General features: G+C 41.3%; 2 protein-coding genes across 7 annotated transcripts in view; both read right to left on the bottom strand.

Annotated features, from left to right (window-relative positions):
• The window catches only part of LOC133556192 (RNA binding protein fox-1 homolog 2-like), a 115,009-nt gene extending 107,533 nt beyond the window's left edge, over positions 1 to 7,476 (bottom strand). For 4 of the 6 annotated variants that reach the window (XR_009807475.1, XR_009807473.1, XM_061905889.1 and 1 more), the window contains exon 1: positions 6,396 to 7,301. Coding sequence is in view for 4 of the 6 variants with exons in the window: in XM_061905889.1 (XP_061761873.1) it covers positions 6,396 to 6,647 (252 nt within the window). In the remaining 2 variants the exon portion in view is untranslated. Of the gene's footprint in view, positions 1 to 6,395; positions 7,305 to 7,381 lie in introns of those variants that run through there. The other 2 variants (XM_061905914.1, XM_061905902.1) reach the window with 2 other exon arrangements.
• A 13,880-nt stretch (positions 7,477 to 21,356) lies between these two features.
• LOC133535440 (uncharacterized) lies at positions 21,357 to 60,574 on the bottom strand. Its single transcript, XM_061875320.1, has 18 exons — positions 60,213 to 60,574; positions 54,302 to 54,460; positions 51,556 to 51,674; positions 51,301 to 51,466; positions 47,045 to 47,157; positions 46,312 to 46,984; positions 44,841 to 44,953; positions 39,451 to 39,685; positions 34,698 to 34,825; positions 34,539 to 34,635; positions 34,338 to 34,460; positions 29,599 to 29,771; positions 29,173 to 29,270; positions 25,082 to 25,209; positions 24,814 to 24,994; positions 24,280 to 24,424; positions 21,713 to 21,789; positions 21,357 to 21,535 (listed from the first exon to the last, which is right to left on the bottom strand). Exons 1-17 carry the CDS (start codon positions 60,502 to 60,504, stop codon positions 21,715 to 21,717), a joined length of 3,018 nt encoding a protein of 1,005 aa, XP_061731304.1. The 5' UTR covers positions 60,505 to 60,574; the 3' UTR covers positions 21,357 to 21,535; positions 21,713 to 21,714.
• Between the last annotated feature and the right edge of the window lie 4,902 nt (positions 60,575 to 65,476).

Below are 65,476 nucleotides of genomic sequence, written 5' to 3' on the forward strand. Positions count from 1 at the left end.
TTATATAGCCCCAAATCACAAGTGTCTCAAAAGGCTGCACAAGCCACAATGACATCCTCAGCTCAGATCCCACATCGGGGCAAGGAAAAACTCAACCCAATGGGACAATTAGAAACCTTGGAGGGGACCGCAGATGCGGGGATCCACCCCAGGGCGACCAGTGCAATGGACGTCGAGTGGATCTAACATAGTATTGTGAAAGTCCAGTCCTTAGTGGATCTAACATAATAGAATGAGAGTCAAGTCCATAGTGGATCTAACATAATAGAGTGAGAGTCCAGTCCATAGTGGATCTAACATAATAGTGTGAGAGTCCAGTCCATAATGGATCTAACATAATAGAGTGAGAGTCCAGTCCATAGTGGATCTAACATAATAGTATGAGAGTCCAGTCCATAGTGGATCTAACATAATAGTGTGAGAGTCCAGTCCATAGTGGATCTAACATAATATTGTGAGAGTCCAGTCCATAGTGCATCTAACATAATGGTGAGAGTCCAGTCCATAGTGGATCTAACATAATAGTGAGAGTCCAGTCCATAGTGGATCTAACATAATAGTGAGAGTCCGGTCCATAGTGGATCTAACATAATATTGTGAGAGCCCAGTCCATAGTGGATCTAACATAATATTGTGAAAGTCCAGTCCATAGTGGATCTAACATAATAGAGTGAGAGTCCAGTCCATAGTGGATCTAACATAATAGTGTGAGAGTCCACTCCATAGTGGATCTAACATAGTATTGTGAGAGTCCAGTCCAAAGTGGATCTAACATAATAGTGTGAGAGTCCAGTCCATACTGGATCTAACATAATAGTGTGAGAGTCCAGTCCATAATGGATCTAACATAATAGAGTGAGAGTCCAGTCCATAGTGGATCTAACATAATAGTATGAGAGTCCAGTCCATAGTGGATCTAACATAATAGTGTGAGAGTCCAGTCCATAGTGGATCTAACATAATATTGTGAGAGTCCAGTCCATAGTGCATCTAACATAATGGTGAGAGTCCAGTCCATAGTGGATCTAACATAATAGTGAGAGTCCAGTCCATAGTGGATCTAACATAATAGTGAGAGTCCGGTCCATAGTGGATCTAACATAATATTGTGAGAGCCCAGTCCATAGTGGATCTAACATAATATTGTGACAGTCCAGTCCATAGTGGATCTAACATAATAGAGTGAGAGTCCAGTCCATAGTGGATCTAACATAATAGTGTGAGAGTCCACTCCATAGTGGATCTAACATAGTATTGTGAGAGTCCAGTCCAAAGTGGATCTAACATAATAGTGTGAGAGTCCAGTCCATACTGGATCTAACATAATAGTGTGAGAGTCCAGTCCATATTGGATCTAACATAATAGTGTGAGAGTCCAGTCCATATTGGATCTAACATAATAGCGTGAGAGTCCAGTCCATAGTGGATCTAACATAGTATTATGAGAGTCAAGTCCATAGTGGATCTAACATAATAGTGTGAGAGTCCAGTCCATAGTGGATCTAACATAATAGTGTGAGAGTCCAGTCCATACTGGATCTAACATAATAGTGTGAGAGTCCAGTCCATAGTGGATCTAACATAATAGTGTGAGAGTCCAGTCCATAGTGGATCTAACATAATAGTGTGAGAATCCAGTCCATATTGGATCTAACATAATAGTGAGAGCCCAGTCCATAGTGGATCTAACATAATAGTGTGAGAGTCCAGTCCATAGTGGATCTAGCATAGTAGTGTGAGAGTTCAGTCCATATTGGGGCCAGCAGGGGACCATCTTGAACGGTTCAGTACCGGTACCAAAATGTATTTCGATACTTTTCTAAGTAAAGGGGACCACAAAAAATAAAAATATTGTATTTATTTGAACAAAAAATGTCAGTGTACATGAAACATATGTTTATTATTGTCATTTAGTCCTTAAATAAAATGTTGAACATACTAGACAACTTGTCTTTTAGTAGTAAGTAAACAAACAAAGACTCCTAATTAGTCTGAAACATATTGTGTCATTTATTTACCTATCAAAAAGGAGGGGGAGTTGGGGGAGACCAGTACTTTTTAGAGACGGTAAAATACAGAATATGATTTATTAGTATCACGGTACTATACCAGTACCGGTGTACCGTACAACCCGAGTGTAGAACGTTGGTCTAAGCGTGAGTTGGAGAGTGAAGGGCCGTGTTTACTCTGCAAACCAAATCAGATTGTTTCGCTTCTAAATGACACGGAGCGGATATTTTTTTGCCGGTCTAAACGCTCCAAAGTGCTTCAAATATGATCTTTTGGCTTCAGAAGGTTGTCCGAATCAGTTAGGAATGTGATCTTTTCTAATGTGACTTCAGTTTAAATTGTGACTTTTACAGAATTCGTGTGCGCGGAAAAAGAGGCGGCTGGTAGGTCAGTCGAAGTGGATATATTTCATCACAACATCCGGGCTCGACATTTTTGTTTCAGTGATCAAAGTCGATTTTCAGCCGCAAAATTTTTGGCCTTTCACTGGTCAATAGTGTGTAAATAAGAGGCTATATGTCACATGACACACCTGGGCTAAAATACGGCCCATTAAGATTTTCAATTCGGCCCGCCCGATGTTCTACATCGTTTTTTAGATCTTAAACATCAAAAGTGTATTTGCCATTATGACGTGCACTGTTGTTTTTAAATGGCATAAGTCTTGAACTATAGAAATTATTTCATTGGTTGAAATCTGCGCTTTTGGTTGATATAAGAGTTATACAGTATTTGACGAAGAACAAAGCAGAGTGGGTGGGGCTTGTTTTCAGAGCAGCCACACTGAAACACCTGTGTCAGAATTAGATGCGGAAGCAAATTTTTGCAACAAATTTCTGCACAGAAAATGATAGTATATCATATTGTGTGTATTAAACTTTGCATTCATATTTTGTGGTTTGTTACATTTTTGTTGTGTTTTGCTTGATTGTAAAAATTGTCTCTGGAGGAGCTGGTCTGAAAAGTAAAATGTGTTCAAATGTTGTTAATATTCAGTGTTTTATTCTTCATAGTTAATATTGTAAATACCACTTTTTTTATTTTCATGTACATTTTGGGTGTCCCATTCTGTAAAAAACCGTCAAGTTCCATTCTGTTTTTTGAGGTGGTCTATTTTTAGAATTCTATCAGACATTGTGATTTTTGGTATTAGTGTTCCGGGAAAAAAGGACCCATACACACATAGACATTACATGGATTCAGTTATTTAAGATTTCAATAAACTTCTCAAGCAATCAATCAATACTGTACAGCAGATTTTGACAGCTGATTGTGTATACCGTATTTCCTTGAATTGCCGCCGGGTATATAGTATGCGCCTGCCTAGAATTACTGCCGGGTCAAACTCGTTTCGCAAAATAATTAGCGCATGCTTAGCATTACCGCCGGATCAGGATTAACGCCGGGTCAAACTCGTTTCGCAAAATATTATTTTTATTAGTGCAATCCTAGAATTTCCGCCAGGTCAAACTCGTTACGCCAAATAATTAGCATATGCCTAGAATTTCCGCATGGTCAAACTCGTCACGTCACGAGTGACACTTCACCTGTCATCATTTTCAAAATGGAGGAGGCTGATTTCAATCATTTGAAATCGCATAAAGGGAAGAAGATTAAGAGCTATTCAGTAGGATTTAAGGTCCAAGCTTTTGAATATGCTAAAAAGAATAGTAAGCAGCTATGTTTTATTAATATACCGTAGCTGCGTGTGTCAAATATGATTCATTAAAATGACTCCCGCCTCCTGGTGGTAGAGGGCGCTAGTGATCCTTCTTGCTACTAATCGGCTGCAGAAGAAGTGACAACAAGCAGCAAGAATGAGCAGCGATCGTTTATTTTTTCCTCTCGCTTGCACTTTTAACATGGAGGATTACATATCTAAAATAAAACAGTTTTCATAACTGGACTTTCAATCAAAGCAGGAGGTAATAAATGACAATCTGTCGAGACGGAGAGACTTTTAAAACTGAAGATAAGGAAGACTTCTATAAACAAGTTATCGATGCTTTTGATCAGAAGGAGCTGTGCATGGACCATAATAAAAAAAATTTTATTAAATGTGCTTTTCATGATGGTATCGTTACATCACACTCAAATTTATAAGTACAGGCCTAAATTTACCGCATACCTTTGGTAAGCGCCGGAGTGAGAAGAGGTTTTAAATTAATTAGCGCCCTTGCGGCAATTCAAGGAAATATGGTATATCATTGGACACACATACACATTGGCCCCCCAGATACAGTTTTTTCTCTCATTGTGGCCCCCTGAGTCCAAATATTTGCCTACCTCTGTTATACATGAATATATATTTTGATTCCGTAGAGATAGCTATTGTTGAAGTGTTGCGTATCTGTCTACATGTAACGTACATTGTTTAAATGAGTTGAAAAATAGAGCTAGCGTGGATCTGATGTCAGTGTGTCCTCTACTTACACTTACACTAGTGTGGGCGACATAGCTCGGTTGGTAGAGCGGCCGTGCCAGCAACTTGAGGGTTGCAGGTTTGATTCCCGCTTCCGCCATCCTAGTCACTGCCGTTGTGTCCTTGGGCAAGACACTTTACCCACCTGCTCCAAGTGCCAACCACACTGGTTTAAATGTAATTTAGATATTGGGTTTCACTATGTAAAGCGCTTTGAGTCACTAGAGAAAAGCGCTATATAAATATAATTCACTTCCCTTCTACTTAACAGCCATTAAAAGATTACAATCCTTCCAAATATATTACAATTTATACATCCATGCTTACATTATTGTCATGTAAAAACACACATTTTTAAGTCGTGGCGACTTTTATTTTGCATAGTAGTAGTAGCGACTTCCTTGTTTGTTTACAGAATCCAGTCAACTTTCTTTGTTTTCACTTTAGTGAACTACACATGCAAATGACATCAAGGGGCCACATTGGGGCCTGTGTGCATTTATACTCGAGCCTGATTAAGATCGCATTTTACTTGTGGTGTAAACAGTTAGTTGCAAAAAAAAAGAAAAAAAAAAGAGATTTGTTCCACTTTGGTCTGCAGTGTAAACAGTCAACGGTGCAGCCGTGACCCCGTTGTGTTTACCTCATATACCCACAACCCCCAAGGATCACACTAGTAAACATTTGTCAGTACATTTAGTTTTGTTGCACAATACTGAGCGTTTTTATATATTAGAAGGTAATGCTAAATGTAATCAAAATCGGTAATTTATGCAACATTGGCAATGTGGGTTTGTGAGCACCTGAAATTGTGCAAAACCTTCAGTAAATTAGGGCAGTGGTTCTCAAATGGAGGTACGCGTACCCCTGGGGGTACTTGAAGGTATGCCAAGGGGTACGTGAGATTTTCTTAAAATATTGTAAAAATAGCAACAATTAAAAAATCCTTTAAAAATATATTTATTGAATAATACTTCAACAAAATATGAATAAAAGTTCATAAACTGTGAAAAGAAATACAACAATGCAATATTCAGCGTTGACAGTTAGATTTTTGTGTACATGTTCCGTAAATATTGATGTTAAAGATGTATTTTTTTTGTGAAGAAATGTTTGGAATGAAATTGATGAATCCAGATGGATCTCTATTACAATCCTCAAAGAGGGCACTTTAAGTTGATGATTACTTCTATGTGTACAAATCTTTCTTTATAATTGAATCACTTGTTTATTTTTCAACAAGTTTTTAGTTATTTTAATTTTTTTTTTCCAGATAGTTCAAGAATATTTTGCACTTTTATACAATTTAATAAATCGGAAACTGATGACAATGTGCCGTATTTTATTTTTCTCTCTTTTTTTCCCAACCAAAAATGCTTTGCTCGGATTAGGGGGTACTTGAATTGAAAAAAATTTCACAGGGGGTACATCAATGAAATATTCAGTGTTGACAGCTAGATTTTTTGTGGACATGATCCATAAATATTGATGTTAAAGATTTCTTTTTTTGTGAAAAAAATATTTAGAATGAAGTTGATGAATCCAGATGGATCTCTATTACAATCCCCAAAGAGGGTACTTTAAGTTGATTACTTCTATGTGTAGAAATATGCATTTATAATTGAATCACTTGTTTTTAGTTATTTTTACATCTTTTTTTCCAAATAGTTCAAGAAAGACCACTACAAATGAGCAATATTTTGCACTGTTATACAATTTTTAATCAATCAGAAACTGATGACATAGTCCTGTATTTTACTTCTTTATCTCTTTTTTTTTTTTCAACCAAAAATGCTTTGCTCTGATTAAGGGGTACTTGAATTAAAACAATGTTCACAGGGGGTACATCACTGAAAAAAAGGTTGAGAACCAGTGATTTATGGTATTGCAAAGGTGCAATATTTGCCAAATATGGAGATTCAGTCATATTGCATGCAGCAATAACAACCGTCAGTTCCCTTACCTGTCCAACCTCGCCGATCCCCCCGGAGCCGTCCATGCGGGGACGCTTGCACTCCGCCCCGACGGAGTCGACCAGCGCCACCGCCGTCTGCCCATCCGGCTCCGGGTCTCCTCGCTTCATTCCCCGCACAGACGCCGCGGCTCCGCCCGCGCCAGGGTGCACCCCGGCCAGGGTGTCCAGCTCCCTCTCCCGCTCCATGAGTCCGCGTGACACGGGCAGCATGACGGATGCAACGTCGGTCGACATTAACATTGAACAAGACGCCTCTTCCGCTCCTCGTCTTCCCGCTGCACCGGAGGAGGCCTCGCTTTGTTAAAACCCGGCCTTTGTGCCAACAATGTCGACTAACACCGTGATATACTTGACTTTGCGCGGGTCAAATAGTCGAACCTGCTCGCTTGTTGTTATTAAAAGCGCTCGATGCTGTTTCTCGCCATAAGGAGCCAATTAAAGAAGCGCAATAAATGGCTGCCAAACGTCCATAAGGAACAGACTTCTTGTGTCTCCTCTACAGCGATGGCCGCTTGTCCTGGCGCCTCAACATCCCCACGCAAGACGACGAAGCCCCCGCCACGTTTCCCCGCAAGATCAAGCGGAGGTTGACGCCGAGTGGAGCCGCTCAGGAGCGCTGCTTCCCGCCCATGTTAGTCCGCACTGTCCCGGTTGTTTTCCCCTCTTCCTGCCTCCGTAGTGTGCTCTCTGGCGGCGTGTTCTAGAAAGAAGCCCACCTCCCCTCCCTCTCGCCAGTCTTCCGCTCTGCCTTCCAACGCAGCCCGCTAGTGTGCGCAACGTGCCGCAGTGCTTCCATACGTTGGTGCGGGGCGGGGGCGGAGGGGGTCGGACTCAACGCTCCGAAAGACGGCCATGTTCGGACCGCATGCTGCCCCGTTCCCAACCCTCCATCTTACACATTCCCCCGTTACAGATCGGGGTTTTTTTATGCCCTAAGGTCTTGTTCTTAAAAGAGATCATTCCTAAATTCTTACACAAGCAAGGTGCTGGCGTTGAGTCATGCAGTCTTGCCTTGGTTTCCGCTCGTATTTTTGCTGCTTGGATTACACCCAGTGGTCAAAGGCTAATGGGGTGTGCGGATCGATACTGAAATATCGATATCAATGAATACCACATCTTTATGCTCGGATCTCGATGCTCAATTTAAAATATCAATACTTTCACTTAGTTCAGGGGTGTCCAAACTTTTTCCATTAAGGCCATTTTATTATTATTATTTTATCTTAAACACAGATAGTTTCAGCTATGTATTACAAGTATATTCATCATCAATTTTTATTGCAGACCTTAAGATCCATTAAACATATAAAAAAACACAACACAAAACATTAAAAACAAAACATTAAAACATTAAAAAACAAAACAATAAAAAGAAACAAAGCCCAAATGTCAGTTTCTAACATACAAACATGTGTGCCAATGGTTCCACAGTCCAGATGAGTATCTAACAGAACTGCAGCTGGGGTTCGTTAACACAGGGATTATGTTATTTTCAGACTCAGATGCCTTACACATAAACTTATACATAAGGTTGCGTAGCAACGCTGAGAAAGTGGGCACCCCAACACTAACAAACATCTGGCTTGCACTGGCGCTTCTTGGAATTCCCAGGAGAAGCCTCATACAATCATAAGCAACCTGCAGCTTCTGAAAGCTTTTCTGCTTATACTTTACCCACAGGGGGGGGCAGTATACAAAGGAGTGCAATAGGCTCTGAATAAGTTGATCTTTACATAATTTTTACAATAATAACATTTCTTTCTCAGCATGTTGGCTTGGGCATACAGCATACGCCGCTGTCTGTACACGTCATCATCATCACCCAATAGATCAGTAATGATGTGCCCCAGATACTTAGTTTTATGACACACTCAGCACCTGTCCTGACAGATAGAATGAAGGAAAAGAGAGATCCTTGTATTCTCTTATTCTACATATCATGATGACACTTTTCTTTGCATTATATTTCACATCATATTTTAAACCATAATATGTACATATATTCAGCAGCTGTTGAAAGCCAGCACTGCTAGGAGACAGGATGGCTAAATCATCCGCATACATCAGATGATTAACCACAGTATTACCAAGTACACATCCTGTTCTACAGGTATTGAGCTGGACAGATAGGTCATTCATATACAGATTGAAGAGGGCAGGGGAGAGAATTCCCCCCTGGCGTACCCCATTCCCAACCTTTAATGTTGCTGAGCATTTATCGCCCCATCTGATCTGCATGCTCTGATTAGCATACCAATATGACAGAATTCTGATGGTACTATCAGGCATGCCCCTCTCTTTCAGTTTTAAAAACAGTTTCCGATGGTTGACTCTATCAAAGGCTTTCGACGCGTCAATATAGCTAACTAAAACTGAGGAGTTCTTACCTTTATACAAATCAATCACTTTTTTCAATGCATAGATACAAAGGTCAGTACCATGCTTAGTTTTAAAACCAAACTGATTGTCAGCAGTGGTAAGAAAAGTGCTTAGGCGGTCTAATAAAATTATCTCTATAACTTTAGAAAGTATGCTTGCAAGTGCAATAGGCCTGTAATTATCCATGCTTCCCACCTTACCTGCCTTGTCCTTGATGACCGGCACCAGAGTGACAGCCATCATGGAGTCAGGCAGCAGCCCGTGAGACATCAGGCCTGTAAAACAGATGGAAAGCTGGACTGCTACTCTGGGGCTCGCATGTTTCAGGTGTTCTGCAGCTATATGATCAGGGCCACTGGCTTTATAATCAGCTAGCTGAGATATTGCTAGCAGCACCTCACTTACAGTGACTCCAAAAGCCTCACAGTTGTGAATGCTGCCTATATCAAAGGGCTCACTTTTAACACAATTAAAAAGTGCAGAAGAGTGCTGCCTCTATTTCTCAGCTATGTTATCAGCTCCTGCTACACCCTCAATTGTGCATGGCAGCGGCATACTGCCTCGGTTCAAAGTTTTCACCTCTTTCCAGAATCCACTGATATTGCAATTAAGGAGCTTCTCAGCTAATGAGTCAGATGTCATAACGTGCTCATTTCGAATGACAAATCGAATGGCAGATTTGTACCTCGAATGTGTTAGCTTCTTACGATCTAGTACCGGACCTATTCTAGGTCTGCCAGCCAGAACCCATTCACTGAAAGCTTCCTTAGCCGCAGTGTGATGCACTCGAACATGTTTATTCCAGCCTGACTTCCCACTGGATTTCCTGTTTGGTGCATGTAACATAAGAACTGCTAGCTTCACATAGGATTTTGACAGTATATTTCCTATGATTAATATCATTACAGTTAAGAATAGTACAAAAAATTGCATCAAGTGGAAGCGACATATTATTTAAAAGAGCATCAGTTCTCCTGTAATAAAACAGCACTTCCTCATCTGTGAGTTTAGACCAATCTGGTTTGGCCCTCAGGCTATTACCCTCCTGGGTCAACTCAGGTAAACTGTCCAACTTAATATCTAATATGAATGGAATAGAGACCTCATACACAATCTCCATAGAACGTATAGTTGCGTGTGCGTCAGCCGTACTGACACAGTGGTCAAGCAATGATGTTGTATGCCAGGCTTCACTAATATAAGAATAGCTATCAGCGGGCCACTACCACTGACTAGATAAGGTGAGTGCATTTTCATCACAAAACTGTATAAGGGGTCTTGCAAATAAAGAGCTGCCATCGGAAATGTCAGCATTCCAGTCACCGACCACATAAATACACGTACAGTGACTATCCTGTATAAAAGAATTAATAAAAGCAAGTTTAAACCTGTAGTCATCCTCATTGTCTTTACATTCATACGGAGTGTACACATTAAGAACAATAATTTCCCTATTATTGGACTTATACTGAACAGCAATACACCAACCAACTTCGAGCCTAATAACACTAATAACTGCATCATGCTTTTTGTGCCAGAGCACAGCAACACCTCCCGCTGTCCTCCCTCTAACAATTCTCATGGACAGGTCAGTCGTCGACTCACCAGCTCCATGAAAGTTATCATTACCAGGTCGTTTGGGGAGGAATGTCTCTTGTAAGCATAAAATGTCACAGTTCAGCAGCAGGTTGTCAACAGCTAGACGCCGAGCCCGGTCCCCGGTGCTGCAGCCAAGACACAGTCCACGACAGTTAAAAGATCCCACACGCATAGTTACATGGTACAAGCGGGCATGGCCTCTTTAACCGCACTTACACCAGCACGAGAGGAGGGTTGGGGTAGGTTGGCCCCCACTGCAACTGCCTTTCTTGGCTCATAAAAACGCCTAACCACAGAGCCTTCTGGCCAGAGATCAGGGACATACATCTCTGCAACATCTTTACACTCTGTGCAGACTTTAAAAGAGCTAAATCGATTGCCCACTGTGACTATGCGTTCACAGGTTACTTTGCGTGCAAGTTCATCAGACAGGTAGCTCACCAGTACCTCTGGATCGAGGTAGGGAGAGAACTTAGTAGCAAAAACACTGACCAGTTTATTCTGAACTATCCGATATTACATTGTGTGCCTGTCTCAACGATAACTGGCTTAGAGTTGACACGTCTTTTACCGCCAGTAGCCCTCACAACTGGAGGGTCCGTCCTCCCCCGACGGGGCTTTACAACAGAGGACCATTTTGGTGAGGTGATGGTTGGCTCCTCTGGTCGAGATGTCAGGCTCTGGCCCACAGAAGTTCCCCTTCCGTGCCTCGCTTGCTGCAGATGTCCCCTTGCTCTGTATCCCCGCAGATCCTCCTGGACTTGTATCCTCAGCAGGCCCCAGAGCCGCAGAGTTTTTGTCTATGTCAGCAGAATCGGCAGGACCCGGCTCACTAAACGGAGCAGATCCTCCACCAATAGTAACCCTCGCCACAGGCTGGCTTCTATAATGACTGGGTTCCTCCTGCTGCTCCAATGCTGATACTCTGGATAAAACAGCCGTGGTTACAGCTGTCAGTTCCTCGCCGACATCAGCTTGGATCTTCACAGCCTGCTTTAACACACCAACCTCGCTGCACAGATGCTCCATTCTGCTGAGCGGGTTTGAGATGTCCAAGCTGTTGAACGTCACTGGTGGCAGGTCATCCAGGTGGTGGGAGAAAAATGTGGAATATTGTCTCCACATTCATTAACCACTTTGAGACATGATTTTATATTATTACTGTCCTTCTGGACACCTTTACAAGCTACATACCGCTGTTTGGTGTTAGGACACAACTCAAACAGTAGCTTATTGGATGACTCAAAATCCACTCAGAATCAAAGTTGGTAGAGGCAATCAGAATGAGCGCCTCCTGAGCCAGAGTTTTGATTTTCACTGAAAGAAAAATAAGGAGTTCATCCTCAACAATAACTCGGCCATCAAGAGTCCTAAAGTGGGGCAAAAAAATATTTATTCAGCCACCAATTGTGCAAGTTCTCCCACTTAAAATTATGACAGAGGTCTGTAATTTTCATCATAGGTACACTTTAACTGTGAGAGACAGAATGTGAAAAAAAAATCCAGGAATTCACATTGTAGGAATTTTAAAGAATTTATTTGTAAATTATGGTGGAAAATAAGTATTTGGTCACTTCAAACAAGGAAGATCTCTGGCTCTCACAGACCTGTAACTTCTTCTTTAAAAGCTCTTCTGTCTTCCACTCGTTACCTGTATTAATGGCACTTGTTTGAACTCGTTATCTGTATAAAAGACACCTGTCCACAGCCTCAAACAGTCAGACTCCAAACTCCACTATGGCCAAGACCAAAGAGCTGTTGCAGGACACCAGGAAAATAATTGTAGACCTGCACCAGACTGGGAAAAGTGAATCTACAATAGGCAAGCAGCTTGGTGTGAAAAAATCAACTGTGGGAGCAATTATCAGAAAATGGAAGACATACAAGACCACTGATAATCTCCCTCGATCTGGGGGTCCACGCAAGATTTCATCCCCTGGGGTCAAAATGATCATGAGAACGGTGAGCAAAAATCCCAGAACCAAACGGGGGGACCTGGTGAATGACCTGCAGAGAGCTGGGACCAAAGTAACAAAGGTTACCATCAGTAACACACTACGCTGACAGGGAATCAAATCCTGCAGTGCCAGACGTGTCCGCCCCTGCTCAAGCCAGTGCATGTCCAGGTCCGTCTGAAGTTTGCCAGAGAGCACATGGATGATACAGCAGAGGATTGGGAGAATGTCATGTGGTCAGATGAAACCAAAATAGAACTTTTTGTCAGGCTTGTCCCTGACAGTTTTGGTCTATGTCTCAGTTTTTCCTCTACGTTTGTCTTTAGTTCCTGTCAGCACTCTTATTTTGGTTCTGTTTCCTGTTTGTCTCCCTGAGTGCTGTGTAACCCTCAGCCGTGGCTGATTGGCACCTGGCCACACCTGGGATCAATCAGCCAGCCACTATTTAAGACCTGTTTTCTCCTCCAGTCAAGGCTGGATTATTGTCGTGTCAATGTCATTTTCTACTTGTCATTCCTACTGGTCGTGTGAATGCAGCGTAGCGGTAAGCCATATTTGGTAGATGTTTTGTAGCTTACTGTTTTTTGTTCCCTGCTTCCGATTAGTTTGTTCATAGCCCTTAGTTTGTTATAACCGCCCATGTGCGTGCTTTTTGTTTGTACCCTTTTGGTTTGGTTTTGGTCTCAGTATCTTTATTAAATCATGTTTGCTCACTCCATGCTTGCCTCCATCTCTGCATCTTGGGGTTCGTCACCAAATAACTCTGACAGAATAACCCAGCCAAATACGAACCCTGCAAAGTTGTCCATGGCAGAGAGGCTTAAATTAGCGCTAGAGGTAATGGATAATTTGAAAAAGAGTTCGGCTGCTTTTCAAGCCCTCTCCCACCCACCCCTGTTGACTGTGGGCCTATATGGGGACGTCCTGGAGCCGTCCATTGAGGGGGGGGCTATCAGTAGCTGTGCAGATGGGGATGCACAGCCACTTCTCGTCCCAGTGGGTCTGCAAACTACGGCGCCATCAACTTCAGTTGCTCTGCAACAGACGGCGCCATCAACTCCGGTGGTCCGACAGACGCCACCGTCATCTCCAGTGGGCCGGCAGGCGCCACCGTCATCTCCAGTGGGCCGGCAGGCACCACCGTCATCTCCGGTGGGCCGGCAGGCGCCACCGTCATCTACGGTGGGTCGGCAGGCGCCACCGTCATCTCCGGTGGGCCGGCAGACGCCACCGTCATCTCCGGTGGGCCGGCAGACGCCACCGTCATCTCCGGTGGGCCGGCAGACGCCACCGTCATCTCCGGTGGGCCGGCAGACGCCACCGTCATCTCCAGTGGGTCTGCAACCTACGGCGCCATCATCTCCAGTTGGTCTGCAACAGACAGTGCCATCTTTGGTGGGCCGGCAGACGCCACCGTCATCTCCGGTGGGTCTGCAACCTATGGCGCCATCACCTCCAGTGGGTCTGCAACATATGGCGCCATCTCCTGTGGGTCTGCAACCTATGACGCCACCACGCACTCCGGTGGGCCAGCAGCAGAGGGCGCCACCACCACGCACTCCGGTGGGCCATCAGCAGGGGATGCCACCACCACGCACTCCGGTGGGCCAGCAGCAGAGGGCGCCACCACCACGCACTCCGGTGGGCCAGCAGCAGAGGGCGCCACCACCACGCACTCCGGTGGGCCAGCAGAGGGCACCACCACGCACTCCGGTGGGCCAGCAGCAGGGGCTGCCACCACCATCCTGTCCGGTGGGCCAGCAGAGGGCCCACAGAGGTGGTCATTTCATGGGCGACCACCTCACAAATGGCAGCGGCGTTCCATTCGCCGTCGCCACCTGACTCTTCCCCGCTGGTTGCGGGGACACTTGGCCTGGCGGCCCACCACCTTGTCCTCCCTCCACCCTCCCTTGACTTTGGACTGCTTTTTTTTTAGGGGGGGAGGATTCGTGAAACGTCTGGTATCCGTTATGGGAAGGGGGGCTACTGTCAGGCTTGTCTCTGACAGTTTTAGTCTATGTCTTACTTTTTCCTCTACGTTTGTCTTTAGTTCCTGTCAGCACTCTTATTTTGATTCTGTTTCCTGTTTGTCTCCCTGAGTGCTGTGTAACCCTCAGCTGTGGCTGATTGGCACCTGGCCACACCTGGGATCAATCAGCCAGCCACTATTTAAAACCTGTTTTCTCCTCCAGTCAGGGCTGGATTATTGTCGTGTCAATGTCATTTTCTACTTGTCATTCCTACTGGTCGTGTGAATGCAGCGTAGCGGTAAGCTATATTTGGTAGATGTTTTGTAGCTTACTGTTTTTTGTTCCCTGCTTCCAATTAGTTTGTTCATAGCCCTTAGTTTGTTATATCCGCCCATGTGCGTGCTTTTTGTTTGTACACTTTTAGTTTTGTTTTTGTCTCAGTATCTTTATTAAATAGTGTTTGCTCACTCCATGCTTGCCTCCATCTCTGCATCTTGGGGTTCGTCACCAAATAACTCTGACACTTTTTGGTATAAACTCAACTCGCGTGTTTGGAGGAAGAAGAATACTGAGTTGCATCCCAAGGTGAAGCATGGGGGTGGAAACATCACGCTTTGGGGCTGTTTTTCTGCTAAGGGGACAGGACGACTGATCCGTGTTAAGGAAAGAATGAATGGGGCCATTTATTGTGACATTTTGAGCCAAAACCTTCTATCAGTGAGAGCTTTGAATGGTTGACCAAATACTTATTTTCCACCATAGTTTACAAATGAATTCTTTAAAATTCCTACAATGTGAATTCCTGGATTTTTTTCCCCACATTCTGTATCTCACAGTTGAAGTGTACCTATGATGAAAATTACAGACCTTTGTCATCATTTTAAGTGGGAGAACTTGCACAATCGGTGGCTGACTAAATACTTTTTTGCCCCACTGTATATATCTCTGCATTTTTTCGAACTCTGGTTTTTAGCTCCCGATAGGAGCCTGCCATCTATCCTGCCGAGCCTGCTCGCTGGCAAGCTATCCGGCTCAAAAAAACAAACAAACAAAAAAAAGTCCCGCAGACCGCAGAGCGAGCTACCTGCCGCAACCCACAGTGTGGTCTTGCGTGATCCCGGATTGGAGAGAACCGGAGGCAAAGTCCTTCTGCGTTGCTCATTTATGTCAGAAGGCGAATGCCAATGTTTACTTTGCTAGCTAGAGTGCAGCTAGCTGCGGAGCTAACCGACATCATATATTATTAATTATAACTGAACATTTCAGATTTTTCCTATTACATACAGATTTTTTTGCTTTATTCCCTTACATATTTACTGTTGATTTTTCCTATGTAAGAATAGAATAAACATTAATGCCTAAGTTCTTACACAAGCAAGGTCCTGGTGTTGAGTCATGCAGTCTTGCCTTGGTTTCCGCTCATATTTTTGCTGCTTGGATGACACCCAGTGGTCAAAGGCTAACGGGGATTTAGTGGTGTGCGGATCGATACTGAAATATCGATACCAATGAATACCACATCTTTATGCTCAAATATTGAAGCTAAATTTAAAATATCTATACTTTTACTTAGTTCATGGGTGTCCAAACTTTTTCCACCAAGGCCATATTATTATTATTTTTTTTAAATCCGAAAAACAGATAGTTTTAGCCATGTACTAAAAGTATATTATTAATTATAACTGACATTTCAGATTTTTTTCTATCACATACCCATTTTTTTTGCTTTATTCCATTACATTTTTACTGTTGATTTTTCCTATGTAAGAATAGATTAAAAATGAATGCCGAAGTTCTTACGCCACCATGGTCCTGGTGTTGAGTCATTTAGTCTTTCCTTGGTTTCCGCTTGTATTTTTGCTGCCTGGATGACACCCAGTGGTCAAAGGCTAATGGGGATTAAGTGGTGTGCGGATCGATACTGAAATATCGATACCAACAAAAAACACATCTTTATGCTCGAATGTTGATGCTCAATTTAAAGTATCGATACTTTCACTTAGTTCAGCGGTGTCCAAACTTTTTCCACCACCAAGGCTATATTATGTTTTTAGTTTATCCTAAAAACAGATAGTTTCAGCCATGTATTAAAAGTATATTCATTATTACTCAACATTTCCGATTTTTCCTATTACATACCGATTTTTTTTTTGTGATTTTTCCCCTTAAATTTTTACTGTATATTTTGCCTATGCAAGAATAGAATAATAATTCCTAAGTTCTTACACAAGAAAGGTGATGGTGTTGAGTCATGCAGTCTTGCCTTGGTTTCTGCTCGTGTTTTTGTTGCTTGGATGAGACCGAGTGGTCAAAGGCTAATGGGGTGTGCGGATCGATACTGAAATATTGATACCAACAAAAACCACATCTTTATGCTCGAATGTCGATGCTCAATTTAAAATATCGATACTTGGTTCAGGGGTGTCCAAACTTTTTTCACCAAGGCCATATTATTATCTTTATTTTTTTAACCTAAAAACAGTCTCAGCTATGTATTAAAAGTATATTATTAATTATAACTGTACATTTCCGATTTTTCCTATTACATATCGATTTTTTTTGCTTTACTCCCTTACATTTTTATTGTTGATTTTTCCAATGTGAGAATAGAATAAACATTAATGCCTAAGTTCTTACACAAGCAAGGTCCTGTTGTTGAGTCATGCAGTCTTGCCTTGGTTTCCGCTCGTATTTTTGCTGTTTGGATGACACCCGGTGGTCAAAGGCTATTGGGTGTGCAGATCGATACTGAAATATCAATACCAATGAATACCACATCTTTATGCTCGAATGTCGATGCCCGATTTAAAATATTGATACTTTCAATTAGTTCAGGGTTGTCCAAACTTTTTCCACCACCAAGGCTATATTATTTTTTTATTTCGTTTCCTAAAAAGATAGTTTCAGCCATGTATTAAAAGTATATTATTAAGTATAACTGAACATTTCAGATTTTTCCTGCCTTCCGCCCGATTGTAGCTGAGATAGGCGCCAGCGCCCCCCGCGACCCCGAAAGGGAATAAGCGGTAGAAATGGATGGATGGATGGACATACCGGTATTTTTGCTTTATTCCTTTACATTTTTACTGTTGATTTTTCCTATGTAAGAAAATAATAAAAATTAATTCCTAAGTTCTTACACAAGCAAGGTCCTGGTGTTGAGTCATGCAGTCTTGCCTTGGTTTCCACTCGTATTTTTGTTGCTTGGATGACACCCAGTGGTCAAAGGCTAAGGGGGTGTGCGGATCGATACTGAAATATCGACACCTCCGATACTAGCTCTTTGTGTGCGAATATCGATGCTCAATTTAAAATATCGATACTTATACTTTAGTTCAGGGGTGTCCAAACTTTTTCCACCAATGGCCGCATACTAAAAAGTCAAAATATGAAAAAAAATCCTATGTATAAAAGTGACTAAGTATATTATTATTAATTATAACTTTGAACATTTCAGATTTTTCCCATTACATACCGATTTTTTTGCTTTTTTCGTTGGTAAGAATAGAATAAAAATGATAGGATTGTTGTGGAGAGGCGAGGCCGACGAGCAGACAGCGGGCCAGGGCAAACGGTGGTCCTGCCCAATCCAATCCAATCCAATCCACTTTATTTATATAGCACATTTAAACAACAATAACGTTTCCAAAGTGCTGCACAGCCATGTTAAAAACAATATTATGCTCCACCAATGACTGAATAAAACAAAAAATGAATAAAAATAAAACCAATAAAAACAATATAAAAACAAATATGATTAAAAACTATTTTAAAGGGTAAAATCAATTAAAACAGTAGAATAAAAATAAAAGTGTATAAAAAACACAGAGGACAGAGGACCACACAACTCACATAGTGTTAAAAGCCAAAGAATAAAAGTGGGTCTTAAGACGAGACTTAAAACACTCCACTGTGGAAGCAGTTTGAACATGGAGCGGCAGAGTGTTCCAGAGCTTAGGGCCGACCACAGAGAAGGCCCTGTCTCCCCTGGTCTTAAGTCTGGTCTTGGGCACCACGAGCTGGAGCTGGCTTTCGGACCTCAGAGCGCGCGCAGGGATGTAAATTTGGATGAGGTCAGAGATATATTGAGGTGCCAGTCCATGTAAAGATTTAAAAACAAACAGCAATGTTTTAAAATCAATTCTAAAATGAACAGGGAGCCAGTGCAAACTCTGAAGAATTGGGGTTATATGCTGGCGTTTCCTGGCCCCTGTTAGAAGTCGTGCTGCCGCGTTCTGGACTAACTGCAACCGGGAGAGAGCTTTTTGGCTAATGCCAGCATAAAGTGCATTGCAGTAGTCCAGGCGACTTGAAATAAAAGCATGCACGACTTGTTCAAAAAGGTTAAAAGATAAAAACGGTTTAACCTTTACTAAAAGACGAAGGTGATAAAAACACGATTTTAAAACGCCATTGACTTGTTTGTCTAGTTTAAAATCGCTGTCTATAGTGACAAGAGGGCGGCCAGGAGGCAGAGTGGAGAGGCGGGACACGGCTGGAGCGACACTACAGCCATCAGAGTCAGGTGCGTACACAACACACCTGTGCTCAATCCCTGCATGTTCTGCTGCAGCATAAAAGGGGAGAGGGAGGAGCAATCGTGACAGAAGTAGGCGAGAAGACAACGGACAACAATGACCACGATAACGACGTGATCGACCCTGAGCGAGATGAGCCCCTGCAGCAGACGCAGCCACCGGCCACCGAAAGGAGCTCCGCGACGAGCAGAAAGAGCCGGCGAGCTAGAAATTGGCGCGACTGACTGGCAAGACGAGATGTTTACTGAAATAATAAACTCGAGTCAAACCTGCTACGATGAGTCTTGTATCGATTGTCACCACAACCCACACAATGACGGCTGGAGTCATGTCACAATTGTGTAACTGCATAACCCAGTGTCAAAAATTCTGTTTGTAGTAAATGATTGTTCAGTACCATTTTTAACAATGTTTATTATGGTTGTTGGGATTTTTCTAATGAATTAATTTGTTAAAACTACTTTTTTTAATGACCTAACTAAGCATTGTTGAGATTTAAAGTATATTTTATTTTAATTTTGAGATCTTTTAATATTTTAGTTCAGGGGTATCCAAACTTTTTCCACCAAGGGTCACATACTGAAAAGTCTAAGTATGTGGGGCCACATTGATATTTTTTTATTTGGGAAAAAAAAATGCAAAAAAACTAATTATTTCAGCTATGAAATATAGGTGACTAAATATAATATTATTATTTGGAACATTTCAGCTTTTTCTCATTACACACCAATTATCCAAAATGTCAGGAGACTTGTGTGATGACAGGACGCACATAAAAGTCTGAAGAACCCATACTTGACAACCAACAAAGTGTCGGACATCCTGGTTTTTCACTGCCAGTTTCCCTGGAAAAGAATTGGTCATACTTTACTGACTTTTTCACAATTCAATATTTCCGACGCCATGATATGTGGGCGTGGCATGGCGGCAAACATCGTCCTGATGGTTTTTGGCCGTTGATGGGTGCAAAAAAAAAAAAAAAAGGGGTCCTACTTTAACAAACTCCTCCTGAAGACTGGCCAAACGAGATGCGGTTAATATAACCGAGACTACACACAAGTAGGCCATGTTCAATTGCAAACATTTTTACTGCGTTAAACTTTGCATTCACGCTAACTCGGCTCCACAAATTCCAATCTGGATCTTATTTGATAGAAACGGCGATGATGACACCATGAAGTGCCTGATGGGTCCATACCGGTTACTTCCTACTTGTAGTGGGCGGAGCCTGAAAGTGAAAACTGCTTCACAGCATCACCAATCTGTTATTTCTGCACTTTAGGCAGAAATAACAGAGCCTTTATCGCAATCTTGTGGTAGAAAATTATAACAGTCATATCTTTCTTACACATGTTCCGATCCTCCTGAAATGTTTAGTGGTGGGTTTGGGGTGTTGGGTGGGACGCAACTGCATGACTATTGCCGTGCTATTATCGCCCCCTTGTGGTGGAAATAACAGTCATAACTTCCTTACACATGCTCCAATCTTCCTGAAATTTTGGATGGTGGGTGTAGGTGTTGGGTGGGATGCAACGGCTTGACTACAGCTGTGCTATTATCGACCCCTTGTGGTGGAAATAACAGTCATAACTTCCTTACACATGCTCCAATCCTCCTGAAATGTTTGATGGTGGGTGCAACGCAATCGCATGACTATTGCTGTGCTATTATCACCCCCCTTGTGGTGGAAATAAGTCATAACTCCCTCAAACATTTGCCGATCTTTGTGAAATTTTTGATGGTGGGTGGAGGTGTTGGGTGGGACGCAACTGCATGACTACTGCTTTGCTATTATTGCCCCTTTAAGGTGGAAATGAGTCATAACTTCCTTACTCATGCTCTGATCTTCTTACCATTTTTGATGATGGTTCAGGGTGATGGGTGGGACGCAACTGCATGACTACTGCTGTGCTATTATCGCCCCCTTAAGGTGGAAATGAGTCATAACTTCCTTACACATGCGCCCATCTTCCTGAAATTTTGATGGTGGGTCAGGAAGGACGTGACCGCAAGCGTTTGGCATGACTACTGCGGTGAAAGGGGGGACGACCCGTTCAACGCTGCTCGCAGCTTTGATTTCCATTTAGAATAAAAACTTCACAGTAGACCAACCGATGTGTGTGTTTGTGTGAGTGTGTGTGTGTGTGCGCTGTGAATTCCAGAGTGGGACCACCTGTGGACCATAATTCACTGCTGCACATGTGCCCAGCACTTCTTGGGCTACACTACAATGTCCGCTGCCATCACATCAGCGGACACACTCCCAATGGAAAGTAGATTAAAAAAAAAAGAAAATAAAGAAATTTGTACTTTTATAGTCGCTGCAAAGCTGTAGTGCACAATGAGGAGCACTAAGTGAGCTTGTTAAATCTAAAGTGTGCGCGTGTAATGCGTCACCACTCTTACTTTTTCTTCTAAATAGAGCAGCGCTTCCATTCGTAACGCAGCCATCTTGACAGAGGCACACACACACACACACACACACACACACACACACACACACACACCCTCTTTTGTCCTCGGACAGCTTTTATTGCCGCTTAAATGACCGATGTCTCTTTCCTCAAGCAGAGAACAGCAGAGACGCGAGCAGGAAGGAAACATAAAAATATGTTTCGTTGAGAGAAAGAGAAAAAAAAAACCTGCTCGAGACTTGGGTCACTGCAGTCAAGCTTTCCATTCCGTAACTGTCAAAACAGGAAATGGATCAGTGGTGATGAATAATTCAAGCCTCTCATTACTAAATCATTGTCCGTCTGTCATACCAGGAGCAGCCCGCTTGTCCTTTTCAGGAGTATTAATGGCGCTTGTTCAGGGTCCCTGTGTGTGTGTGCTTGTGTGTGTGAGAGAGTCAATTTACTCACCGTCAATGACCAAAACAACCCTCCACACAGGGGCCGTCATGCGGCGAGCAGACTTCAGTTGAACACATGAAGTAAATCTGCGAGCAAGACACAAACACAAAGTGATGTCAAGTGATGTAAGCAGCCAGTTAGGATTTCACCAACGTGTGTGCCTTTCATTCATTGAAACCAAAACAAAGAGAAAAACAATCAGCATACCATCCATCCATTTTTTACAGCTACAGTCGGGCGGAAGGCAGGGGTACACCCTGGACAAGTTGCCACCTCATCACAGGAACAACACAGATAGACAGACAACATTCAGACACTAAGGACCATTTAGTGTTGCCAATCAACCTCGTTAGAATAATTACGTGTAAGTTATCACACAACTCTTAAGCTTAAAGGCCGTTGCTATAGTTAATATCAATTGTGCTGAAGTTGTACTTTTCTATCTGTGCAAAGGGACAACTTGCAATCCAGAGATTGTGAGTCGTCTCGTATCAGTATTTGTGTCCAGACTCGGCCTGCTGACTGCCGAGGACGAACATCGACTGCCGTGACGCAGACAGAGCAGAGACAGGGCGATATCACTAGTGTCACAACATTTGTATTTCTGAATAATCATATATTGTATCCAACTGGGGCAGCAAAAATTTGTCCATTCTCCATTTTCTGTCTACACACTGTGTCTGCTTATAAGTACTTCGTTCAGTACTTTGTAGAGGCTGTATAGTGCTGAACATGATTAATTGGTATCGCGGTACTATACTAATACCGGTATACCATACAACCCTATGATATAAACAAACACTAAAGATATTTCACCAAAAACCAACGAAGCATCATCACTGCAATATTACCCGAAAATATAAGATGATGAGTTTTATACATTTCTCATTTTTAAAAGCTATTTTTAAGAGTTTTAATGGATTAGCCCCTGCTGTGATGTGTAGAGAAGTACAAACGTAGAGTAAAGTACAGTGAAAAGGTGCCACACCACTCTGGGTCAGTCTGCGTTCTGAGTGAAAGTTTGAAGTTCCTCGGAGTAGTCCGGTCCATCCAGCAGGTTTGGGCTGCGTATGTGACAACCTCAGTCCAGACAGAGGGAGGGGACTACAGAATTTTGACCGTGATTTCAGTATCATTTCTGGCCACATTACTACATATGGCTCCTTGAATGTTGCTCTGGATTATTTTTTGTTTTGCATTTCTCAGTTAAAATAAATAAATATATAATAAAAATTCAGGAATGCCACCCATCTATCCATTTTCTACTGATTGCCCCTGGACTTATAAAATCCTCACAACCTAGTTTTCCCTTTCCGTTAATACAAGGTGTTTCATAGTACCGTATTTCCTTGAATTGCCGCCGGGTATATAGTATGCGCCTGCCTAGAATTACTGCCGGGTCAAACTTGTTTTGCAAAATAATTAGCGCATTCTTAGCATTACCGCCGGCTCAGGATTAACGCCGGGTCAAACTCGTTTGGCAAAATATTATTTTTTATTAGCGCATGTCTAGAATTTCCGCTGGGTCAAACTCGTTTTGCCAAATAATTAGCATATGCCTAGAATTTCCGCCGGGTCAATCTAGTCACGTCACGAGTGACACTTCACCTGTCATCCTTTTCAAAATGGAGGAGGCTGATTTCAATCATTTGAAATTGCATAAATGGAAGAAGATTAAGAGCTATTCAGTAGGATTTAAGGTCCAAGCTTTTGAATATGCTAAAAAGAATAGTAAGCAGCTATGTTTTATTAATATACCGTAGCTGCGTGTGTAAAATATGAGTCATTAAAATGACTCCCGCCTCCTGGTGGTAGAGGGCGCTAGTGATCCTTCTTGCTACTAATCGGCTGCAGAAGAACTGACAACAAGCAGCAAGAGTGATCGTTTATTTTTTCCTCTCGCTTGCACTTTTAACGTGGAGGATTACATATCTAAAATATAACAGTTTTCTAAACTGGACTTTTAATCGAAGCAGGAGGTAATAAAGGAAGATCTCCATCAAGACAGAGAGACTTTTAAAACTGAAGAAAGATAAGGAAGACTTCTATAAAATAGTTATCGATGCTTTTGATCAGAAGGAGCTGCACATGGACTTCATTTATAAGTAAGGGTAAGACCATAATGACATTTTTTTTAATTAAATGTGCTTTTCATGATGGTACCCTTACATCACACTTAAATTTATAAGCGCAGGCCTAAATTTACCGCATGCCTTTGGTAAGCCCCAGAGTGAGAAGAGGTTTTAAATTAATTAGCGCCCCGGCAGCAATTCAAGGAAATACGTTAAGTCAAATAGGAACGCCTCCGACTTCCTTATAAACAGCCAACTAGGCACACTGGCGTACAAAAACTCTTCTAAATTATGAAGTACAAATCATTTTGCTCCACAAATTGTGTCTCACAAGTGACGATAAAGTTTGATGACTTGTTTTTTTCTCCAAAAGCTTCTTCCCGTTCAGAATCAAAACACTTCTCTGCCGAGACGGCCATGACACTTCTTCCCGATGCAAACGGTTAACGAGGTGGTTCTACGATTTGTGCGGCCATTACGTTCGTCGTCTCTGATGATCATTACCTCCTCATCCGGGTCCTTGATGTGGTCGTCAGGAAGGAACTGGAAGGTGCTCATGGTGAAGCGGCGTGTTTGACCTTGAGGGGCCGGCGGTGGAGGGTGAGACAGCACCACTTGCTGAGAGGCTGGGTCCAGTGGGTTGGGGCATCTTGGTAGAAACAGACGACACAGCACATTAATGAACCCAATAAGGGGACACACACTCATTTTCATTGAAGGCCACATGGCAGTTATGATTGCCCTCAGAGGGCCGTGTAACACTGAATAATATATCAATTGGCATCGCTGATTGATATATTGGGTGCTGATGGCCCAACAGTGGGGCCAGGCCCTATGGTTAAGAACCACTGGTGTAAAATATATGAAATTGCATGCCGTGCATGCATTTTTTAAAGTCAAAATGGAAAGGGCGAAGTATTTAATTGAGAAATATAATTTTTTAGGCCACATGAAGAGTTGTGGCGGCCCCCGTGTCTGGAGTTTGACATCTACAAAAGGTTTCTGTTGCATCCACTGCAATCATGTGTGAAAACCTACCCGTTGTAGAGCAGCACCCACACGGCATCTCCTGAGCGTGGGTAGGCCACACAATAGTGCACCAGCAGCACCAGGCTGGAATCTGGGGCGTTCAGCATCCGCACTTCCAGGTAGAGGGGTTTCCCCAGGAGCATCTGCAGGGGCTGGTGATACTGCGGGTAGTAGCTGCTGTAGTCAGCGTCTGCATGATGATGACGAGGATGATGATCAGTAACAGTACAGGAAAGCCATCTTTCATCAGCTTCAAAAGAGACTAGAGTCCGTCCACCTTTGGCGAGTCTGAGCTGCACGCCGAACACACCCTGAGTCTGGACAGCCGGCCCCAGCGTGGGAGTTTTCACCAGGTAGCTGACGGTGAGGACGCTGCCTGGCACGTACCTGCACTCCACCAATAACCTGCACGCCAGGGAAGCACCGGTACATGGAACTGCAGTCAATAACCACATCATACGTTACTCTGGGCCGGAACATGGAAGTGCACTCAATAACCACGTCATACGTTACTCTGGGATTACTTGTCTGCAAAACACTAACAAAATTAAATGAAAATACTAAAGCCCATTCCTGCAACTTTGTGCTGCCTGAGTTTAACAGACCTTAGAAAACAATTCCCCTTTTTTTTACCATATGATAGTACTCTTTATTTGATGAGTTAAAATAGATTTGGCTCCATCTGCTTGTCAACTGAAGAAGACAGACAGGTGGTTTTCTATCAGTCAATACAAAACATTTTATTTTACACTTGTTAAAGTGCAACTATTATGCAAATACAAGCAAAGTAGTGTTGTTCAAGTGGAACTACTATGCAAATACAAGCAAAGTAGTCCCAACTATTATGCAAATAAAAGCAAAGTAGTCTTGTTAAAGTAAAACTATTATGCAAATACAAGCAAAGTAGTGTTGTTATAGTGGAACTAAAATGCAAATACAAACCAAGTAGTCTCGTTAAAGTGGAACTATTATGAAAATACAATCAAAGTAGTGTTGTTCAAGTGGAACTATTATGCAAATACAAGCAAAGTAGTCTGGTTAAAGTAAAACTATTATGTAAATACAAGCAAAGTAGTGTTGTTAAAGTGGAACTATTATGCAAATACAAGCAAAGTAGTTTTGTTAAAGTGGAACTATTATGCAAATGCCAGCAAAGTAGTCTTGTTAAAGTTGAACTACTATGCAAATACAAGCAAAGTAGTCCTGTTAATGTGGAACTATTATACAAATAAAAGCAAAGTAGTCTTGTTAAAGTTGAACTATTATGCAAATACAAGCAAAATAGTTTTGTTAGTGGAACTATTATAAAAATACAAGCAAAGTAGTCCTGGTAAAGTGGAACTATTATGCAAATACAAGCAAAGTACTATTGTTAAAGTGGAACTATTATGCAAATACAAGCCAAATAGTTTTGATAGTGGAACTACTATAATAATACAAGCATAGTGTTAATAAAGTGGAACTAATATGCAAATGCAAGCAAAGTAGTCCTGTTAAAGTGCAACTATTATGCAAATACAAGCAAAGTAGTCTTGTTAAAGTGCAACTATTATGCAAATACAAGCAAAGTAGTCTTGTTAAAGTGCAACTACTATGCAAATAAAGTAGTCTTGTTAAAGTGCAACTATTATGCAAATAAAAGCAAAGTAGTCCTGTTAAAGTGTAACTATTATGCAAATACAAGCAAAGTAGTCCTGTTATAGTGTAACTATTATGCAAATACAATCCAAGTAGTCTTGTTAAAGTGGAACTATTATGCAAATACAAGCAAAGTAGTCTCATTGTTAATTTGGCCTGCCGCGACGTCATTTATTGTGGCCTGCCTTGTCCTTCAATGTCGTCCGCCAAACATTTACTTTGATCAGCAACGTTATTTAATTTGGCCTGTCGCGACGTCACGTAATGTGGCCTGCCTTGTCCTTCAATGTCGTCCGCCACAACATTTATTTTGGTCAGCAACGTCAATTAATGTGGCTCGTCAAGTCATTTATTGTGGTCGGCCAGATATTTTAATTTGGTCAGCAAAGTAATTTAATGTGGTCCACCACGTCATTCAACCTGGTCCATGATGACATTTAAAGTGAAATGCCTTGTCTTTTTAAAGTGGTGCGTGAGGTCAGTTGACGAGGTCCGTGACATCACTTAACGCAGTCCGCTACGTCATTATATCGGCCTGCCGAGACGTCATTAAAGGTGGCCTGCCTTGTCCTTCAATGTCGTCCGCCACAACATTTATTTTAGTCAGCCACATCAATGTGGCCCCCTAAGTCATTAATTGTGGTCTGCCAGATCCTGTGATTAGGTCAGTGACGTCATATAACGTGGTCCACCACATCATTCAACGTGGTCCACATTTAAGTTGGCCTGCTTTATCTTTCAATGTGGTGCGCCACGTCATTTAATGCGGTCTGCAACGTTATTTGAATGCGGCCTGCCACAACATTTATTTTGGTCAGCAACGTCAATTAATTAAGTAATTTTTTGTGGTCTGCTAGATCCTTTAATTAGGTAAGCAAAGTCATTTATTGTGGTCCACCACACCTTTCAACCTGGTCCACGATGACATTTAAAGTAGTCTGCCTTGTCTTTTAATGTGGTGCGTGAGGTCAGTTGACGAGGTTTGCGACATCAGTTAACACAGTCCACTACGTCATTAATGCGGCTTGCTGCGACGTCATTTAAAGTGGCCGGCCTTGTTCTTCAATGTCATCTGCCACAACAATTATTTTGGTCAGCCACGTCAATGTGGCCAGCTAAGTCATTTATTGTGGTCTGCCAGATCCTGTGATTAGGTCAGCGAAGTCATATAATGTGGTCCACCACATCATTCAACGTGGTCCACATTTAACGTGGCCTGCTTTATCTTTCAATGTGGTGCGCCACGTCATTTAATGCTAGATCCTTTAATTAGGTCAGCTAAGTCCTTTAACGTGGTCCACCACATCATTCAACCTGGTCCACGATGACATTTAAAGTAGCCTGCCTTGTCTTTTAATGTGGCGCGTGAGGTCAGTTGACGAGGTTTACGACATCAGTTAACGCAGTCCACTACGTCATTAACGCAGCTTGCTGCGACGTCATTTAAAGTGGCCGGCCTTGTTCTTCAATGTCATCTGCCACAACAATTATTATGGTCAGCCACGTCAATGTGGCCCGCTAAGTAATTTATTTTGGTCTGCCAGATCCTGTGATCAGGTCAGCGAAGTCATATAACGTGGTCCACCACATCATTCAACTTTCACATTTAACGTGGCCTGCTTTATCTTTCAATGTGGTGCGCAACGTCATTTGAATGCAGCCTGCCACAACATTTATTTTGGTCGGCAACGTCAATTCATGTGGTCCGCCACGACATTTGTGTTGCGCGACGATATTTACTGTGACCCTTACTGTGGCCTGCTGTTCATTTATGACGGGTCACATCATAATGACGTGACGTGGCCCGTCACGTCATTGAATGTAGTCCGCCAAATCAATTATGCGGCCCTTTAAGGTTAGCCATAGTTACGAAGTGGCCCTGAATAAGAAATAAGACACCCATGCTTTAGTCAGTAAGCTCTTTTGTCTCGATCCTCTTGTCGTGGGGTAGACTGGTTCGTACATGCACATGCATCCTCCGCCGATGCCATAACTAAACACAAAGCAGCGTACAGTTCTAACATATATGTCAGCAGAAAACTAAAAACTACAATGAAGATGCTGGGGAGAAGATGCTGTCGAAGTGGAGGCACGTAAACAAAGCTGCAGAAAGAAGCATGTACCGTATTTTTCGGACTATAAGTCGCAGTTTTTTTTCATAGTTTGGCCGGGGGTGCGACATATACCCAGGAGCGACTTATGTGTGAAATTATTAACACATTACCATAAAATATCAATATTATTTGGCTCATTCACGTAAGAGACTAGATGTATAAGATTTAGTGGGATTTATCGATTAGGAGTGACAGATTGTTTGGTAAACATATAGCTTGTTTTATATGTTACAGTTATTTGAATGACTCTTACCATAATATGTTACGTTAACATACCAGGCACCTTCTCAGTTGGTTATTTATGCGTCATATAATGTACACTTATTCAGCCTGTTGTTCACTATTCTTTATTTATTTTAAATTGCCTTTCAAACGTCTATTCTTGCTGTTGGATTTTATCAAATAAATTTCCCCCAAAACTGGGACTTATACTCCAGTGCGACTTATGTTTTTTTCCTTCTTTATAATGCATTTTCGGCAGGTACGACTTATACTCTGGAGCGACTTATAATCCGAAAAATACGGTAATGGCAACCGCAAGGAAGTGTATCCATGTGGAAAGAAAATGTGAATATGAGTCATTTAAGTCCTGATAAAGAATGAGAAAAGGTCTGACCTAACAGGAGAATCTCGAGTGATGGTTCCATAATTGAGGCTTACAGTCTGAATCCTGTTGACTATTTCCACCATGTAGATCAAAGTTTTGCCCATTTCCTGTTGGGGCGGAGAAAAGCCATTAGTGAGCATGTGGGAGGGAGGGAAGGAAGGCAGGAAGGAAGGAAGGAAGAATGGATGGAGAAGGAAGGAAGGAAGGATGGATGGAGAAGAAGGAGGGAAGGAAGGAAGAATGGATGGATGATGGAAGGAAGGAAGGAAGGAAGGAAGGAAGGAAGGAAGGAAGGAAGGAAGGAAGGAAGGAAAACAAAATGAAGGAAAGATGGAGGGAGGGACGGATTGATAAGGAAGGAAGGATGGAAGGAAGGATAGAACGATGGATGGATGGATGGAAGGGAGGAAGGGTGTTGTGTTGAATAAAAGTCACCATTTTGCGAGCCCCGCAGCCGTCCATGGGCAGCTTGAACAAGGCGTACTGGGGGGTAAATCTGAGGGGTGTGCAGGTGGAGTTGTTGCTCACCACCAGCAGGCCGGGCGAGAGGGGGGGCTCGGTGAGGGACGCAGGCACAGAGAACACAAAGTGGCGGTCGATTGTGCACTCTGCAAGACGAGCACAAACACGCACATGTACACGTCAGCTTTGTGCAGGGTGTAAAAGGTCACACCAACAAAAAGGTCACACATCCCGACAGGTAATTGATATCCACACTCCTTTCACATCGGGTCTGCGGCGCTTTGAGTCATTTGGGAATGGCAGCTGTTGGAAAGAGTCACGCGTTCCCTGCCAAGTGGCGTGCAAACACAGTAGTGATGTGCCAAACCACCGACTTTCTTTACCATCCCATACCAACGCAACATTCAGGCTCGTATCGGCGATACCGATCTGATACCGATACTCTCTGCAAATTTACCTAACAAGTCAGTTGAAAAAGTTTTGTATTTTCAAATTAATATCTGCCAATAACAACATTTCTAAATTAAAAAAAAAAGGGCAACAATGTGAGGGGAAGAGAGAGCAAAAAAATCTAAATGTAATGACAAAAAGCTGAACATTATAGAAGAATTAGGGACCGAATGTCCCTTTGGGACAAAGGACCCTTTTGTATTTCTAAGGTTGTATTATTATTCTTTAATATACCGCCGCCTCTTTGAACTGTAGTTTGACTCCCTTAACAAGCTTCAAACTCACCAAATTTGACACACACATCAGGACTGGCGAAAATTGCGATCTAATCTAAAAACCAAAACCCAAAAGTCAAAATTGCGCTCTAGCTCCCCCTAGGAAGAAAACACAAACAAAACGGTCTATAACTTCCAGTAGGAACGTCGTAGAAACATGAAACAAAAACCACTACGTAGGTCTCAGTTAGACCTATATTTCATACACTCTTACCTCCAAGCTAAAATCAACAGGAATCAACAAAAGTTGGCAAAACATTTTCTGCTTTCTTTCTAACATTATCTCCTCTGAAGCAGTTTGTCGTTTCGGCTTCAAATAAGCAAGAGAAGAGAGATTGAACCCTTCTGATTAAAAGTAGATGAAATAATTTTAATCACTACTACAGTTTTGATTTGATCAGCCTTCAAAGCGCTGCGCTGAAAACCATTTCAAAGATGGCCGCCGTGCGCAGACACAGTGAGGGTGATGTTTTTTTAATCTTTTTTTCTCCGTACTGTCTGCTGCTGTTGCGCACGCACCAACATTCATGAGGGAGGGGCTGTGATCGTCTATACCAAAATGGCTGCCAGGTGCCGTAGCTAAGCCGGTATGTTTTAAAGTTGTCGTTTGCCTGCATATCGTAAAAAACAACCGTCCGACATTCTTTATTTTGGGTACTTATATATGGTGCCTGACTGTTGTGGCGTATCTGCACTTTTTATGCTACAGTAAAGACAATGAATGGTCCGGTTTTTATTTTATTAGCCTTCAAAAAACCGCTGCGCTGAAAAACCTTTCTAAGATGGCCTCCGTGCGCTCACACAGAGAGCTAGACGTTTTTTTTCTCTTTTTTTTTTCCTACCACTCCCAGTATGTAATCTTATAAATGGCATAAACGCGCCAGTGACACAATATTTGAATAATATTAAAACTAGTTGTGCTTCGCCCTCGTGTGAAATATTTGTTAAGATGGCTGCCGGATAGCTAACGCCAAAGCGGTCCCGTCCTTCGCTGCTTAAAGCTTTAAAGGCATACTGAAACCCACCACGCAGTCTGATAGTTTATATATCAATGATGAAATATTACCATTGCAACACATGCCAATACGGCCTTTTTAGTTTACTAAATTGCAATTTTAAATTTCCTGTGACTTTTTTCTTGAAAACTTCGCGTAATGATGACGTGTACGCGTGACGTCACGGGCTGTTATGAATATGAGCGCTGCCTACACACACAGCTAAAAGTCGTCTGCTTTAACCGTATAATTAAACAGTATTTTGGACATCTGTGTTGCTGAATCTTTTGCAATTTGTTCAATTAATATTGGAGAAGTCAAAGTAGAAAGACGGAGTTTGGAAGCTATAGCCTTTAGCCACACAAACACACGGTGATTCCTTGTTTAAAATCCACGGTCGTGAAACTTTGCTATGGATCACAGCGAACATGGATCCCAATCGAATGTCAACCAGCAGGTTTTGGTGAGAAAATTGTGGTCAAAAAGTCGCCTCTTACCGGATATCAGCTGAGCTTGTGCCTCCCTTACAGCTGCCGTCGACTTCCCCAAGACACTATGCGTCAACAACCGGCCGTGGACGTACAATTCCGACTATCAGGTACTGTTAAAGTCACTAAAACACTAGCAACACAATAGAAAGATATGGGATTTCCCAAAATTATCCTAGTAAATGTCTCTAAAAACATATGAATCCGTCTCAATGCAACGAGATTGCAATCACGTTTTTTTAAAGTTTTTTTTTTTTTTTTCTAGTCAGTCGCTATTAATATCCTCAAACACGAATCTTTCATCCTCGCTCAAATTAATGGGGAAATTGTCGTTTTCTCGGTCCGAATAGCTGTTTTTGTTGGAGGCTCCCATTAAAATCAATGTGAATATATGAGGAGCCATCAACATGTGACGTCATCGTCTGCGACTTCCGGTAGAGGCAGGGCTTTTCTCCAGTTGCGAACTTTATCGTGGATGTTCTGTTCCCTACTAAATCCTTTCAGCAAAAATATGGCAATATCGCGAAATGATCAAGTATGACACATAGAATGGACCTGCTATCCCCGTTTAAATAAGAAAATCTCATTTCAGTAGGCCTTTAATTCATATTAATTTACTGAGTCACATAGAATAAATGTTTGTCTTTAAATATAGATATTTGGGGTTTTTTTGTATGAAAAAAATTATCAAAATGGCCCCTCATACTTGATTTCTCAGTTAGTGTGTGGCCCTTGGTGGAAAAAGTATAGACACCCTGATCCAAAATGTGACAAGCTATCGGAATAAAAATTAAATGCACTTAAAAAAATAAACAACATTTTGTTAATTTAAATTTGAAAAGACAAAACATCCATAATAAACACTTTGTGTAACTGAACATTGTAAGCAGAACTTTTTACAAACACAAAGTTGTGCAGTTACACAATCACATTTTTATTTTTTATTCTATTACATGGAGGAAAAAAAACAATAAAAAAATGTAATAAAAAGATCCAAAAAATCAGTATGTAGTGAGAAAAAGCTGAAATTTTCTAAATAATAATAAAGAAAATTTAGACAACTGTATCATGATAATATACGTGGACCCCGACTTAAACAAGTTGAAAAACTTATTGGGGTGTTACTATTTAGTGGTCAATCGTACGGAATATGTACTGTACTGTGCAATTTACTAGTACAAGTTTCAATCAATCACCTATAACAGAATTTCTTAACCTTTTTCACATCAGGGCTCAACTTTTCCAATACAGAGCAGCCTGGGTCCCAATCAGAATATCAACACAACACTGTATGAGTTGCCCTACTTTTAATTTTCATAGTGCTGAAATATATATAAAAAATAAATAAATAAAATGTAAACTAAATTAAATTACAATTTAGATACTCAGATTTTAATCAACGGATACTTTTAGTGCTGCAATCCAAAAATAAATATAAATTAATATAAATGTATCACGTAATTATGTAAATGCATCACATAAATATGCAAATATGGCATGTAAATGTTTCACATAATTACGCAAATGCCTCACATGGTTATGGTAATGATTCGCATAATTATGCAAATGTTTCCCATACATATTTAACATATGTAAATGTTTCATGTAGATCTGTTTCACGCAAATATGTTTCACATAGATCTATGTTTCACGTAAATATTTTATGTAGATACATGTTTTACAAAAATATGTAAATGTTTTACGTAAATATCTAACTTCTTCACGTAGACATGTTTTATGAAAATGTTTCACGTAGATATATGTTTCGCGTAAATATGTAAATGTTTCATGTAATTATGTCACGTAAATGTGTAAATGTCTCACACAATTATGTAAATGTCTCACATAAATATGTAAATGTTCCATGCAAATATTTCACATAATCATGCAAATGTTTATGTGATTATGTCAATGACCCACTTACTTATGCAAATGGCATACACAAATAGTTCAAAGGTATGCAAATGTCACACAAATATGTAAATGTTTTACGTAAATATGTAAATGTTTCACACAGATATGTTTTAGGTAAATATGTAAATGTTTTACGCAAATATGTGAATGTTCCATGTAAATATTTAAATGTTGACCTAAATGTCATACGTAAATATGTAAATGTTACACGTAAATATGTAATCGTTTCATGTAAATATTTCACATAGATATGTAAATGTTACACATAAATATGTGAATGTGTAAATATTTAAATGTTGATGTAAATGTCATATACATAAATATGTAAATATTTCATGTAAATATTTCAGATGGATATGTAAATGGTACATGTAAATATGTAATTTTTTCACATAATTATTTCACATAGATATGTAAATGTTACACACACATGTAAATGTATCACTTAAATATGTAAATGTTCATGCAAAAATGGCCCGTGCATACTTTTTTCAGTATGCGACCCCGTGTTGGAAAGAGTTTGAACACCCAGGAAGCCAAGTTAGAAAACAATGGCTGTCTGGATTAGTGAAAAGCGAGGGCAAGCTCACCGTCCATGGCGTGGTAGCAAGCGGGGGGGTGCTTGCCGAAGCAGCAGCCCAGGGCGAGACATGCCGGCCGGGATAGAGCGCCTGTCCCGCAGGGCAGACGCTGCTCGCGGGGAAGGTTGCAGTCTTACAAGAGGAGGAAGTGAGGAAGGTGAGAAGGTGAGGCGCACAGCTGAGAGAAGTGGTGAACGTCGGGGAAAGTACCTTGTCCTGGTAAAGAGTTGGAGAGCGGGCAGTAAAAGTGAGCACTCTTCTTCCCGCTTGCAGTCAGATATGTGACCGCCATGACGAACTTGTGACCCTTTGACACAAACTACCTCTTCAGTATACATATACATACGTCACATCCAGCAACTTACTTACCTGCACACTCATGTGGCAACTTGTGTTCAACTGGAGCCTCAGGTGGATTTTGCCATCTTCTTCCACCTTGGCAGAATACCCACAATGCTTCGGTGTGTCCTGGACGCGCATCTCCTTCCCTTGTGCGTCTGGAAAAATGAAAGAGAAAGAAACCAGCTTCTCTCAGAGTGTCTAAATGCTTTGCAGTCAAACGCAAAAGCGGGACCTGACCTCCTGAAGGTTTGCGTGTACTGAATACTGAAGGTTTGCGTGTACTTAAATACTGAAGGTGTGCGTGTACTAAATACTGAAGGTGTGCGTGTACCAAATACTGAAGGTGTGCGTGTACTAAATACTGAAGGTGTGCGTGTACTAAATACTGAAGGTGTGCGTGTACTAAATACTGAAGGTGTGCGTGTACTAAATACTGAAGGTGTGCGTGGACTAAATACTGAAGGTGTGCGTGGACTAAATACTGAAGGTTTGCGTGTACTAAATACTGAAGGTTTGCGTGTACTAAATACTGAAGGTTTGCGTGTACTAAATACTGAAGGTTTGCGTGGACTAAATACTGAAGGTTTGAGTGTACTAAATACTGAAGGTTTGAGTGTAGTAAATACTGAAGGTTTGAGTGTACTAAATACTGAAGGTTTGCGTGTACTAAATACTGAAGGTTTGCGTGTACTAAATACTGAAGGTGTGCGTGTACTAAATACTGAAGGTGTGCGTGTACTAAATACTGAAGGTGTGCGTGTACTAAATACTGAAGGTGTGCGTGTACTAAATACTGAAGGTGTGCGTGTACTAAATACTGAAGGTGTGCGTGTACTAAATACTGAAGGTGTGCGTGTACTAAATACTGAAGGTGTGCGTGTACTAAATACTGAAGGTGTGCGTGTACTAAATACTGAAGGTGTGCGTGTACTAAATACTGAAGGTGTGCGTGTACTAAATACTGAAGGTGTGCGTGGACTAAATACTGAAGGTTTGCGTGGACTAAATACTGAAGGTTTGCGTGCACTAAATACTGAAGGTTTGCGTGCACTAAATACTGAAGGTTTGCGTGCACTAAATACTGAAGGTTTGCGTGCACTAAATACTGAAGGTTTGCGTGGACTAAATACTGAAGGTTTGAGTGTACTAAATACTGAAGGTTTGAGTGTACTAAATACTGAAGGTTTGAGTGTACTAAATACTGAAGGTTTGAGTGTACTAAATACTGAAGGTTTGAGTGTACTAAATACTGAAAGTTTGAGTGTACTAAATACTGAAGGTTTGCGTGTACTAAAACATTCCAGCCGATCTACTAAACTTGTGCATCTTTTAAGTGAGTTTTCATGAATGTGCAAAATAATTGCTTGTCACCAGAATGCAGACAATATTGGGAGGGAAAATGCAAATATAAAATTACTTAGCACACGCAGCGCGATTTATCAAGTCTGACCCTATTATGCATATTTAGTACATCTAGAAAGGACGTGCAAAATGGCATAATCTTCACACATAATAGTGTGAGAGTCCAGTCCACAGTGGATCTAACATAATAGTGAGAGTCCAGTCCATAGTGGAACTAACATAATAGTGTGAGAGTCCAGTCCATAGTGGATCTAACATAATAGTGTGAAAGTCCAGTCCATAGTGGATTTAACATAATAGTGAGAGTCCAGTCCATAGTGGATCTAACATATTAGTGTGAGAGTCCAGTCCATAGTGGATCTAACATAATTGTGAGAGTCCAGTCCATAGTGGATCTAACATAATAGTGAGAGTCCGGTCCATAGTGGATCTAACATAGTAGTGAGAGTCCGGTCCATAGTGGATCTAACATAATGGTGAGAGTCCGATCCATAGTGGATCTAACATAATAGTGACAGTCCTTTTCATAGTGGATCTAACATAATATTGTGAGAGTCCAGTCCATTGTGGATCTAACATAAAAGTGTGAGAGTCTAGTCCATAGTGGATCTAACATAATAGTGTGAGAGTCTAGTCCATAGTGGATCTCACATAATAGTGTGAGAGTCTAGTCCATAGTGGATCTAACATATTGTGAGAGTCCAGTCCATTGTGGATCTAACATAATAGTGAGTGTCCAGTCCATAGTGGATCTAGCATAATAGTGTGAGTCCAGTCCATAGTGGAACTAACATAATAGTGTGAGAGTCCAGTCGATAGTGGATCTAACATAATAGTGTGAGAGTCCAGTCCATAGTGGATCTAACATAATAGTGTGAGAGTCCAGTCCATAGTGCATCTAACAATGGTGAGAGTCCAGTCCATAGTGGATCTAACATAATAGTGAGAGTCCAGTCCATAGTGGATCTAACATAATAGTGAGAGTCCGGTCCATAGTGGATCAAACATAATATTGTGAGAGCCCAGTCCATAGTGGATCTAACATAATATTGTGAGAGTCCAGTCCATAGTGGATCTAACATAATAGTTTGAGAGTCCAGTCCATAGTGGCTCTAATATAATAGTGTGAGAGTCCAGTCCATAGTGGATCCAACATAACAGTGAGAGTCCAGTCCATAGGGGATCCAACATAATAGTGAGAGTCCAGTCCATAGTGGATCTAACATAATAGTGAGAGTCCGGTCCATAGTGGATCTAACATAATAGTGTGAGAGTCTAGTCCATAGTAAATCTAACATAATATTGTAAGAGTCCAGTCCATAGTGGATCTAACATAATAGTGAGAGTCCAGTCCATAGTGGATCTAACATATTAGTGTGAGAGTCCAGTCCATAGTGGAACTAACATAATATTGTGAAAGTCCAGTCCATTGTGGATCTAACATAATATTGTGAAAGTCCAGTCCATTGTGGATCTAACATTATAGTGAGAGTCCAGTCCATAGATGGGTAGGTTGTGAGTTCAAACCCCGGCCAAGTCATACCAAATACTATAAAACTGGGAGCCATTATCTCCCTGCTTGGCACTCAGCATCAAGGGTTGGAATTGGGTGTTAAATCACCAAAAGTGATTTCCGGGTGCGACCACCGCTGCTGCACACTGCTCCCCTCACCTCCCAGGGGGTGAACAAGGGTGATGGGTCAAATGAGGAGAATAATTTTGCCACACCTTGTTTGGTTGTGTGTGTGTGTGTGTGTGTGTGTGTGTGTGACAATCATTGGTACTTTAACTTGAACTTAACATTTGTCCAATGGATATCAGTAAAATGTGGCATAATTACGGAGTAACCCATCTTCCACGAAGCATAAACAAGAGGAACCTACAGCGTGGGACTCCTCCATTGCAATTTGAAGTTCCTTGAGAGTAGGATTGGGCTGCGTATATGGCCACCTCAGTCATGGAAAGTGGGCGGGGGCTACAGGATTTTGACCGAGACTGCAGTACAATTTCTGGCCACGTTACTACATATGGCTCCTTTAACATACTGTATTTCCTTGAATAGCCGCCGGGTATATAGTACGCGCCTGCCTAAAATTACTGCCGGGTCAAACTTGTTTCGCAAAATAATTAGCACATGCTTAGCATTACCGCCGGCTCAGGATTAACGCCGGGTCAAACTCGTTTGGCAAAATATTATTTTTATTAGCGCATGTCTAGAATTTCCGCCGGGTCAAACTCGTTTTGCCAAATAATTACAATATGCCTAGAATTTCCGCCGGGTCAAACTCTTCACGTCACGAATTACACTTCACCTGTCATCGTTTTCAAAATGGAGGAGGCTGATTTCAATCATTTGAAATCGCATAAAGGGAAGAAGATTAAGAGCTATTCAGTAGGATTTAAGGTCCAAGCTATTGAATATGCTAAAAAGAACAGTAAGCAGCTATATTTTATTAATATACCGTAGCTACGTGTGTCAAATATGAGTCATTAAATGACTCCCGCCTCCTGGTGGTAGAGGGCGCTAGTGATCCTTCTTGAACCCTACTCGGCTGCAGAAGAAGTGACAACAAGCAGCTAAAGTGAGCAGCGATTGTTTAATTTTTCCTTTCGCTTGCACTTTTAACATGGAGGATTACAGATGTCTAAACTGGACTTTCAATGGAAGCAGGAGGCAATAAATGAAGATTTCCATCGAGACAGAGAGACTTTTAAAACTGAAGAAAGATACGACTTCTATAAACAAGTTATCAATGCTTTTAACCAGAAGGAGCTGCGCATGGACTTAATTTATAAGTACAGGTAAGACCATAATAACGTTTTTTTTTAATTAAATGTGCTTTTCATGATGGTATCCTTACATGACACTCAAATTTATAAGCGCGGGCCTAAATTTACCGCATGCCTTTGGTAAGTGCCGGAGTGAAAAGAGGTTTTAAAACAACTAGCGCATGCTTGCCTTTACCGAATGTCTTTGGTAAACGCCGGAGTGAGTAGAAGTTTTAAATTTTTTGGCGCCCCGGCGGCAATTCAGGGATATACGGTACCTCTTACATGAAAAAATGTTTCTTGTAATTTGCATGTTCAAACGCACGCTGGCAGTTAGTGCCATTAACTTCAAAATGTACAGGACTGATTCTAAAATGGCCAGAAAAAGTTGTACATGTTTGAAAAGCTAGTGAAAAGTCGGAACATAAGATAAAAGTGCAATATGTAAGTCTCCGTGGCGAAAACCTCATTTAAATAAGGCGGTCTATAGCACTTTTTTGTGTACACAGTCTTGATAAATCACACGCTATTTTTTTAGTTTAGCATATGGTATTTGGACTTTAGTAGGTAAGGCCCCATGTCTCCCCACCCAGCTGATGGTTGCCATGTGCACGTGGTACATGTACAGTACATTCCAGGGTCCCAGCACCTTTAAGAACTATTCCAGAGATGGGGCCGGGCGGGAGCTGCACCAGCATGTGTTTGGAGGAGCACAAGACCTTGGGCTTGGCAGCCACAGGGGGGCTGACCTTGGCCTTGCCGGGTGTGGACGGGGTCAGCGGTGGAGGAGTGCTCCTCTGGAAGGGGCATTGCAGGTCCACCGTGTGGTACTGTGTCATTGAGAGGGCCAAATACCTCAAGGACAGGGAAATGGTCGCGGGACTCTAACGGGAGAGAAATGGAGAAACTCACGTTTAGTTTTTTGCAAGCTTGGTTGCATCACAATCAAATGTTTTTATATTTGAGCTGGTAGGTGTGAAAAAACTGAACACATGCCATGAAGTGGAGTGTTCATTTGTTTTTGGCGACAACTTGTGGTCACAATAATTCAATAAAACAGGCACGTGACAGTTAGTTGAATGATGCGGACACGTTTGTTTCTGGACTTTGTACATGTGAGTAAAATGCAGCTCTGATGATTTAATACTTGTTTATATTGTCATGAGTGCAGTTTTACCCTGCAATACTGTTCAATGGAAGACCCGAGCTTATGTGCTACTGTGTGCTTATCTGTTGTGTAGCTGCCAGCTCCTGGTAGCCTATAGAAAGGGTATTTAATGTTTTTGACCTTGGAGCCCAATGTTTCTACTCGGGTTGTCCCGATACCAATATTTTAGTACCTGTACTGGTACCAAAATGTATCTCAATACTTTTTTAATTAAGGGGACCACGAAAAAAATGTCATTTTTACTACTTTTATTTATTTTGTTTTTACTTTTAACAACTGATTAGTGTAAAAAATTCAGTGTATAAAAATTGTGTGTAAAAAAATAGTGTAAAAAAAAAAAAGAAGATTTAGTGTATAAAAATTCAGTGTAAAAAAATGTTATGTATAAAAATTCAGTGTAAAAAGATTTAGTGTAAGAAAAAAAAAATCAGTGTAAAAAGATTGTGTATAAAAAAATCAGTGTAAAAATATTTAGTGCAAAAAAAAATCAGTGTAAAAAATTTAGGTATTTTATAATGTACTGCTTTTATATTTCCTGTATTTTATATTATTACTTTGAACGGTTTTATATTAAAATTTTTTATTCTGTCTTTGAGTACTCTGAAAAGCGCTATACCAAATAAAATGTATTATTGATTTTATTTTAACAAAATGTTTTACTATACATTAAATAGATGTGTGTTATTGCAATTAAATAAAACAGTTTTTGCCTTAAATAAAATGTTGAACATACAAGACAAGTGAAGTGAAATGAATTATATTTATATAGCGCTTTTTCTCTAGTGACTCAAAGCGCTTTACATAGTGAAACCCAATATCTAATTTTTACATTTAAACCAGTGTGGGTGGCACTGGGAGCAGGTGGGTAAAGTGTCTTGCCCAAGGACACAACGACAGTGACTAGGATGGCGGAACCGGGGATCGAACCTGCAACCATCAAGTTGCTGGCACGGCCGCTCTTCCAACCGAGCTATACCGCCCCAAGACAACTTGTCTTTTAGTAGTAAGTAAACAAAAACTCCTAATTAGTCTGCTGACGTATGCAGTAACATATTGTGTCATTTATTCACCTATTATTTTGTACACATTACGCGGGACAAACTGTAAAAAGGGATTATTAATCTACTTGTTCATTTACGGGAAATATCTGCTTATTTTCTGTTTTAATATGTTCTGTCTACACTTCTGTTAAAATGTAATAATCACTTATTCTTCTCTTCCTTGATACTTGATATTAGTTTTGGATGATACCACACATTTAGGTATCGATCCGATATCAAGTAGTTACAGAATCATACATTGGTCATATTCAAAGTCCTCATGTGTCCAGGGACATATTTACTGACTTTATAAAAACATAAAAATGTTTTTAAAAAGGAAAAAAAAGACTGTGATGATAAAAATATTGATGTAATCATAGTAGTATCGACTAGATACGCTCTTGTACTTGGTATCATTACAGTGGATGTCAGGTGTAGATCCACCCTTGGTGTTTGTTTACATTAAAGAGTGCCAGTTTGTTAGCAGTGAGCTATTGTATCCTCCCACAACGTGGATGGCGGAGGGTGTGTCAGTCCATCGCCAACTGGGCATAAAAAAAAAAAGACCTAAAAATGATTGATTATCAATCTTCACCAAGACGTGACTTCGGTCACTTGATTGACATTCACGGCACCCGAGGGTCTTGTGCGATGCCGCTGGCTGCTGCCAGATCATAATTAAGAAAAAACGACCGACAGGAAAGCGAGAAACATTTTTTATTTCAACAGCCGTACCTGCTGTCAAAACTCTGCACACTTCCTGTCTTCACAATAAAATTGCTGCTTTATCCTGCCTGTGCTAACGAAAAAAAGAGTCTCAGAAAGCTAGCAAGTGATGGAGTTTGCCGCCAATGTATTTGTAATAAATTTTAAAAAGTATCTATGTCGAGTGTGTAATACAACGGTACTGCTTTTGCTTTGAAAAACGTTATTTGTATTACTTCCGTGTGGACATAGGCGCGTGCGTGATTGTGAGTGAATGTGAACAGCGGCAATCACAAACTACATTTTAAAAAACATGGATGTCGTGCGTGCAATATAACTGTGCTGCTTTTATTTTGAAAAAATGTTATTTATGGACGTATGTCCGTGTGTAAGCTGTGAGTGAAGGTGCACAGCGACAAGTGATGCCCTGTTACCCCCGAGACGCTAAAAAAAGAAAAGTTGATGACGAATGGCGTGTTTTCAACAAGACATACTGTGAAGTATTTCTTTAAAGAGATGAAAGGTAAAGCCGTGGGCTTAATTTGTGCTACACAGGTTGCGGTGTTGAAAGAATATAATTTGAATCGCCACTACACGACGAAGCAGGAGGAAAAATAGCGGAATCTTTCTGATGAAGCGCGCGCAAGGGAGGCTGATGCGTTGATGGTAAAATTGCAAAGCCAACAAGGACTTTTTGCCAAATTTCACACCCCCAGAGATGCTGCCGTCAGGACAAGCTTCGTCCTTTCTCACAAAATCGCCAGAAAAAGTAGCCTATTTTCTGCACTATAAGGCGCATCTAAAAACCTCAAATTTTCTCAAAAGCTGACAGTGCGCCTTATACAATATATGAACCAATATTGACCCACAACAAGTCTCGCAACTTCGGTAAGCAGCCACCGACTTCATTTTCCCCCGTAAAAGAAGAAGTACGCTTCTTCTTCTATGGTAAGCAGCCACCGACTTCATTTTCCCCCGTAGAGGAAGAAGTGCGCTTCTTCTACTATGGTAAGCAGCCGCTGACTTCATTTTCCCCCGTAAAAGAAGAAGCGCGCTTCTTCTACGGTAAGCAGCCGCCAACTTCATTTTCCCCCGTAAAAGAAGAAGCGCGCTTCTTCTACGGTAAGCAGCCGCCGACTTTATTTTCCCCCTTAGAAGAAGAAGCGCGTTCTTCTATGGTAAGCAGCCGCCGACATCATTTTCCCCTGTAGAAGAAGCGCGCGGTGCATGCTGGGATATATGACTGCGGGAGGCGTGCAGTTTCTGTGTGTTTATGTAAAGACCCCAAAATGGCTCCTATTAAGAGACACTTACAACGCAGAGTTTAAACTCAAGGCGATCAGTCACACAGAAGAACACGGGAATAGAGCAGCAGTGAGAGGATTTAACATTAACAGCAGCGACACTGACTCGTTTAATGACGCCCAACTGTTTGATTCGAACACTGAAGAAGAAGAATTTGAGGGATTCATGGATGAGGAATAACTTAATAAAGTGAGCATTACATGTTTATTTTGTGTGTTGTGTTGTGTGACATTAACGTTTGAGCAACGTTGAGTTAATATATTATTGCTTTGCACTATTTCCAGTGTTACTATATTGTGATTGCACCAACGTTTGATTTACCGTAACAGTATCAGATGTTTTTTACGTGTTTATTGAATCGGGGAAAATAATAAAACAGCTGTTTATTCATTTTGGGAGTGAACGGCGTTGTCAGAACGCTGCTTCGTAAACTATTAATAAAGTTTGACTGACCTATCTGACTGTTTTGTTGACATTCCCTTTAGCGCAGCTCCATCTAAAGGATGCATAACATAACCCCGGCCTCTACTGTAGCGTCTATTCTATGCGCCTTATAATGCGGTGCTCCTTATATATGAACAAAGTTTTAAAATAGGCCATTAATTGAAGGTGCGCCTTATAATCCGGTGCGCCTTATAGTGCGGGAAAATACGTTAAGGCATTTTCTGACGGACAGTTTATTAAGTTGTGCTTATTGGACTCAGTTGCGCTGATATGCCTGGAGAAGAGGGGCGCATTTGAGAACGTGTCACTCTCCCGACGCACTGTAACAAGGCGGGCTGAGGCCACCGCTGGAAACTTGGAACTTCAGCTGAACACCAGAACGGCCGACTTTGACTGTTTTTCACTGGCTTAGGATGAGAGCTGCGATGTACGTGATACCGCACAGCTGCTCATCTTCTTACGTAGGATAACTGAGGCCTTTCAAATCACGGAGGAACTGGCAGCCATGCAGTCCATTAAAAGGGACAACCACAGGTAATGACTTGTTCACAGAGGTAAATGCGTGTTTGGACATGTTAGGACTGAAATTGGACAAGCTGGCAGGTGTGACAACAGATGGTTGTCCAAATCTGACGAGGGAAAATGTTGGACTTTTAAAGAGGATGCGGGATTATGTGACAGAAATTGAAATTTTTTCATTGTATTATACATCAGGAAGTGTTGTGTAAGACAGTGTTCAAAATAAAACCATCAAAAACAATCTGCTTTTGTATAGTAAGTTAAGTTAGGTAAGGTTAAATCCGCATTGAGAGGAGCCAGGTAAGGTGGTTCGGGCATCTTGTCAGCATGCCACCTGAACGCTTCCCTAGGGAGGTGTTTCGGGCATGTCCGACCGGCAGGAGGCCATGGGGAAGACCCAGGACACGTTGGGAATACTGTCTCACGGCTGGCCTGGGAATGCCTCGGGATCCCCCCGGAAGAGCTGGACCAAGTGGCTGGGGAGAGGGAAGTCTAGGCTTTCCTGCTTAGGCTGCTGCCCCCGTGACCCGACCTCGGATAAGCGGAAGAAGATGGATGGATGGGTTGAATTAAATTAATATTATTATTAATCATTATTATTATTTATCTTACAGTAAATCAAAAATAATATTGAGCAAAAATGTATTGAAATATTGTCGATGAGGCCCTCCAACAGTGCTCGGGTTGCTCATACGGCCCCTGGTAAAAAGTAATTGCCCACCCGTTTTAAAGTATATTGTCAATCTTGTCTATTATCAGATCCATCAACATTTCATTAAAAAGTACTGAGTAGGTTTGTGTGCATCATGTTTTTGTGATCTAACTGGATTTAGTATTGATATTGAAATGCAGTCTTACCAGCACATTGGTGTGGCAGCCAGGCAGAGGAGAAGAGAGGATTACGGTGGATGTGCTCAGCATGTGGATCTTATGCCCACACACGCTGGAGAGGGGCTGCCATTTCCCCTGATCTGCAAAATGAGTTTTGTGAGTACTAAACGTCACTTTAAGACAGGGGTCACCAACCTTTTTGAAACCAAGAGCTACTTCTTGGATACTGATTAATGCGAAGGGCTACCAACCAGTTTGATACACACTTAAATAAATTGCCAGAAATAGCCAATTTGCTCAATTTACCTTTAATAAATAAATCTATATATATATATAAAAATGGGTATTTCTGTCTGTCATTCCATCGTACATTTTTTTTCCTTTTACGGAAGGTTTTTTGTAGAGAATAAATGATGAAAAAAACACTTAATTGAATGGCATAAAAGAGGAGAAAACACAAAAAAAATAAAATAAAATTTTGAAACATAGTTTATCTTCACTTTCGACTCTTTAAAATTCTAAATTCAACCCAAAAATATGAAGAGAAAAACTAATTCAAATCTTTTTGAAAAAATTTAAAAAAGAATTTATGGAACATCATTAGTAATTTTTCCTGATTAAGATTCATTTTAGAATTTTGATATTCTTTAAAAAAGAATTTATGGCACATAATTAGTATTTTTTCCTGATTAAGATTCATTTTAGAATTTTGATGACATGTTTTAAATAGGTTAAAATCCAATCTGCACTTTGTTAGAATATATAACAAATTGGACCAAGCTATATTTCTAACAAAGACAAATAATTATTTCTTCTAGATTTTCCAAAACAAAAATTTTAAAAGACATTCAAAAGACTTTGGAATAACATTTAAATGTGATTCTACAGATTTTGTAGATTTGCCAGAATAATTTTTCTGAGTTTTAATCATAATAAGTTTGAAGAAATATTTCACAAATAATTCTTCTTTGAAAAAACTGAAACTAAAATGAAGAATTAAATTAAAATTTATTTATTATTCTTTACAATAAAAACAATTAATTTACTTGACATTGATTTAAATTGTCAGGAAAGAAGAGGAAGGAATTTAAAAGGTAAAAAAGTATACGTGTTCAAAAATCCTAAAATCATTTTTAAGGTTGTATTTTTTCTCTGAAATTGTCGTTCTGAAAATTATAAGAAGCAAAGTAAAAAAATAAATGAATTTATTTAAACAAGTAAAGACCAAGTCTTTAAAATATTTTCTTGGATTTTCAAATTCTATTTGAGTTTTGTCTCTCTTAGAATTAAAAATGCCGAGCAAAGAGAGACCAGCTTGCTAGGAAATAAAAAAAATAAAAAAAAATAGAGGCAGCTCACTGGTAAGTGCTGCTATTTGAGCTATTTTTTAGAAAAGGCCAGCGGGCGACTCATCTGGTCCTTACGGGCTACCTGGTGCCCGTGGGCACCGTGTTGGTGACCCCTGCTTTAAGGGAAGAAAAAACAACACTTCACTGACCTTTCACCTGGATGAGGTGTGGATGAGCGGTGGGCAGGAAGACCACCACACTGCCCACTTCACAATAGTACGATGGGGGCGCTGGCGTGGGCTTAGGTTTTTGTTTAGGTGCGGGTGACTGGGTTGGGTACCGGGACACAGGGGGGTGTAGTGGGAAATGGGAGGGGTCGCTATGGAGATAAGGATGCCGGCGTTCTGAATGTGGAGGAGAGAGGATGTGGTGGAAAGGATAACTGGGGATGGGGGGCTTTTGGGGGTCTTGTGCATTATTAGCTTTTTGTTCATGTGGATGGTCAAATGAATTGGGGTCAGAGGGTTGTTTTGGTGGATGGAGAAGTGGGCTGGAAGGAGAAGGTGTTGGATAGTGAGGTGATTTATGATAGTCCTGAAGTGTGGGTGGGCGGGGGGCTTGAGGACTGGCAGGCTTAGAGCCGGGAGGATATATGTGCGTAGCAATCTGATCTTTGGCTGAGGATCCATGCACGGTCCATAAAGCAGACCATGGGTGGGGGGACTGGTGAGACGGTGGGGCTCCAGGAGGAGCGCCAGGAGAGAGTGAAGTGTAATGTTGAAGTGGTTCCTGGACTGGAGGTGGAGGAGAGGTAGTTGCGGGGACGGGGCAGGCCAGGATCACTTCCTGCTGATTCAAAACCAGCTGAAGCTGCAGTCCGTCCTACAAAGAAAACATGGAAACATGTAGTCGCCGGTGAGGAAGCCGTTGAAAAAGACTTACTCCAATGGTGACACAGGGCGCGATGAAGGAGATGAAGAAGATAAAGTCCTGTGGCAGGGAGTGGACGCGGTACGCACACTGAGCGGACACAAATTGAGTCCGGCCTCCATTTACTGCAGTGCAAAAGAAGAAATGTGTCATATTTAGGATCACAGGCACATATTGAAGAAAGAAAGAGAATGGATACATCCATAATATCAGAAATGCTCTAATTAACCACCACTTATCCTATAGTCTACAACACACCTGGGCTAACTAAGGCCCGTTAAGCTTTTCAATCTGGCCCACCGGACATTCCCCAATAATTGTTTTAGATCTTTAAGAGAGAGGGATATAGATATATATATATATATATATATATATATATACATATATCCCGAAAGGGAATAAGCGGTAGAAAATGGATGGATGGATGGATACATATATCCATCCATTTTCTACCGCTTATTCCCTTTCGGGGTCGCGGGGGGCGCTGGCACCTATCTCAGCTACAATCGGGCGGAAGGCGGGGTACACCCTGGACAAGTCGCCACCTCATCCCAGGGCCAACACAGATAGACGGACAACATTCACACTCACATTCACACACTAGGGCCAATTTTTAGTGTTGCCAATCAACTTATCCCCAGGTGCATGTCTTTGGAGGTGGGAGGAAGCCGGATGGGGGTTAAATCACCAAAAATGATTCTCGGGCGCAGCCACCGCTACTGCCCACTGCCCCCCTCACCTCCCAGGGGGTGATGGGTCCAAATGCAGAGAATAATTTATAGTATTTATATACACACACACACATACATACATACATACATATGTGTGTGTGTGTATGTATATGTATATCCATCCATCCATCCATCCATTTTCTACCGCTTATTCCCATTTGGGGTCGCTGGCGCCTATCTCAGCTACAGTCGGGCGGAAGGCGGAGTACACCCTGGACAATTCGCCACCTCATCACCAACACAGACAACATTCACATTCACACTCACATTTACATACTGGGGCCAATTTAGTGTTGCCGATCAACCTATCCCCAGGTGCATGTCTTTGGAGGTGGGAGGAAGCCGGAGTACCCAGAGGGAACCCACGCATTCACAGGGAGAACATGCAAACTCCACACAGAAAGATCCCGAGCCTGGATTTGAACCCAGGACTGCAGGACCTTCGTATTGTGAGGCAGACGCATCAACCCCTCTTCCACTGTGAAGCCGTATGAATATGTATGTATGTATGTATATATATATATATATATATATATATATATATATATATATATATATATATATATATATATATATATACACACACACACACACACACACACAATAGAATAGAAACTACTTTATAGATCCCTGGGGGAAATTCTGCACCACAGTTCACTCACAATAAACAATAATAAATAATATATAACATATATTATACATATAATATATGAATAATATAAATATATTCTACATTTAAGTGCAGTCAAGAAGGAACATATGCATTATACAGTCTGATAGCTGTCGGTATGAAGAAACTCATGTGTCGTTCCGTGTTACATTTTGGGAGTCTGAGCCTTCCACTGAACGTGCTCATTCTCGCTGCAAGGTCCGAGTGTAGTGGGTGGGAGGTGTTGTCCATAATGGCTAGGAGTTTTGTTAAACTTCTCCTCTCTGACACCCCTGCCAGAGAGTCTAGCTCCACTCCCACCACCCAACTGGCCTTCTCTATACACATTTACACACACACATACACATACATACATACATACATACATATATATACACACATATACATATATATACATATATATATACACATAGATACATACTGTACATATATCAATCAATCAATCAATCAATGTTTACTTATATAGCCCTAAATCACTAGTGTCTCAAAGGGCTGCACAAACCACCACGACATCCTCGGTAGGCCCACATAATGGCAAGAAAAACTCACACCCAGTGGGACATTGGTGACAATAATGACCCAGTGGGACGTCGGTGACAATAATGACCCAGTGGGACGTCGGTGACAATAATGACTATGAGAACCTTAGAGAGGAGGAAAGCAATGGATGTCGAGCGGGTCTAACATGATACTGTGAAAGTTCAATCCATAATGGATCCAACACAGTCGCGAGAGTCCAGTCCAAAGCGGATCCAACACAGCAGCGAGAGTCCCGTTCACAGCGGAGCCAGCAGGAAACCATCCCAAGCGGAGGCGGATCAGCAGCGCAGAGATGTCCCCAGCCGATACACAGGCGAGCAGTACATGGCCACCGGATCGGACCGGACCGCCTCCACAAGGGAGAGTGGGACATAGAAGAAAAAGAAAAGAAACGGCAGATCAACTGGTCTAAAAAGGGAGTCTATTTAAAGGCTAAAGTATACAAATGAGTTTTAAGGTGAGACTTAAATGCTTCTACTGAGGTGGCATCTCGAACTGTTACCGGGAGGGCATTCCAGAGTACTGGAGCCCGAACGGAAAACGCTCTATAGCCCGCAGACTTTTTTTGGGCTTTGGGAATCACTAACAAGCCGGAGTCCTTTGAATGCAGATTTCTTGCCGGGACATATGGTACAATACAATCGGCAAGATAGGATGGAGCTAGACCGTGTAGTATTTTATACGTAAGTAGTAAAACCTTAAAGTCACATCTTAAGTGCACAGGAAGCCAGTGCAGGTGAGCCAGTACAGGCGTAATGTGATCAAACTTTCTTGTTCTTGTCAAAAGTCTAGCAGCCGCATTTTGTACCAACTGTAATCTTTTAATGCTAGACACGGGGAGACCCGAAAATAATACGTTACAGTAGTCGAGGCGAATTTTTGCGATATTACGGAGATGAAAGAAGGCCGTTTTAGTAACGCTTTTAATGTGTGCCTCAAAGGAGAGAGTTGGGTCGAAGATAATACCCAGATTCTTTACCGTGTCGCCCTGTTTAATTGTTTGGTTGTCAAATGTTAGAGTTGTATTATTAAATAGAGGTCGGTGTCTAGCAGGACCGATAATCAGCATTTCCGTTTTTTTGGCGTTGAGTTGCAAAAAGTTAGCGGACATCCATTGTTTAATTTCATTAAGACACGCCTCCAGCTGACTACAATCCGGCGTGTTGGTCAGGTTTAGGGGCATGTAGAGTTGGGTGTCATCAGCATAACAGTGAAAGCTAACACCGTATTTGCGTATGATGTCACCTAGCGGCAGCATGTAGATGCTGAAGAGTGCAGGGCCAAGGACCGAACCCTGGGGAACTCCACACGTTACCTTAACGTAGTCCGAGGTCACATCGTTATGGGAGACACACTGCATCCTATCAGTAAGATAAGAGTTAAACCAAGACAGGGCTAAGTCTGACATACCAATTCGTGTTTTGATACGTTCTAATAAAATATTATGATCGACGGTATCGAAAGCAGCGCTAAGATCGAGGAGCAGCAACATAGATGACGCATCAGAATCCATCGTTAGCAATAGATCATTAGTCATTTTTGCGAGGGCTGTCTCCGTGGAGTGATTTGCTCTGAAACCGGATTGAAAGGTTTCACATAGATTGTTAGACGCTAAGTGTTCATTTAACTGCTCCGCAACAATTTTTTCAAGGATTTTTGAAATAAAGGGAAGGTGAGATACCGGTACATACATATACATAGATACATACTGTACATATATACATACATATATATATATATATATATATATATATATATATATATATATATATATATATACACATATATATACACATATACACATATATATACACATACACATATATATATACACATACATATATATATATATACACATACATATATATATATACACATACATATATATATATACACACACACATATATATATATATACATATACACATATACATATACACATATATACATACATACATACATACATATATATATATATACACACACACACACACACAAAAAACATTTCAGGTGACTACCTCTTGAAGCTCATGGGGAGAATGCCTAGAGTGTGCAAAGCAGTAATCAGAGCAAAAGGTGACTATTTTGAAGAAACTACAACATAAAACGTATTTTCAGTTATTTCATCTTTTTTTGTTAAGTACATTACTCCACATGTGTTTATTCATAGTTTTGATGCGACAATCTACAATGTAAATAGTCATGGAAATAAAGAACACACATTGAGTGAGAAGGTGTGTCCAAACTTTTAGCCTGTACTGTATATATAAATATAAATTATATACAAATATAAAAAAAAACATTTACAGTATCATGGAGAACAGTACCTCGGACCCCCAGCGTTGGCACATCCTGCTGGAAAAGACGAACCGCCATGCCGTAAGGGGAGCACAGGACATCCGGGATCGACGATGCAGGTGCGGGCGTCTCTCCTGGACAGGTGAGCTTCAGCGGCCTGTCCCACCAAAGCATGGGCAGCACGTAACTGCCATTCTGTGAGGGCCAGCAGGCGGGCGAGGAGCGTTTGGTCAAGGACACGGTGAACGAGGCGAAGAAAGTGTGCGGTAAAATACAGTTGGTACCTCTTGGTGGATGTGGCATGCATCATGTGACACCATCATCTGAAAGTCCCTGCCTGATGTCCACACCGTGTAACCACAAGATGGAGGCAGGTGCAACAGGGAGATCACATTAGCTCCTCCTGTTTAGACAACACACCACAGTTATGTTATCATTTGAAAATGACAATTTATTAATGAATAATCACACTACAAACTAAGGATCTACAGAGTATCGAACGGGCGGATTAAATAAAATGTTGTACGAATTAAATGTTCTTAAACAATTTGCTCAGGCATTTGTTGACAAAGTGGTGACCCTCGCCCCATCCTTGTTTGTGAATGAGTGAGAATTTCATGGAAGCTGATTTTATAGCCAATCATGGCATCCACCTGTTCCCAATTAGCCTGTTCACCTGTGGGTTGTTCCAAATAAGTCTTTGATGAGCATTCCTCAACTTTTGTCACTCTTTTTTGCCACTTCTGCCAGCTTTTTTGAAACATGTCGCAGGCATCAAATTCAAAATGAGCTAATATTTGCAAAAAATAATGTTTACCAGTTTGAACATTAAGTTTCTTCTCTTTGCAGTCTATTCAATTGAATATCATTTTAAAAGTATTTGCAAATCACTGTTTTCTTTTTTTATTTACCATTTACACAACGTGACAACTTCACTGCTTTTGGGGTTTGTAATAGAGCAGGGGTCGGCAACCCAAAATGTTGAAAGAGCCATATTGGACCAAAAATACAAAAACAAATCAGTCTGAAGCCGCAAAAAATTAAAAGCCATATTACATACAGATAATGTGTCATGAGATATACATTGAAATAAGAGGACTTAAAGGAAACTAAATGAGCTAAAATATAGCTACAAATGAGGCATAATGATGCAATATGTACATACAGCTAGCCTAAATTGCATGTTAGCATTGATTAGCTTACAGTCTTGCAGTGACCAAATATGTCTGACTAGCACACTCCACATAAGTCAATAACATCAACACAAATCACCTTTGTGCATTCATGCACGTTATAAGTTTGGTGGACAAAATGACACAGAAAAAGAAGTGGCATAAAACACGTCTTAGAAAGTCAGAGAAAGTTATACATGTAAACAAACTACAGTGAATTCAAGGACTGTCGAAATTAGTAGGACAAAGCGGCGCTTGCCAAATACTCGAATTAGTGAAGCATGTTTAATATAAAGTGTGCTTTACAGCAATTAGGGAGGTTTGTGTCATGTTTGTCCTCCGACAGAAACCATAATAAAAGAAAAAAAATATTTTTTTACCCTCAACATTTCCATTTTTCATATAGGGCGGCGCTAAAGAGCCGCATACGGCTCCAGAGCTGCGGGTCGCCGACCCCTGTAATAGACCAATATAAGTCTACAAGCATGAACTGATGAAGAAAAAAAAAAGCTAAACATAGATATATTTAAATGACGACATGTTGTGTTACAGGTGACTAAGTATGTTTTTAATCAGTTTAAGATGTTCAACTTTTTTCATTACATTCTGATTTTTTTGCTCTTTCTTAGATTTTTAATGTTTTTGTTTTAAATAGATATGTGCCAGCGACCCCCGCAATCCCAAAAGGGAATAAGCGGTAGAAAATGGATGGATGGATGTTACTTGAAAATACAAAAAAGGTATATTTGGACAAAGTTGCGCCGATACCAGCCTGAATTTCTTAAAACAAAATCAGTGGTATCACACATCACTCATTTTTGGCAGTAATGTGGGCCCTCTAAGCTAGTATCAATAACTTCCATTAATGCGGTACAATTGTATGTGTGCTGGTATCAGAAAAGGTGTGTCAAAGTCATCTTAGTTCAGGGGGCACATGGTAGGAAATATATTCTCACGCAGGCCAGACTGGTAAAATCATGGCATAATTACTTAAAACTAAAGACAACTTTAGATTGTTTTCTTCGTCTTACTTTGCCCCAAAAATAGAAGAAGCACATTCTTAAAAAGTACACATTGCAAATAATCTTCAAGTCAGTTGAAACTTCTGAGAAAAAAATGTGTGCAATTTAAAAAACACCATGAAGAACACAACAAACTTAGACTTTGTCTCAGTGTTTTTTACAAAGCCATTACACTCGAATCACTTCCTGTTTAGCATTAAAAATGTTTGGAAAGGCAATCGAGTGTTCCCTCGAAACCGCCGCATTGGTGAAATCCACAACTGCCACGACACATTCATTTATCATTATTCAAATATTAAACTTATTATGAAAAAAAAAAATACACCCATCCATCCATCCATCCATCTTCTTCGGCTTAACAGAGGTTGGGTCGCGGGGACAGCAGCCGAAGCAGGGAAGCCCAGACTTCCCTCTCCCGAGCTACTTCGTCCGGCTCTTCCTGGGGGATTCTGAGGCGTTCCCTGGCCAGCCGGGAGACATAGTCTTCCCAACGTGTCCTCGGTCTTCCTACCGGTCGGAAGTGCCCTAAACACCTACCTAGGGAAGCGTTCGGGTGGCATCCTGACCATAAAACAAACAACAAATGTAGAAACACATTTGTACAATGGAGTTCAGGGTGCACATCGTGCCATCGACCAATTGCGAGCTCTGTACAGAACTCTAACTACTTCAAAGATGACGGTCAAGTTAACTTAAGTCTTGGCATCTTATCTTTTACGTTGGACACCCCTGTAATTAGACAATAGTATTTTAGTAGGTCATACCCTTTCTGATCAGGAAAGTGAAAACGCACTCAGGCCGTGACAAGTACTGTGGTAACAAGAATAAAAATGTACCTGCGTCCACAAAGAGCTGTGTGACTCCTGGTCCAGAGGCTGTGAATGTCATGGCATGATGATAACACAGCAGCACAGGGCTCATGGCCAGCCACTCTGATACATGCACAGCGCGGCCAGAAGATGATACCAGTGCCCTCCCATGGACTCCTTTAAAACCTAAATCATATCAAGCATCATATAAAACAACAGAGTTAGTTAATATTGCTGTAAGGGAGACTTGAAAGACTAGGACACCAGATCTTCATGCTCTAATATTGATCCTCAAATCACAATATGGATACTTTTCATACTTTAGTTCAGGGGTGTTTGAACTTTTTCACCAAAGGCCACAAACTGAAGTCTAAGTATGCGGGGCCATGTTGAAAAATGTTTAAAAAAAAATGTAAATGCTAAAAAAAAAAAAATAATGCCAGTTTTAAATGATAGGGAAGTAATTATTATTATTAATTATTAGAACATTTCATCTTTTTTCTCATTACATATTTTACATTGTTTTGCTATTTTTTCTTGCACTTTTACTGTCGTTTTTCCCCTTGCAAGAATAGAATAAAATTAATAAAATGATTGTGTACCTGCATAAATTACTGTGTCAAAAATTCTGCCTGTACAAAAATATTCATGTTCAGTTACACATTTAACAATGTTGATTATGCTTTTGGTCATTTTTTCAATTAATTCACAAGTTAGTTAATTAGGAAATACAATATTACATACTAAACTGTTTATATTTTATTTTTATTTGGAGAGCTTCTAAAATTTTGGATCAGGGGTGTCTAAACTTTTTCACCAATGGCCACATACTGAAAAGTCAAATATGGGGAGGCCATTTTGATATTTTTCCTATTTGTAAAACAATGCTAAGAACACACACACACACTTATACACAAATATATATACACACACAGATATACATATATACATACAAATATATATACACACACAGATAGATATATATATATATATATATATATATATATATATATATATATATATATATATATATATATATATGCTTGCTTATGGCAGTCCATCGATGTCGATGATGACGTTGCTCCAAACGAAGTATTGGATTGGTTATTGTTGTGCTTTTCGCCTGTGCATAGCCAGGTGGCTGCTCAGGCCTATGCGTGATCCACAGACTTTGTCACAGGAGGGGCAGGGGAAGGCAGCGGTGATGGTCGCTGGTGCTGTGGCACGTTGGTGTCTTTGTGCACGCCGCTGTGCTCTCCGCTCTGTGAACTTCTCCTGAAGATGAGTGATTCCCTGGTGGCAAGTAGAGCTCCAAGTCTGGCGGTCAGCAGCCAGGGACTCCAGTGCTGGTGGTTTGATGTCACACTTTTTCAGGAGAGTTTTAATGTGGTCCTTGTACTGTTTTTTCTGGCCCCCGGCAGACCTTTGACCGACTGAAAGCTGGCCATACAATATTTGACGGGGTAGGCGGTGGGCTGGCATACGAATCACATGTCCGACCCATCTTAGGTGTTTTTGGCCAAGGAGTGCTGTGATGCTGGGTGTGTTGGTCCAGTCATAAATTTCAGTGTAGGGCACCCTGTCTTCCCAGGTCAGACCCAGGATCCTTTGGAGGCAGCGGATGTGGAAGGCCTCGAGACTCTGGATGTGCCTCTGGTAGGGTGTCCAGGTTTCGGAACTATAGAGCAGCGTGGAGAGGCAGACTGCCTTATACACGACTGTCTTGGTGGAGATGGTTAGATTCCTGTTCAGGAAAACCCTGGACCGTAGCCTTCCAAAGACAGCAGAGGCCAGGCCAATACGGGCCTGGACGTCATCGTCAATGGTGCAGGTTGGCGACAGGGTGCTTCCGAGGCAGGTGAAGTGGGGGACGGTGGCTAATGGGTGCCCGTCATGGGTGAAGATTGGCGTGTTTGGCTGGGGAGTAAACTCCTGCACCAGTATTTGTGTTTTCTTGGTGTTTATCTGAAGACCAATGGCACTGTAGATGGAGGCTACCAAATTCAGTGCGCGCTTGAGAGACTCTGGTGAGTGTGCAAGTACAGCGCAGTCATCTGCATACTGTAGTTCCAGAATATGCTGGGTGGTGAGTTTAGTGCTGGCTTGGAGGCGACGGATGTTAAAAAGGTTACCATCCAGCCGGTATTGTATCTGAATCCCATCTGTGGGGTCCAGGTGTTTATGGGACAGGAGGGTGACAGTGGAAATAAACATGTTGAATATGGTTGGGGCAAGGACACACCCTTGCTTGACCCCCACATCCACACTGAAAAATGGGGATTGTTGGCCGCCGTTGCTCACACAGGCCTGCATGCCATCATGTAGCTGTCGCAGTAGGTTGCAGAACTTTGCTGGTACACCTAATTTTCCAAGTACTTCCCACAGCAAGTCCCGGTTTACTGTATCGAAGGCCTTGGACAGGTCAATGAATGCCATGTACAAGTCTTTATGGTGTTCTCTGCATTTTTTTGTGTACCTGTCTGGCCACAAAGATCATGTCTGCGGTGCTCCGATCACGTCTAAAGCCGCATTGAGATTCGGGCAGGATGTTTTCGGTTACATGAGTTGCTACTCGATGTAACATGATCCTTGCTAGCACCTTCCCGGCTGCGGATAGTAGGGAGATACCTCTGCTGTTGCCGCAGTCTGCTTTGTCGCCTTTGCGCTTATAGATCGTTATGATGTTAGCATCCTTCCAATCTTGCGGGATGACTTCAGACGACCAGATGGCAGTGATCAGCTGGTGCATTCTGCGGTGCAGGAGATATCCACCGTGCTTCAAGATTTCTCCCGGGATCTTGTCAAGGCCTGGGCTCTTGTTATTTTTTAGACCCTTGATGGCCTTGAGTACCTCTGAGAAGCTTGGAGAGGAGTCCAGCGAGTCTACAGGGGGCAGGCATGGGAGGTCAGAGAGTATGTCTGTCTGTACAGGGTTTGTGGTGTTCAGCAGTACCCTGAAGTGCTCAGCCCATCTGTCCAGGATCTGTTGTTTGTCCTTATAGAGAGTGGTTCCGTCAGCTGATCTAACTGGGGTGATGTTCTTCCTCTGTGGGCCATAGATGGACTTGATGGAGTCGTAGAAGGCATGAGAGTTGTTGGTGTCTGCGTGATGTTGTATTTCGCGGGCCTTCTGTGTCCACCAGTCATTCTCCATGGCTCTGAGGGTGCGCTGGGTTTCACTTCTGAGGCGGATGAGCTGAGCCTTCAGGACGGTGGATTGAGGGTTTGATATGTGAGCTGCAAGGGCCTTGTGCTTTGCCTGAAGCAGGTCATAGATTTCTGGCGCACTATTGTCAAACCAGTCTTGATGTCGCCTTGTGGTGTACCCTATAGACTCCACGGCCGCCTGGCGTAGTTCCAGTGTCCAGCTCTAGTGGCACTTCAGGAATCTTGAACAGCTGATCTGCTACATTTTTCCTGAGCTGGTTGACGCAGTGCGTGGACTTCAGTGCATTGCAGTTGAGCCTCTTGGAAGGTGGTGTTTTTCTCTGTTGAGGACGTATTTCTAAGTCAATCTTTGTTCTGATCAGGCGGTGGTCAGTCCAACAGTCAGATCCACGCATGGCCCTAGTGATGCGCACCTCTTTCCTGTCCGCGTGGCGGGTGATGATGTAATCTAGGAGATGCCAGTGTTTAGAGCGAGGGTGTTGCCAGGATGTTTTGTACTTGTTTTTCAGTTGGAACAAGGTGTTTGTGATGACCAGTTGATGCTCAGAACATAGAGTGAGAAGACGGAGACCATTGCTGTTGAGCTTGCCAACACCGTGCCGACCCATCACTTCCCTCCACAGTACACTGTCCGAGCCCACTCTTGCGTTAAAATCCCCAAGAAGGATGAGCTTGTCAGTGAGTGGTGTTTTGCTGATGACGGAGTGCAGGGAGGCATAGAACTCTTCCTTACATTGAGGGTCGGCAATCAGTGTTGGGGCATAGGCGCTGATGAGGGTGCAGTAACGGTTATTTTTGAGGGGAATCCTCCAGGTCATCAACCTTTCACTAATGCCAACTGGAGATTCGGGAAGCTTCTGAAGTAGGGAGGTCCGCAGAGCGAAGCCTACACCATGGAGGCGACGGGAGCCTTCCGGAAGCCCTTTCCAGAAGAAAGTGTATCCTTCTCCCACCTCGGCTATGGAGTCCTCCCCATGGAAGCGGGTCTCGCTGAGGGCCGCAATGTCGATGTTATACCTCTTCAGTTCGTGCGCCACCAACGCTGTTCTTCTGCGGGCACGAGATGAATCATCACGCACATCCAAAAGCGTACGGACGTTCCAAGTCGCTAGTGTGAGTGTCAGTCGGGTTTTATTCTTGTGTTTTCGACCGCATGGGGGGATGACCCGGCAGCTGCGGTAGGCTGCCCGGGAGTGGAGGAACAGACCATTTTTAGACCACATTTTCTAGGCCCTTCCCATCTCAGGGTGAGCAGGGTGGGGCTGCTCAGTCACGTGGGGAGCTGCCGAAGAGACACGCTGTTCCATCCCGTACCTCAGCGACCGTCTATCCCACACCGCCTGCGTGCAGAGTTGGGCTAGATACTCCCAGTCACATCCAGACCTGTATCTGCCACCCTTCTCCATCGCCGCAGGACTTGAAGGGGAGGGGATGGGGTGGGAAAGGGGTGAGGGTGTTTGGAGCAGGCCTGCGCAAGGAGTAGATTAGAGTGAAGGAAGTGGTGCGCAGTCACTACCCTCACTACCTTGGCTCCCCCCTACGTCTTCCAGTGGCATGAAAAGCTCATGACGACCTTCTACAGGAAGGAGTTGCAGAAGACTGCCAGCACACCGGTCTGTTGATGGCTGCCTGATGCGGGTCTTCCCAACAGATTTGTCGTTAGGGGTTTACTCCCGTAGCCAAACACACACGGTGACCCAGTAGGCAGTGAGGCACCCTTAACCTTCATCCGCCTTTACTGCCGGAGGCGACGCGTCATTATCCGCCAGTTCCGCCGTTGAGGTTTTTGGATCACGCTTCGTCTGGAACCTCCCCCTCGACCTTACCGCCATGGTTGAACCTACCAGGAGCCGAGGCTCCCGACGGCATCGCTCTTAGGTTCATTGGAACACACAAGGCTCTCCACCACGACAAGGTGGCGACCCGTGGAGAACATATATATATATATACTGTATATATATATATATATATATATATATACAAATACACACACACAGACACACACATTAATACATACATACATACATATATATATACACACATTATTACATACATAAAAACACACACACATACATTCATACAAACACACACACATACATATATACACACACACACATATATATATATATATACATAGACAGCCCTTTGAGACACTAGTGATTTAGGGCTATGTAAGTAAACATTGATTGATTGATTGATAGACTCATTGATACATACACACACACGTCAGGGTTTCCCAGCCATTCATTTATTTGTGGCGGCCCGCCACGAAAGAATTATGGCCGCACCAAATAAAATAAAAACAAAAAATTAAATTAAAAAAAAAAATATTATTATTATTATTATTTATTATTAATTTTTTTTTTCGGCTTTTGACTCGCTCGACAGCTCATAAAAGCAATGTTACTCTGTCTGTGAATGGAGTTTGTAGTTACATATTATATAAATATGTAAATATTATATAAATATGTACATAGTGTTGTAATTATATTTCAACTCCTCGTTCAGACACACACACACACACACACATATATATACATACACACATACACACACAATCATACATACACGCACAGACACACACACACATGTTATGTTACTAAAGTATATTAGTTAGATGTTTTTAATCGGCTTCTTCTCATTTAATTCCGATCAGACACGTTCGGTATATTTGCACAAAGTATCGGTACCAGCCTGACCTGGACTCGGTATCGGCTCGGATGACATACAATGAGTGGAAAATCGCACACTGAGTGAAAGAAAAAGTTACCTGGGAAATCTCCTTGATATCCATCTTCAGTGTTTGCCACACTCTGCAGCCTGCTCACCTGGCCGGCAGTCCACGTCCACGGCCACGGCGGCCAGGTGTTGGTGTCATGTTTGCTGGTCCTGGACTTTGGAGCGGGTCCCAGGTGAGGCGCTCTTCTGCCCCGGCCAGCCACCATGTTTCTCTGGCTCAATTGTTCCGACTCCTGGGGTATGGACCCGCTGAGGCGGAAGGCATAAATGGTCACTAAATAAAAAAACAGAGCGGATTTATTCATGTTTTCTTTACAAAACATTGGCAGTTTGTGGACGCTTCGCTTCGCTTAGCTTAGACACGCGCGTCTCCCGCAGGTGAGGCTGATTAAAGAGCCCGCCTCAACCAATCAGGGAACGTTACTTGGAGGAGGCGTCGCCTCCTGATGATGTCACAATCAATCGACGTTGAACACATTGACAACATACTAAGAAATGACAACTTAATACAAACACGATATACTTAAAAATATATATTAATAAATAGAAACATGATCCAATAAGATATGTAGAAACACAATACAATAAAATGTATAGAAACATGGTGAATATAAAAATACGAACGAAATTGAGCTCATCTAAAACAACTCAAATTCCACCAATAAATACAATTTAAGGGCTTTTAAAAAAAAAGGAATTTTAAGATTTTATTAAAAATGTTAAATCATTAATCAAATGGGAAAATTTGGGTTTCGTTTTCAGAAATGTACTTATATGTATGATAGTATGATTACATCAACTAGCTAACATTTAGCATGTGTGCTAACGTTCGCATGATAACAGTCAGCATGTTTCGTATACCAAGTTATATGACTCTAAGGTGTATGGCTGCGGAAAAAAAAAAGTGTAAAATGAGAGGAAAAAGTTAGCATGTTTAAGTTAGCTTGCTAGCATGTTATTGTCTGCATGCTAACAGTTAACAAGTGTCACATACCAAGTTATATGACTCTGGGGTAAACGATTGGGAAACTAGCTCAAAAAGTTAGCACGCTAATGTTAGCGTGTTAGTTAGCTAACATGAGCATTATAATAGTTAACTTGTGTCACATTCCAAGTTATATGAATCTAAGTTGTGTGGCTGGGGAATTAGAGGATGAAAAAAAAGGGTACAATTACCTTAAAAAGTTAGCCATTGAAAGTTAGCATGTTAACGTTTGCACACTAACAGTTTACAAGTGTTACGTACCAAGTTATGTGACTCATTAGGAAACGGCTACAAATTTTAAGCAAAAAGTTATCATGCTAATGTTAGCATGCTATCAGTTAGCATGTGTCACATACCAGGTGATATGACTGTAAGGTGTATGGCTGAGTAATTGGAGAAAAAAAACGTGGGGGCATAAACGAGACCTTTCCGACGGTGTAACATACAGTATGTGAAGGTTCGTAGGCCGGTTGGTCTTGTATTAGACGTAAGAGAAATGTGTGGAACTATGATAAAAATAAAAATAATAATAACAATTGAAGTATGAGGAATAATAATGCAATCCGACCGGCCCATAATAATAATAATAATAATGATAATGATTGTAATAATAATAATAATGATAATAATAATAATAATAATAGTATAATAATAATGATAATAATGATAATAAAAGTTAAAGATGAAGTATGAGGAATACTAATGCAATGCAGTAGGCCCATAATAATAATAGTAATAATAACAGTTGAAGTATGAGGAATAATAATGCAATGCAACAGGCCCATAATAATATTAATAATAATAATAAAAAAGTTCAAGTATGACGAATACTCATATAATACAGCAGGCCCATAATAATAACAATAGTACTAATAACAGTTGAAGTATGAGGAATAATAATGGAATGGAGCAGGCCCATAATAATAACACTAGTAATAATAACAGTTGAAATATGAGGAATAAAAATGCATTGCAGGAGGCCCATAATAATAATAATAATGAAATGTGAAGTATGAGGAATAATAAGTCAATGTGGCAGGCCCATGATAATAACACTAGTAATAATAACAGTTGAAGTATGAGGAATAATAATGTAATGCAGCAGGCCCCATTATAGTAATTATAATACAAGTTGACATAAGAGGAATAACGGAATGCAGCAGGCCCATAATAATAATAATAATAATAATTATTATAACAACAATAATAACAGTTGAAGTATGAGGAATAATAATGAAATGCAGCCGGCCCATAATAATAAAAATAATGATAAAATTTCTCCTGCGACCCCAAAGGGAATAAGCGGTAGTAAATGGATGGATTGATAATAAAAGTTGAAGTAGGAGGAATAATAATGTAATGCAGCAGGCACATAATAATAACAATAGTAATAATAACAGTTGAAGTATGAGGAATAATAATGCAATGCAGCAGGCCCATAATAATATTAATAATAATAAAAGTTGAAGTATGAGAAACAAAAATGCAATGCAGCCGACCCATAATAATATTAGTAATAATAAACGTTGAAGTATGAGGAAAAGAAATGCAATGCAGCAGGCCCATAATAACAAGCAAGGAGTACTCCAGTCAAAGTCTGCATGCTGGTCACCCCTGGTCACATTAGTCCCCTCTGCAGTCATGTGCTGGGAAGGGACTTTCTCCAGATGTGTGCTGCAGTGTCTGGAGGACCTCTGGAATTCATCTGGAATGTTCTGAGCGGTACTCAAATGTTTGATGGCTGTGGAAATGGATTGGAGGCGCTTTCAGAGAAAGGAAGAAAAGGAGGAATAGTACGCTTGCCAAGACTTGGGCTTGTGGGGGATGGGAGGGGGGGGGGGCACATTGTGACCCGACTGTTGTAAAGCACGTGTGAACTCAAGACACCAGGCCAGATCTGGCCCGCCATAGCATTTAACGTGGCCTGCCATGTAGCTTACCACTTAATCCATTATTATTATTATTATTATTGTTATTACTTGTCGTGGCCCACCAAGTCATTCAATTTTGGCTGTCATGTCATGTAGCTTACCACTTCTTAATTCATTATTATCATAAATATTATTACTATTATTATTATTATTCAATATGGTCATTCATGTCATGTAGCGTACCACTTAAACCATTATTGTTATTATTTTTATTATTATTATTATTATGAATGTTGTCCGTCACGATGGATGGATTGTCATTATTATTATTTATGTGGCCCACCAAGTCATTCAATGGTGTCCGTAACGTCATGTAGCTTACCACTTGATCCATTGTTATTATTATTATTATTATTATTATTCAATGTGGTCTGCAACATCATATAATGTGGCTCGTCACCCTATTCATTGTGTTTTTTTCACGTCAGGTTGCTTACCACCGAATCTCGTATTATTATTATTAATTGTTTTGTACATCATTACTTTCAATGTGGTCCATCAAGTCTTTTAAAGGGGCCCATCATTTCATTCAATCTGGTCCATCAAGTCTTTTAACAAGTCTTTTAACGTGGTCCATCAAGTCTTTTAGTGTGGCCCATCATTTCATTTAACGTGGTACATCAAGTCTTTTAATGTGGTCCACCAAGTCTTTAAAAGTGGCCCATCATTTCATTCAACACGGTCCATCAAGTCTTTTAAAGTGGCCCATCATTTCATTCAACGCAGTCCATCAAGTCTTTGAATGTGGCCCATTATTTCATTCAATATGGTCCTTAAAGTCTTTTAGAGTGGCCCATCGTTTCATTCAATGTGGTCCATCATGTCTTTGAATGTGGTCCATCAAGTCTTTTAATGTGGCCCATCAAGTCTTTTAAAGTGGCCCATCTTTTCATTCAACGTGGTCCATCAAGTCTTTGAATGCGGCCCATTGTTTCATTCAATATGGTCCATCAAGTCTTTTAAAGTGGCCCATCATTTCATTCAACGTGGTCCATCAAGTCTTTGAATGTGGCCTATTATTTCATTCAATAAGGTCCATCAAGTCTTTTAATGATGTCCATCAAGTCTTTTAAAGTGGCCCATCATTCCATTCAATGTGGTCCATCATGTCTTTGAACGTGGTCCATCAAGTCTTTTAAAGTGGTCCATCAAGTCTTTTAGAGTCGGCCATCATTTAACTTAATGTGGTCCATCTAGTCTTTTCATGTGGTCCATCAAGTCTTTTAAAGTGGCCCATCATTTCATTCAAGTGGCCCATCATTTCATTCAATGTGGTACACATCTAGTCTTTTAAAGTACCGTAGCCCATCATTTCATTCAATGTGATTCATCAAGTATTTTAACTTGGTCCATCAAGACATTTAGAGTGGCCCATCATTTCATTTAATGTGGTCCATCAGGTCTTTTAAAGTGGCCCATCATTTCATTCAACTTTAGCACAGAGTCGTGTAAACAAGCTACTCCGAGTCCTGCAAAAAAAAAAACACAAAGCATTGCCTCAAACAAAACCTGTTTCCGGGTAAAGTTGCTCACTTACACAGATGAAGGCGTGGCCTGCGTGGAGGGCGTGGCCTGTGTCAATGTGGAGGACGTTCTCGTCATCTTGGAGGCACAAAACAGCAATACAAAGACGCCATTGTCGGACTGGGATCTAGAAGTTCTACTGGGGCCCTAGGGCATGAGGGCAGAGATGAGTCGCTTTCAAATCATGCTTTTGTCCCCAGAAGAAGACCTCGCACACACCTGAGCTGTCCTCGCATCCCGCACAGGTAGTGACGGGCTTTGCAGACAAGTGATCTTGTCAAAACATTTCTGTGTATCACTAATGAGACAAGCAGCTGTTGCCTCTCACACACACTCTTGTATTTCTGACCTTCTTGAGACCTCTGAGAAAAATGCCTCCCTCTTTAGAAGCAGCCTTTCTAGATATATAAAGATATGTATTTACAACATTAACAAAATATACATCCATCCATCCATCCATCCATCCATTTCTACCGCTTATTTCCCAATATAATCATACTATGCAAATATAAAAAAACCTTGTTGTGAAAAATGAGTTGGAATTGCACAAGAAAAAAGGTCAATTTCACAAGAAAAACTTCGAATTTTGGTAGTATTATGATAAAAGTCGTAATTTTTCTCAACGCAAGTCAAAATTCTACAAGACAAATAACATTTGTGCAAAATTATGCTAAAAGTTGGTCAAAATTTTACAAGAAAAAGCTTAACATATTGCCAATTTTATGAAAGGAGTCGTAATTTTGCTCGACACAAGTCACGATTTTATAATAAAACTTTTAAATGTTGGCAATATTGTAATAATAATCGGAATTTTACTTGGCAAAACCGTAACAAAAGTCATCATTTTACTCAAAA

The sequence above is a fragment of the Nerophis ophidion genome, linkage group LG01, assembly GCF_033978795.1.
Source record: "Nerophis ophidion isolate RoL-2023_Sa linkage group LG01, RoL_Noph_v1.0, whole genome shotgun sequence".
In the NCBI taxonomy this organism is placed as follows: domain Eukaryota; kingdom Metazoa; phylum Chordata; class Actinopteri; order Syngnathiformes; family Syngnathidae; genus Nerophis; species Nerophis ophidion.

Bases quoted from the DNA above. Each gene is read 5' to 3' on its own strand.
- LOC133535440 (XM_061875320.1), bottom strand. From the start codon at position 60,504: ATGTTTTGTAAAGAAAACATGAATAAATCCGCTCTGTTTTTTTATTTA. The intron at 34,461-34,538 runs GTACTTTCCCCG...TCCTCTTGTAAG, and splicing joins CAACTCTTTACCAGGACAAG to ACTGCAACCTTCCCCGCGAG. The intron at 21,790-24,279 runs GTAATGATCATC...TCTTGCTCGCAG, and splicing joins TCAAGGACCCGGATGAGGAG to ATTTACTTCATGTGTTCAAC.